The 72,089-nt window shown below is 39.8% G+C and overlaps 2 protein-coding genes across 2 annotated transcripts; both read left to right on the forward strand.

Moving 5' to 3' along the window:
• Positions 1-15,633: 15,633 nt before the first annotated feature.
• Positions 15,634-23,718, forward strand: LOC104095561 (glycine--tRNA ligase, mitochondrial 1). Its single transcript, XM_009601712.3, has 9 exons — positions 15,634-16,173; positions 16,966-17,348; positions 17,649-17,766; positions 17,966-18,160; positions 18,252-18,476; positions 19,648-19,707; positions 19,798-19,878; positions 22,104-22,509; positions 23,220-23,718. Exons 1-9 carry the CDS (start codon positions 15,688-15,690, stop codon positions 23,450-23,452), a joined length of 2,187 nt encoding a protein of 728 aa, XP_009600007.1. The 5' UTR covers positions 15,634-15,687; the 3' UTR covers positions 23,453-23,718.
• A 679-nt stretch (positions 23,719-24,397) lies between these two features.
• Positions 24,398-28,307, forward strand: LOC104095560 (cytochrome b-c1 complex subunit Rieske-5, mitochondrial). The gene is made up of 2 exons (XM_009601711.4): positions 24,398-24,844; positions 27,455-28,307. Exons 1-2 carry the CDS (start codon positions 24,682-24,684, stop codon positions 28,096-28,098), a joined length of 807 nt encoding a protein of 268 aa, XP_009600006.1. The 5' UTR covers positions 24,398-24,681; the 3' UTR covers positions 28,099-28,307.
• Positions 28,308-72,089: the final 43,782 nt, after the last annotated feature.

The raw sequence follows: 72,089 nt of genomic DNA on the forward strand, positions 1-72,089 counted from the left end.
AATATACTTCTTTTTAAGTAATTATCTTTCTAATATAATTTTTTCAAGTAAATATCCTTCCAATATAATTCTTTAAGTAAATATCTTTCAAATATACTTCTTTCAAGTAAATATCTTTTCAATATAATTCTTTCAAGTAAATATCCTTCCAATATAATTATTTAAGTAAATATCTTTTAAATATACTTCTTTCAAGTAAATATCTTTCCAATAAAATTCTTTCAAATAAAAGTCACCCCGTGACACCTCATTTAACTTTCCTGGCGTGAGAAATATATTCAACATATCACATCAAATGGTACGGAAATACCTTCGTGCACTTGTCTCATTCTCACCCAATACATATATGTAGAACAAATCAATTGGCACGGTAACACCCTTCGTGCATTTATATCTTTCACACCGTGCATACATATAACGGTACCAACTAAGTGGGAGAAATGCCAAAAACAATAAAAGAAATAACGCGGAGGCACACAGGAAGCAACAACGACTACAAGTCACATAGAAAACATAGGTGCACAATAATATCTCAAGATAAATGCATGAATGTATACACAAAAAAATGATATCACAATATAATGTATGTCTCTCGTCCTCGCCTGCACGGAAACACCCTTCGTGCCATGAATATATTATAATATAAAAATAATTGCACGGCATCACCCTTAGTGCTTTTACTCTCGTCCTCATCTGATAATATAAATGAAATAGCACGACATCACCCTTCGTGCTTTACACTTTCAATGGCACGGCATCACCCTTCGTGCTTTACACTCTCAAATGGCACGACATCACCCTTCGTGCTTTACACTCTCCCTCACATGATAATATAATTCAAATGGCACGGCATCACCCTTCGTGCTTTACACTCTTCCTTACCAAGCACATGTATATCATTAACAAGCAAGGTAGGAAGCATAAATAACATCAAAGAGAGTGTTTAAATTACAACACAATACAACAATTCATATCACAATTTGCCACTGACCAAAACCAAATTCCAAATATGTTGCATATTCAATAAATTCTTCAACAAATAGCTCAAGGCTCCACACAACGTATATAAAACCTCAAAACAATCAACAGAGGTGAAAAATATTCAGTATAGGGCAACACCTTTATCAATTCAAATTCTTGATAATTATATTAACTCCTCAATTTAAACTTATTTAATAATATTTGCAGATAAGAATTCCATCATGAATTTAATTCCAAGAAAAATATCAAATCAACAAACACACGTAATTCACATAAAATCCAAATGACAATAACACCAAGTTATTATATAAAATACAAATTTGACAAATAAGGAATGATGCGGGATAATTCAAGGATTTACTAATGCTAGCAATTATCCAATTTAATATATAAAAATGCCCAAAACTTTAAACCAATAAAATTTGCACATATAAGCCCGAGTACGTACTCGTCACCTCGCGTACACGGCTTCCAATCACACAATTGCCACATAAGACTTAATGCCTAAGGGGTAATTCCTCCACTCGAGGTTAGGCAAGATACTTACCTTATTGAAGTTATGCCGATATTCCAAAATCGCCTTCTTGCTTGAATTGACCTCCAGACGCCTTAAATCTATCCAAATTAATTGTACCACTTCATTAAAATTCATCGAAAATAATTCTGGATAATAAAATACCAACTTAAAATTTTATTTTAAAAAAATCAACGCGGGGCCCACCCCTCGGAACCCGACAAAATTTTACGAAATCCGAAGACCCGTTCCGATGAGAGTTCAACCATACCAAAATTATCAAATTTCGATCACGGATCGCCCTTCAAATCTTAAATTAAAGTCTAGAAGATTTCTACCATTTTCAACTCAATTCACTAATTTAGTGATAAAAACAACAATAGATTCATGTAATTTAACCAAAATCAAGTTAAGAATTTTTACCCCAATGTTTTCCTTCAAAAACTCTTGAAAAATCGCCTCACCCGAGCTTCCTTGGTCCAAAAATGGAAGAATGAGACGAATTTGGACTTTATTCTGCTGCCCAGGTATTTGTTCTTCGCGTTGGCGACCCTTCCCTCTCGTTCGCGATGAACAAATTCTCCAATAACCATTTTCAAACTCTTCTCAGACAACCTCTAGTTTAATGATCATAACTTTTTGCAAAACATTCCACATGAAAAATGGTTTAGCTTTATAGAAACTAGACTGAAATAGCTATAGCTTTCATTTGTTTCTCATCTCCTCATTCCTTATATATTGTGAGATATAAGCTTCCAAAGTCAGCCCTGTGCAACAGAGATTTCCAAACTCTTCCCAGACAGCATGTAGTTTATCCACTATTCGTTTGGTAAAAAATTCCAAATGATAAATAGTTTACCTTTATGAAAACTAGACACAAAGGGCTACAACTTTCATTTTTGGATCATCTCCAAATTCCTTATAGATTGTGATATATAAGCTTCCAAAGTCAGACTATTGCAACAGAGATTTCCTTCTTCGCGAACGCGAAGAACAAATTCCCAGAAGCCAAATCCTTCTTCACGAACGCGAAGAACAACACCAGATATCAGAAAATCAGCATCCAAAGTAGCCCAAAACATACCAATGCGTCCCATAACATCATACGAACATATTCGAACCTTAAAAGCACCTTCAACAACACCAAAAACACGAATTACACACGAATTCAAGCCTAATGAACATAGAAATTTCTGAATTCCACAATCGATGCTGAAACCTCCCAAACCACGTCCGAATGACCTCAAATTTTGCACACATGTCAGAAATGGCACAACGAAGTTATTCCAATTTCTAGAATATGCTCTCTAGAAATGTCAGAAGTGTGATGACCCAAAAGGTCATCTTATATTTTAAAATTCGAATCTGCTCTCTTAAGCCTTAAAATCTCATTTTAACCATCCTCAATTTGCGTGCGCAGTCTGGACAGGTTTCCGGAAAGCTTTTATATTGAAAACTAATGAAAATAAAAAAAATTGCCTTAAAAGTTGATTTTAGTTTACTTCGGTCAATATTTTTGGTAAACAGGCTCGGATCCGTGCGTTGACAGTCTCGGTAGGTCTGTATCGAATTATGGAACCTGGACGTATACCCGGAATTGAATTCGAAGGTCCCTAGCTTGAGTTATGAATTTTTGATGAAAATTAATTATTTTTAAGAATTGATTGATGTTTGGCATTGTTAGTACCGGGTCCGTATATTGGTTCCGAAGCCCGGTACAGGTTTATTATGATATTTCAGACATGTCTGAGAAATTTGGTGAGAAACGGAGTTGATTTGACGTGATTCAGACCTTCGGTTGAGAAAATAGTAATTTTAAAGTGTTCTTGAGAATTTCATTCGATTTGGTACTAAATTCGTAGTTCTAGGTGTTAGTTTGGCGATTTGATCGTGCGAGCAAGTTCGTATGATATTTTTAGACTTGTGTGCATGTTTGGTTTGGAGCCCCGAGGGCTCGGGTGAATTTCGGATAGGCCACAGGGTATTTTGGACTTGGGAAAATCTGGTTTTCTGCAGATTCTGGTGTCTGGCATATCCTTCTCCGCGTTCGCGAAGGTGCTATCGCGAATGCGAAGAGTAAACTGATGAGGCAGGGATTTCTTCTTTGCGAACGTAAAGGCTTGGTCGTGAACACGAAACGAGGGGGCGTTACCCTTCGCGAACGCGACAAACCCATTGCGAACGCGAAGTGTTAGGCACTGGGGAAGGGCAGACAACTTTTTCTTCATCGCGAACGCGAACGCGAAGACCAGGGAAGGGTAGCCTACGCGAACGCGAGCACTGTTTCGCGAACGCGAAGTCTTGGCAGCCTATACTCTTCGCGAACACGATGATCACTATCGCCCAGCACTTAACACAACCCAAAAATAGGATTTTAGCCAAAAATTCATTTGTCTCAAAAACCAAACGGTGAGAGGCGATTTTTCAAGAGTCATTTCTTCCCCCAAAGTATTGGTAAGTGATTCTAAACCATTTTATTTCAATTACCCATTAGATTTCTTGAATTTGCAACCTAAAATCTAGAGTTTTCATGGTAGAATAAGGGGTTAGGGTAGAAAGTAGGGATTTCGAGAATTTGGGGATTTAGACCTCAATTTGAGGTCGGATTCCAAAACCAATTATATATTCGGGCTCGGGGATGAATGTGTAAATGGATTTTGGTCTAAACCTCGAGTTTTGACCAAGCGGGCCCAGGGTCAGTTTTTCGACTTTTTGGAGGAAAATTTAAAAAATTTAATTTATGCAATATAATTGATTCATTTAGCAATATTTGATATTATTGAGTTATTTTTTAATAGATACGAGTGGTTTGGAGGTGAATTCCAAAGGAAAAGCTGTGATTGAGAATTAAGTGGCCTTCGGAGCGAGGTAAGCGTTATGTCTAACCCTGACTTGAGGAAATTAGGAACTTTAGATTACTTGCTAAGTGAAATTCATGTGAGCGGAGTATATGTGAGGTGACGAGTACTTATGCGCTGCCAAATTGCTACGTGTTATACTAGTATTGTTCAATTTATCGTTCTTATTATGTCTACGGATTTTCTGGTGATAGTTGAGTTTTTATTTCAAAGTTGAGATTGATATTATGTAACCAAATGTTGAAGTAAGGTTTGTACTTGTTATTCTATCTCCATGTTGTTATTTATGCATTGCATTATGGTAAGGGAGAGTGTTAATGCATGAAGGGTGATGTCGTGCCATATTGTGAGTGTTAATGCACGAAGGGTGATGATTGCCATATTGTGAGTGTTAATGCACGAAGGGTGATGTCGTGCCATATTGTGAGTGTTAATGCACGAAGAGTGATGTCGTGCCATATTGTGAGTGTTAATGCACGAAGGGTGATGTCGTGCCATGATATGAGAGTTAATGCACGATAGGTGATGCTGTGCCATTTCCATTAATTTTATGGTGAGATTGAGAGTATAAGCACGAAGGGTGATGCCGTGTATTTTCCTTATTGTATTCACTATTCCTATTGATTCATGGTATATTGACTGCTCCAGTGATCATTCTGTTGTAGTTCTTTATCTTGTATTCCCCTCAGTATCAGTATGTTCCCCTCCCGACATTTCTTGTTTAGTTCTTCATTTCTTTTATTTGTATATACGCTGTTAAATTGTATAGGTTGATTTGTAGGTGCCTTGCTTTAGCCTCGTCACTACTTCGTCGAGGTTAGGCTCGAGATTAGACAAGTTTATCAAACTCTTTCCTGTTCACTTCAGTGGTGCTCCTTCAGAGGATTCCTAGGAGTATCATGACAGTTGTCACGAGGTTCTACAAAACATGGGTATAGTGGAGACCAATGGGGTAAATTTTGTTGCATTTCAGATGACTGGTTCCTCCAAGAAATGGTAGAGAGATTACTTGCTGACCAGACCAGCTGGGTCGCCTGCTCTTATTTGGGACCAGTTCTCTCAGCTCTTCATAGAGAAGTTTCTGCCTATCACATGGAGAGAGGAGCATCGCCATCAGTTTGAGCGTCTCCAGCAGGGCAGTATGACTATTACTCAGTATGAGACCCGTTTTGTGGATTTGGCCCGTCATGCCATTCTTCTGCTTCCCACCGAGAGAGAGGGGTGAAGAGGTTTATTGATGGACTTATTCAGCCTATCAGATTGCAGATGGCTAAGGAGACTGGGAGTGAGATTTCTTTTCGGCGGCTGCTAATGTCGCCAGACGAGTCGAGATAGTTCTTACTCAGGGAGGTCAGGGTTCTGACAAGAGGCCTCGTCATTCCGGTGAGTTCAGCGGTGCCTCATCTAGAGGCATGAGTACTTTTGGTAGAGGCCATCCTCCCAGGCCATTTTATTCAGCGCTCCAGGCATCCCACGGTGCCTCAGGTGGTCGTGGCCCTCAAATGCATTATTTCGACCGGCTAGCCTACAGTGCACCACCAGCTCCTATTAGTGCACCTCCACTCCAGAGTTATCAAGGTGGTTATTAAGGTCGACAGGGTCAGCAGTCACAGCAGATGAGGTTATGTTACACTTGTGGTGATCCAAGGCACATTGCTAGATTTTGCCCTCGAGCAAAACGGACAACTTACAACATCAGAGTTCTCGTGCCATAGTTCCGGCACCAGTTGGTGCACCACCTGCTCAGCCAGCCAGAGGCAGGGATTAGGCAGCCAGAGGTAGAAGCCAGACTGTTAGAGGTGGAGGTCATGCCGTTAGAGGTGGAGACCAGCCAGTTAGAGGCCGCCCCAGGGATGTAGTTCAGGGTGGTGGGGCCCAGCCACGATGTTATGCTTTCCCAGCCAGGACTGAGGCTGAGCCATCTGACGTCGTTATCACAGGTACTGTTTTAGTTTTCAGTAGAGATGCTTCAGTTCTATTTGATCCGGAATCTACTTACTCCTATGTGTCATCATATTTTGCTTCTTATTTGGTTGTGCCCTGTGATTCTTTGAGTGCTCCTGTGTATGTGTCCAGACCAGTGGGAGATGCTATTGTTGTAGATCGTGTTTATCGTTCGTGTGTGGTCACCATTGGGAGTCTTGAGACTCGTGTAGATCTTCTACTTATTGATATGATTAATTTTGATGTCATATTGGGTATGGATTGGCTGTCACCTTATCATGCTATATTAGATTGTCACGCCAAGACGATGACCTTAGCCTTGTAGGGGTTGCCTTGTTTAGAGCAGAGAGGGAATCTTGGACACTCTGCCAGCAGGGTTATCTCTTATGTAAAAGCTCGGCATATGGTCAAGAAGGGATGTCTAGCTTATTTGGCTTATGTCCGCGATTCTAGTGCTGAGGTTCCTTCCATATATTCGGTGCCGGTTGTTCGTGAGTTTCCAGAGGTGTTTCCCACAGACCTGCCGGGGATGCCACCCGACATGGATATTGATTTCTACATTGATTTGACTCCGGGCACTCAGTCTATTTCCATTCTGCCATATCGCATGGCCCGTCAGAGTTGAAAGAATTGAAGGAGCAGTTGCAAGATTTGCTTCATAATAGTTTCATTAGACCTAGTGTCTCGCCCTGGGGTGCACCTGTGTTGTTTGTGAAGAAGAAAGATGGATCAATGAGGATGTGTATAGATTATCGGCAGTTGAACAAAGTCACCATCAAGAACAAGTATCTATTGCCGAGGATTGATGATTTATTTGATCAACTTTAGGGTGCCAAGGTGTTTTCAAAGATTGATTTGAGATCTGGCTACCATCAGTTGAGGATTAGGGCATCCGATGTTCCTAAGACAGCTTTTCAGACTTGGTATGGGTATTATGAGTTTCTAGTGATGTCATTTGGGCTGACAAATACCCTAGCAACATTCATGGATTTGATGAACCGGGTGTTCAAACCCTACTTGGATTCCTTTGTGGTTGTGTTTATTGATGATATCTTGATCTACTCCCACAGTCGAGATGAGCATGAGCAACCCCTTCAGATCGTTCTTTAGACTCTGAAAGATAACCAATTATATGCTAAGTTCTCAAAATACGAGTTTTGTTTGAGTTCAGTTGCTTTCTTGGGTCACGTTGTATCAGCAAAGGATGTTCAGGTGGATCCTAAGAAGATTGAGGCAGTTCAGAACTGTCCTAGACCCACATCAAGTACAGAGATCCGTAGTTTTCTGGGTTTGGCGGGCTATTACCGTCAATTTGTGGAGGGGTTTTCATCCATAACAGCCTCATTGACCAGATTGACCCAGAAGGGTGCCCCGTTCAGGAGGTCAGACGAGTGTGAAGCGAGCTTTCAGAAGCTCAAGACTGCTTTGACTACGGCACCGGTGTTGGTGTTACCCACAGGTTCAGGATCTTATACAGTATACCGTGATGCATCTCGTATTGGTCTGGGAGCGGTATTGATGCAGGGTTGCAAGGTTATTGCATATGCTTCACGGCAGCTGAAGGTTCACGAGAAGAATTACCATGTTTATGATTTAGAACTGGCAGCCATTGTTCACGCGCTAAAGATTTGGAGGCACTATCTTTACGGCGTGCCATGTGAGGTATTCACTAATCATCGGAGCTTGCAGTATTTGTTCAAGCAGAAGGAACTCAATTTGAGGCAGAGAAGGTGGTTGGAGCTATTGAAAGACTATGATATTACCATATTGTATCATCTCGGGAAGGCCAATGTGGTGGCCGGTGCTTTGAGTAGAAAATCAGCTAGTATGGGTAGCCTTGCATATATTCTAGTGGGTGAGAGACCGTTTGCATTGGATGTTCAGGCCTTGGCCAACCAGTTCGTGAGGTTGGATGTTTCTGAGCCCAGCCGTGTTCTGGCTTGTACAGTTGCTCGGTCTTCTTTGTTAGAGCGCATCAAAGATCGGCAGGATGACGATCCTCATTTACTTGTCCTTAGAGACATAATGTGTCACAGTTGCGCCAAGCAGGTTACTGTTGGATATGATGGAGTTTTGAGTATGTAGGGTCGTATATGTGTGCCTAATGTGGATGGACTTCATGAGTTGATCCTTGAGGAGTCCCACAGTTCCCAATATTCTATTCATCTGGGCACCACCAAGATGTATCAGGACTTGAGGCAGCATTATTGGTGGAGGCGAATGAAGAAGGACATAGTTGCCTATGTAGCTCGGTGCCTAAATTGCCAGCAGGTAAAGTGTGAACATCAAAGACCTGGTGGTTTACTTCAGAGGTTAGATATTCCTGAGTTGAAGTGGGAGCGCATCACTATGGATTTTGTTGTTGGACTCCCACAGACTCAGAGGAAGTTCGATGCAGTTTGGGTTATTGTGGACATGCTGACTAAGTCAGCGCATTTCATTCCTGTGGCAGTTACCTATTCCTCGGAGCGGTTAGCAGAGATTTATATTAGGGAGATCGTCCGTCTTCACGGTGTGCCCATGTCTGTCATTTCCGATAGAGGTACGCAGTTTACCTCACACTTTTGGAGGGCATTTCAGCGTGAGTTGGGTACGCGGGTTGAGTTGAGCACAACATTTCATCCTCAGATGGACGGGCAGTTCGAGCGCACTATTCAGATCGTGGAGGATATGCTCTACGCTTGTTTTATAGACTTCGGAGGATCGTGGGATCGGTTATTTCCCCTTGCAGAGTTCGCCTACAATAACAACTACCAGTCGAGCATTCAAATGGATCCCTATGAGGCATTATATGGTAGTCGGTGTCGGTCGCCAGTTGGGTGGTTCGAGCCGGGAGAGGCTCGGTTATTGGGCACACACTTAGTACAGGATGCCTTGGATAAGGTCAAGATTATTCGGGATCGACTTCGCACAGCTCGGTCTAGGCAGAAGAGTTATGCCGACCGTAGAGTTCGTGATGTTGCATTCATGGTCGGAGAAAGAGTGTTACTTCGGGTATCACCCACGAATGGTGTAATGAGGTTCGGAAAGAAGGGCAAGTTGAGCCCTAGGTATATCGGACCTTTTGAGATTCTGGAGAGAGTGGGAGAGGTGGCTTACAGGCTTGCGTTGCCACCTAGTTTATCAGTTGTTCATCCGGTATTCCATGTGTCTATGCTCCGAAAGTATCACGACAATCCGTCCCATGTGTTAGATTTCAGCTCTGTCCAGTTGGACAAGGATTTGACTTAAGAGGGGGAGCCAGTGGCAATTCTAGCCCGGCAAGTTCGCCAGTTGAGATCAAAAAGTTACCCTTCAGTTCGAGTGCAGTGGAGAGGTCAGCCTATTGAAGTAGCTACTTGGGAGTCCGATTCCGATATGTGGAGTAGATATCCCCACCTTTTCACCAGCCCAGGTACTTTTCTATATATGTTCGAGGACGAACGGTTGTTTTAGAGGTGGAGAATGTGATGACCCAAAAGGTCATACTATGTTTTAAAACTCGAATCTACGCTCTTAAGCCTTAAAAATCTCATTTTTACCCTCCTCAATTTGCGTGCGCAGTCCGGACAGATTTTCGAAAAGCTTTTATGTTGAAAACTAATAAAAATAAGAAATTTTGTCTTAAAAGTTGATTTTAGTTGACTTTGGTCAATATTTTTGGTAAACGAAACCGGATCCGTGAGTTGACGGTCCCGGTAGGTCCGTATCGAATTATGGGACCTGGGCGTATGCCCGGAATTGAATTCGTAGGTCTCTAGCTTGAGTTATGAATTTTTGATGAAAATTAAAAGTCTGAAAATTAATTATTTTTAAGAATTAATTGATGTTTGGCATTGTTAGTACCGGGTCCGTATTTTGGTTCCGGAGCCCGGTACAGGTTCATTATGATATTTAAGACATGTCTGAGAAATCTGGTGAGAAATGGAGTTAATTTGACGTGATTCGAACCTTCGGTTGAGAAAATAGTAATTTTAAAGTGTTCTTGAGAATTTCATTCGATTTGGTGCTAAATTCGTAGTTCTAGGTGTTATTTTGGCGATTTGATCGAACGAGCAAGTCCGTATGATGTTTTTAGACTTGTGTGCATGTTTGGTTTGGAGCCCCGAGGGCTCAGGTGAGTTTCGGATAGGCCACGTGGTGTTTTGGACTTGAGAAAAATTTGGTTTTCTGCAGATTCTGGTGTCTGGCATATCCTTCTTCGCGCTCGCGAAGGTACTCTCGCGAATGCGCAGAGTAAACTGATGAGGCAAGGATTTCTTCTTCGCGAACGCGACAAGCCCATCACGAACGCGTAGTGTTAGGCATTGGGGAGGGGCAAACAACTTTTTCTTCATCGCGAACGCGAGCACTGTCTCGCGAACACGAAGGCTTGGCAGACCATACTCTTCGCGAACGCGATGACCATGGAAGGGTAGCCTACGCGAATGCGAGCACTGTCTCGCGAACACGAAAGCTTGGCAGACCATACTCTTCGCGAACGCGGCAGTGCTCTCACGAACGCGATGAACACTGTCGCCCAGCACATAACAGAACCCAAAAACGGGATTTTAGCCAAAAATTCATTTTTCTCAAAAACCAAACGGTGAGAGGCGATTTTTCAAGAGTCATTTCTTCCCCAAAGTGTTGACAAGTGATTCTAAACCTTTTTCTTTCAATTACCCATTACAGTTTTTGAATTTTCAACCTAAAATCTAGAGTTTTCATGGTAGGATTAAGGGGGGTTAGGGTAGAAACTAGAGATTTCAGGAATTTAGGGATTTAGACCTCAATTTAAGGTCGGATTCCAAAACCAATTATATATTCGGGCTCGGGGATGAATGGGTAAATAAATTTTGGTCCGAATTTGACCAAGCAGACCCGGGGTCGATTTTTTGACTTTTTGGAGGAAAATTTGAAAAATTTAATTTTTGCAATATAATTGATTCCTTTAGCAATATTTGATATTATTGAGTCATTTTTTAATAGATACGAGTAGTTTGGAGGTGAATTCCAAAGGAAAAGCTGTGATTGGGAATTAAGTGGCCTTCAAAGCGAGGTAAGTGTTGTGTCTAACCCTGATTTGAGGGAATTAGGAACCTTAGATTACTTGCTAAGTGAAATTCATGTGAGAGGAGTATATGTGAGGTGACGAGTACTTATACGCCGTCAATTTACCTATTTTCCATGTTTCTCTATTTTTCTTATATTGTCTTATTCCTATGCCAAATTGCTACGTGTTATACTAGTGTTGTTCAATTTATCGTTCTTATCATGTTTACGAATTTTCTGGTGATAATTGAGTTTTTATTTCAAAGTTGAGATTGATATTATGGAACCAAATATTGAAGTAAGGTTTGCACTTGTTATTCTATCTCCCTGTTGTTATTTATGCATTGCATTATGGTAAGGGAAAGTGTTAATGCACGAAGGGTGATGCCGTGCCATATTGTGAGTGTTAATGCACGAAGGGTGATGATGTGCCATATTGTGAGTGTTAATACACGAAGAGTGATGTCGTGCCATATTGTGAGTGTTAATGCACGAAGAGTGATGCCGTGCCATATTGTGTGTGTTAATACACGAAGGGTGATGTTGTGCCATGATATGAGAGTTAATGCACGATGGGTGATGCCGTGTCGTTTTTATTAATTTTATGGTGAGATTGAGAGTAAAATCACGAAGGGTGATACCGTGCATTTTCCTTACTGTATTCGCTATTTCTGTTGATTCATGGTATATTGACTGCTCCAGTGATCATTTTGTTGTAGTTCTTTATCTTGTATTCCCCCCAGTATGTTCCCCTCCCGACATTTCCTGTTTAGTTCTTCATTTCTGTTATTTGCATATACACTGTTAAATTGTATAGGTTGATTTGTAGGTGCCTTGCTTTTGCCTCGTCACTACTTCGTCGAGGTTAGGCTCGACACTTACCAGCATATGGGGTCGGTTGTACTGATACTGCAATCTGCACTTTCTGTGCAGATTTTGATACATGCTCGGGTTTATCGAGATTTTGCTATTTGTCCGCTGTCCGGAGACTCAAGGTAGATCTGTCGGCGTTCACAGACCTTGAAGTCCCCGTCTATCTTTTCTGTTCTACTGTTTCTTTCATTCAGACAGTTGTATTTCTTTCAGACTATTACTTGTAGTAATTTCTAGAATGCTCGTGAATTGTGACTCTAGATTCGGGTGGTAGTAGTTAATACAGTTTTATGATATTTCGCACTTATTATATTTCGTCTTAGTTAATTATTGTTAATTATTGAATGGAAATAAAGAATTGGTTAATAATTCTCTAACGTTGGCTTGCTTGGCAAGTGAAATGTTAGGCACTATCACGGTACCGTCGGTGGGAAATTGTCATGACAAGAATTAAGAGAAATTCTACAAGAAAGACTGGCGAACAAATAACATATATATGTCTGATATTGTCCAAAAAGCCTAAAGATATCAGCTCTACAAGTACTTATAAGAATACCTTTAAACAAAGGGTTATAAATTCTTTGAATATAAGTAACAAGTTATGGTGAAGCAGCAAAACTAAAAGGTAAACAACCTAAAATAATTATTTTAGCTAATTCTTCCCGATCTTTCTTAATATCGTATTTACCCATTAACCCTCCAGTATCCGGGTTAAGTTTTTATTGCCCGTCTTCCTCATCTACTCCCCAATCAAGAGGGTGGTTGTCTACCATGTGCCTATGAAGTTGACCCGTTCCCCCTCCCTTACCGGTCTCATGTTTATAAATATCGTTACAAATTCTACATCTTACATAATTTTTATCTTCTTCTAGTTTGTCAAAAAAATTCCAACACTTACTTCTTAATCTTCGATTCTTCTTAATAGGGAGAAGAGGCCTATTAGTATTACCACGACTTCCACCCATAATATTTTGAGTTTGACTAGCATTACCAGGTATAGCTGGTGGTGTTTCAAGGTTATCAGGTGATGGAATATCATCTAAATCATTATCTATGCCATAATTTTCTTGAAGTCGCTCATAATATACATTTAAATTTTTAGGTGAAATTTCAAAAATATGTGTAAAGCTACTAGAAGAACAAGCACCACCTCTTGATCTTTTGAAAGTTTTCTTACTGCCACCTCTACTAGTGCACGCCTTTTTGGCTGCTCTAAATATATCCATTATGTAAATTAAATTAATAATTCTATATAATAAAATAAATGTATACCAAAGAAGAGAATGGAACGAGTGTACCGGGATTCCGGATGCCACACTAAATTTGATATCAAAAATCAAACTTCAATTGATAGATCGATACTTGATAGTTGATACCACACTTCACTTGAATACTTGATATTTGATAATAATAATTTTGTAATGGCTAAAGTAAATATTTGATGAAACTTAAAATAATAAGTAATTGAGAATTTAAGAACAATAATCAATAATATCAAGAGAGAATTAGAATAGTAAGAGAGTGAATTGTGAGGAAAAATGAAGAAGAAGGGGGACTATTTATAGTTTTTAAAAGGTTAAAATTATAATTTATCAAATATTAGGGGTGTGGGGGCTATTTTCTTAAGGGGTAGGCCGAAATGGCCATTTCTTCAAAAAAGGCGTTGGCCAACGGTCCAAAAATAATAATAATAATAATAAAAAAACCCCATTAAAAACCGGGCTGAACTGGACTGTAGCCCGTTAAAAACCCGTTAACGGGTTAACGGGCTTAGCGGGTTCCGGTATCAAAAATTATTCGTTTGAACCGGGTTGTAAACGGGTCAGCCCGACCCGATTAATAGGTATAGTTACCACTTATGAGTTGGGTAGTCATGTTTACGATATGGATAATAGTCCCATATAAAGGCATTAAATATATAAGTATAATTAGTATGCATATACGGTGTCACTTCATAGGTTCAGGTTGATTCTTATATCTCTCTCATTAATGTTGACTTATTGTTATGTTTCAGTTCTGTCTTACATACTTGGTACATCATTCGTATTGACGCCCTTTTTGTTGTGGACGCTGCATCATACATGCAGATGTAGGTAATTAGTTTGACAAGCCCTCATAGTAGATGATGCTAATATTCAGCGAAGGATTGGAGACTCCACTTCATTCGTAGTGCAGCCGAGTCTATAAGTCATCATTTCAGAGTTTTGCTACAGACTTATGGGTAGGCCGGGGGCTTGTCCCGTTTGATATCAGATACTCTTAGAGGCTTTGTAGACACATGTTCATTTTGTACAGTATGTCAGAGGCCTTGACGGCCCGTGTGTATTCATGTTTTAAGTACGATGGATCGGTGATATGGCGTTTGCCCACTTACAGTTATGCATTACGAGTTGTGGCCATGTTGGTCCATGATGGTTACAAAAAGAATGAGTTTAGCCAACTCGACCTATGTATGTTCTAGTTTTGGTCGAGCGATCATGAGTTAGAGAGTGATTCGCTCGGGCAGTACGACACTGGATGCTTTTGATAAATAGAACAAGAAGAGGTGCCAGCCACGCTCCCAGAGTTGGGGCGCGACACTAAACATAACATATAGACAGTCAAATGATGTAATGGGATACAAAACACAAGCCAATAAATTAGAAGTGCACATTTCAAATAATTAAAAGTTAAATTTGTCTAGTCAGATAACATAAGGGCCAAAATTTAATTTTTGTTGATATTTGAGAGATTTAAAATGTAAATATATAAAAAGAGACAAATCAGAAAAGAATAGGACGTAACAATTAATATAAAAAAAATACAAAACACACAGTGTATTTTCATATTTAAGACGCCTTAAAGGAAAAGGAGACGATAAATATATGACCTGGAAACATGAGGAAGAAAAAGGAATTTGGTCTAATATATGGGTTCGGTAAAAAAGGGAAGTGGCAGGAAATGTTAGTATTTTTAGAGGAAGACAATGGATCATTTTTCACCTAGAAATTTGGTGGATATGATAAAAATTGCAAGTGGTCCTTAGCTTTTGGGTAGAACTATTTTGATCTTTAATATATCCCTTTAAACATACATATTTTTTATTGTTTGCAAAGGTAAACATTTGAATAAGATCATAAAACTAACTAATACTTTAGAATTTGATGTTAAAACCTAATGAAATCCTCTTGTGCACTTCAATTAAAAAAAAATTACTCCTAATAAACAAATGCAAGACGCTCTCATATGATCTATTAGCTCTAACACATACAAATAATTATAATTTTGGTCGAAGATCACTTTTAGCCTGCAAGTAATTCAAATCCGATAATCATAAAATATATAATTTTTTTTTATATATACGAACAAAATAAAATAATATATATTTTGACTATTATTTTGAGGTTTTTCCTCACTTTTTTGTGCAATTAATGTCTTTATTTTTTACTTTTTGTAAACGTATTTGCATTTTGCGTTTAATGTATACGCCAGCACAAAACCCTAAAAGAAGCACAGTGGCAGTGCCGCATGCGTATCGTTCGTGCTCTCACTACCTCCGCGCTTTCTCTTCGCCACCGCGTAATCTCCACTCATCTTCTCCGCACTCGTTTATTTCTAAAACCTTACACCGGAGCTCCTGTAACAATGGCCGCCACCGCCGAAGACTCACTCCGCCAAGCTCTTGCTCAGAAGCAATCGAGCATCGAGTTCCAAGGCAACGCCGTCCGCCAGTTAAAGTCGTCCGGTGCTTCCAAGCCGGAAATCGAAGCTGCCGTTCAAGCTTTAAACGCGTTGAAGCTCGAGAAATCATCCATCGAGAGCCGGCTTATAGCCGCTGCCGGCGGTTCGTCGTCCGCCAGCAGAGATGCGTTCCGTCAGAACGTCGTTAACACTCTCGAGCGCCGTCTGTTTTATATTCCGTCTTTCAAAATATATCGTGGCGTCGCTGGCCTTTATGATTACGGCCCCCCTGGCTGTTCTGTCAAGTCCAATGTACTCGCCTTCTGGCGTCAGGTTAGCTTCACACACTCCGTGCTAGTGTTTCAGTATCTGATTAAATATATTCCAAGTTGAATGCTTAAATTCCACGCAGTAAGAGCTGGCGGGTTTGCATTTTGATTCTCACGAACAATTCATATATGTTGAAAGAGTTTAAGTTCAATGCACTCACAGAGTAATATTGACACAATCAGGTCACGAATTAGGTAATTACTGGTAATTTTTAACGTTAATCGTTAATTGGTAATCTAGTATAAATGTTAACTAATCTTCTCACTGGAATTTTTATACTCAGTGTATATAACTTAAATCCTTAAATAACCTAAGTTATTTCTTCATTTATAGTGTGTGTGTGTGTGCGTTAACCAATATTTAGAAAATTAACTTAAACAAAGGTGACCACTTGATAAAAGAACCTTGAATAAGATAGGTAACCATAGTTCCATGAGGGATATAAGTGTGCCTCACACCTTCCTACCAAACGAACTTCCTTACTTAGAATCACTAGGTTTAAAGACCAGTTGAGTCAAACAAATTCAAAGTGGCTCATTCTGTAAAAGTTAATCAAGAATCTCAGAATAATCGGATCAGGTGACGTAACACACTATAAAAGGAAGAACGTGTTTTTGGGATATTTTGAAAAACAAATTGAAAGGGGTTAGAAATGTGACATATATGACCAAAAGACAGGAAGCAGTTGCATCTACATGAAACTGGTTAAAAGACCCTACTCAAGTTTTGGATCTGCTAGGCTTTATATTCACCTTCTCATGTTTTTTAGACTTTTATTTTCTTGTCACTTTCCAGCATTTTGTTTTGGAGGAGAACATGTTGGAAGTTGACTGTCCATGTGTGACCCCTGAGGTTGTCCTTAAGGCATCAGGTCACGTTGAAAAGTTCACTGATCTTATGGTTAAGGACGAGAAGACAGGAACATGTTATCGAGCTGATCATTTGCTCAAGGATTATTGTAAAGAAAAACTTGAGAAAGACTTCAGCTTGTCTTCGGAAAAGGCTGCAGAGTTGAAGCACATCCTTGCTGTCTTGGATGATCTCTCTGCTGAGCAGCTTGGTGCCAAGATAAAGGAGTATGGTATAACTGCACCGGATACAAAGAATCCACTTTCTGATCCTTATCCATTCAATCTAATGTTTCAGACATCCATTGGTCCATCTGGCGTTAGCCCAGGGTGAGAATCATGTTTTTAAATCTATTAGTTACAGTGAACTTATCCCCCAAAAAATCTATTGCTTTAGTGACATGTTTGGTGTCAATTCGTTTATTATGGTGGAGCTCTTGTTCAAAATAATTCACCTTTTATGCTGAGTAATCTTTCCTTTTTCTCCCCCCTACTTAACACAGTTCCATTTGAACTTGAGAGTCTGTCATCTCTTAGGAAGTCTCTCGGAACTACCTATGCTGGTCATTATATGATTGTGGTTCTTTAAAGCTCGTCTCACTTAAGTGCTACTGTTTTCTCATGATGCAGGTATATGCGTCCTGAAACAGCACAAGGCATATTTGTAAATTTCAAAGATCTTTACTATTATAACGGAAATAAGCTTCCCTTTGCTGCTGCTCAAATTGGTCAGGCTTTTAGAAATGAGGTCATGAGCCATTCTTTTGATTTGAGAAATGAAAATGTCTTTCTGCACTTCCTTTATGTTTATTATTCTGGATATAGTTATGCTATGCGTGTTGGTAAACCATGGAACCTGATTAAGCTAATTAAGAAACTCTTTTCCCCATCAGATGTGCTGATCATGTTGCAAAAGGAATTAATCGTTGTAGAATTTGTCTGTGCAGATATCTCCTCGACAAGGTCTTCTCAGAGTGCGTGAGTTCACTCTGGCAGAAATTGAACATTTCGTTGATCCCCAGGACAAATCTCATCCAAAATTTTTGGATGTTGCAAAACTGGAGTTTCTAATGTTTCCTAGGGATGAACAAGTGTCTGGGCAATGTGCAAAGAGACTTCAGCTTGGTGAAGCTGTTTCTAGTGTGAGTTTCCTTTGTGTCTTCATGCTTGTTCGTGTTGTTTGTGCTTGTTTATGCAAGCCATAACTTCACTATTTAAACCAACTTTGGGCAGGGAATTGTCAATAATGAAACACTCGGATACTTCATTGGGAGAGTTTATCTTTTCCTAACACGACTTGGAATAGACAAAGAGCGTCTGCGTTTCCGTCAGCATCTTGCAAATGAGATGGCTCACTATGCTGCAGATTGTTGGGATGCTGAAATTGAGAGTTCTTACGGTTGGATTGAATGTGTTGGGATTGCTGATAGATCTGCATATGATTTGCGTGCCCATTCGGTAAAAGTTTAACTTTGCGTTTTAGCTTACATAACAAAGTGTTTGGATAGCTGTAGTTTATCCGAAAATCTGTTCCTGCTTTATGAATGAACAAAGAATTTTGTTGGGAAAACACACTCAAACCACTTCTTCAACAATCAGTTTTATGAAAAAGCATTTTGCTTGGGCTTTTTGAAAAACTTAAACAAACATGTTTTTGGGAAAGTTTTGCAAGATATCTGAAAAGGTTCCACTAACAAACGCCACCTAGATCTTTTATAAAGTATTTACTTTACAAGATTCATCTTAAGTGAAGGAGGCATGCTTTTTGCTTCTTAATCCTTTTTTTTTTTGAACAGGTAAGTCATGGATATATTGATAGAAAAAATCTAGCACTAAGATGGTGCTATTTCATTTACATAGTCAGAGCCCTCCTATATATTCCTTCTGTACAATTCCTATCTCTGTAGTGAGTCGACGAAATCTACCAAGCAATTTTCATCTTGGACTATTGCTTCTTAAACTTAACATGTTTAACATGTCTAATAACATTATCCAGCATGTCGATGAGGATACGGGGGCAATGAAGTATTGGTAATGTTTTTGCATCGTCTCATGTGGTCATTTCGGATAGCAAGTAACTGGTGCCTTGAAAACTTGACTGAACGCCTTCATAAGTTAAACATACAAATGCCTTGGAGAAATCAGTTCTTGCCTTAGATAGGATGGTGCAGATGGGTTGAAGAACCTGTGCAGTTTAGATTCCTTCTGGCCCAGTGTCTGTAGATTCTCAACTCTCTCCGTGTTCTATTCTTATTCATATTTGTATAACTACTAACTTTTTCACTCCAAGTGTTTCTCCTTAAATATGCTTCAGTCATTACTGACAGAAACTGATGTATTCCATCTGTATTATCCATCTCAAATAATAAGCATTTAGTGATGTGATTGTCAAGGTAGACCTTTTCAAAAATATTATAATGTCGCCCGCTCCTACCCACTCCGGGGTACCATAGCATGTTGGGAATTCCACTTAAAAACTTAAAAACGACTCTCCAGGCAGTTACCTTTTCAACAAAAAGAATTTGAAGTGTCACAATATATTTTTGACTTCTTAAAATATTCTCCTCCTTGGTGATCTGGATATTGTATTGCACGCATTGATAACATGTTGGACATTTTTTTATGACAGGAAAAAAGTTCTGTAGCTCTTGTGGCTCAGGAGAAATTCTCAGAACCAAGAGAAGTAGAGGTTGCTGTTAGTTTAGCTAAGTTGCATTCATGAATATGGTTTGTATGCATGTCGGCAACCATCTGACTTCAATTGTTTGTATAACATCAGAAATTGGTAATAACACCTATGAAGAAGGAGCTCGGACTTGCATTTAAGGGCAACCAAAAGATGGTGACTGAATCCTTGGAGGTAGCTTGTGCATTCACTCCCTCACGCTATTTCAATTGAATTCAAACATCTGTCACGTTTACCGCAATGAAGTGTTTCACAAACCTACATTTGTTTGTTTAAAATGAAATTTGCAATCAGTGCTAATTGCAACACTATGTTCTTGTTATAATTTCTGCTAGTTTTCGAATGCTAGTGATTTTATTGGAAATTCGATATTCAATTGATTTCTGCTTAATTTTTTTCCTTGTTCCATCTGAAGAGAGTTTAGGAAAAAGAAGGGAAAATGCAAAAGGAAATATCTTTTTCTATAGAAGTTAATGCTGGGAAGATTTACAGTTGGCTTTTTCATCAGTTGTGTAAGGTCTCAAGCAACCTGCCCGTTCTTAGTTACTAACCCATCTAGCCATAGGGAAGGAAACCCATCTAGCCATAGGGAAGGAAAGGGGTCTGTGAATTTAATGAATGATTTTAATGTGATATGAGGTTATGCTATCATAAGCAAATTTAGAGATATCCATTTTGATTTGCAATTGATATATCAAAATAAATATCTATTAGGATTCACTGCTAGAACTGGAAATTCTTAAGTATGCTGATTTTGTAAGATGTTTAGGTAATATTTATTAGGTTTCTGATGTAATGAAACTCATTATTGATTGGTTTAACAGAAAATCATTCTAAAAATAGAATAAGATGCCACAGTCTCTCTTCTCAGCTAATCTAGATTTACTTGAGCAGAACAAGCATGGGGTCTACCTCTTTTTTGAACAAAATAGAGATATACCTAGTAGATCTTGAAAAGGGACCTACGGCTGGTTATTCGAAGCTGAAGCTGGAAAGGACGCTGATAGGTAAATATATGCAGCATAAAGAATGGCAGATAAGTTTTGATTTTGGAGCTCTGCTTTAGAGCTGTAAAATGTACTGGCGGTAGTTGGTTGATGAATAATGGCTAGCGGTCAAGAAGAAGTGTCATTGCTTTCGAATATAAGATTGGTTTTTCATATTTATCAAGAAAAAGTGGTAGTAAATAATTGCAGAAATCATAAGTACCGCTGGAAATAGAGAAAAAGTTTAATAATGGTGTCCTTCCTAGAATCTGTACTTGCAAGTATCAAAAATCTGTTTCTCAAAGCTAAGATGTGTAGTATTATAATTTCATTGAGCAGGCTCTTTGATATCAAATTATCAATGACATCAAATAGCAAATTTCTTTTTCCTTTTGGTAGGTGAAATTAATTGCAAACATATTGTTGGTTACATCTTAAATTTGGATGGTGATATCTCACCTTTCCATTTTCCCCGTATGTAGTCCGATTTCTTCTTATTTTGATCTTTAACCACCATTCTCTAGCAACAGCCGATTTATTTTCTTTCATCAAGATTGGTTCTTTTACCCACAACTGTTTCCTTATGTACCAGAATTGGAGGTTGTTTTTTTGCCATTATTAAATTGGCTAAGATTCAACTGTGATACTGAAAAACTTAGGCGAACCTTACGACATAATACTGTGTGTACTGTTGGTTCCTTGAATCTTCAGAATCCTTTGCAGGATGATGAGAGAGACTCCTTTGATCTCCTTATATGTCCTCTATAAACTAGGGATGGATTCGGGGGATTATGCATGTGCTGATTTGATATTTAACTGCCACTTGCAAATCTGTTATTGATTGTCCTCTTCAATTTTAACCGCCAAAGTTGTTCATAAATTCTTGACCCCAAAACCCCTCTTGAACAGCAATTGAGGTCGAAAATAGCCTCAGCAGTCTCAACTCACTGTTAACATGCCTGACCTAGCCTCACGGTAATGTTAGATAGTGCCACAGTACTAGTGAGTTGAGTCTGCTGAGGCTATTTTGCTTTTTTTGTTTTTCAATTTTTTAGGCTTATGAATGGATGTAGAATGACAGTTCATTTGACAAAAAACTGCTATGTTTTGGATTTAGGTAATTATAACCAGGGCTTTATAATGGTTGTGCACAGTTGTCAACCGAAATTTAACCTAGAGAAGCTCTCAATCTAACTAGAGTATCGACTTATTTGCCATTCTTGAATAAACTCAAATTGCCTAAATGTTTACTTGACTCCATTAAAAAAAACTTGCAAGAATTTCAGGAGCTAGAAAAAAAGACGCTAATAAAAAATTTGATTTTTCAATCTTTTTTCCTCCAGTATTCAATAAGCTACATTTGATAGAAAGAAAGTAATGCTGAATTGTTTGTTTCGCCTTTGTTTATACCAGGCAATGGAAGAAAAGGTGGCTATGGAGATGAAGGCTGATCTGGAATCTAAGGGAGAGGTAGAGTTCCATGTATGTACTCTTGGGAAGAATGTCACCATTAAGAAAAGCATGGTCTCTATTTCCAAGGAAAAAAAGAAAGAGCACCAAAGGGTGTTTACACCTTCAGTGATTGAGCCCTCATTTGGAATTGGGCGGATAATATATTGTCTTTATGAGCATTCATTCTACACAAGGCCAAGTAAAGGTGGAGATGAGCAGCTAAATGTGTTCCGCTTCCCCCCGCTAGTGGCTCCCATCAAATGCACTGTTTTTCCACTGGTTCAGAATCAACAATATGAAGAAGTTGCCAAGTTAATCTCAAAGTCTTTGACTGCTGCTGGAATATCACATAAGATTGATATAACAGGTATGTTGCTAAGAATATTTTGATTGATTCCTCTGTGCGATGCTTCGATTTGGAACTTGATGCAAATGGTATCACGAGATGGGGAGAGAGAGACACTGTTAGCTTTAGTCCTATGTGCAATGGTACTTCTGCCCTTCATTCTGCCCTCACGTGCTTGTCACTTCCCCCTGTAAGAGAGACATGAATACTGTCAGAATTCCCATAATATGGAGGATACATGCATTGAGTACATATTTGGTAGTCAGAGTTCGAGTCCGGCATGATACCTTGATTTTTTTCTCCTTTCCACACCTTAATAGACCTGATAAATTTTTGGATCATTCTTTGTAGCTTGTCCAGATTGTTGTGTATAATTTGTTTCTAAGTATCTTCTATGCACAGTTGCAGCTCCTTCCACTTGAGCAAGTGGCTTTTGTTTCTTTTCTATTAATTTATATTCTATTTACTCTGCCATTCTTGTGGTAAGAGTCCTATCCAAGAGAGGTGACAGTAAAGAATGTTTTTCTCATTGCACGTGGAAGCATATTGGCGTTATCTGCTCTGATTGGTGCTGTATGATTATGTCTCTTAGATGCTCCCTGCTGTATTCAAAGTTAGATCATTGGGTGGCATTTATAGTAAGAAAAAGGTCCAAGGGTAATTTGGCTTATCTCAGGTTCTGGTGCCGTATCCACGTCTTCCATACTAATTGCTCTCGCTTACGTTTGCAGGTACTTCTATAGGGAAAAGGTATGCAAGAACAGATGAACTTGGTGTTCCCTTTGCCATCACTGTCGATTCGACATCATCAGTTACAGTGCGAGAGAGGGATAGCAAAGATCAGGTCCGGGTGAGCACGGATAAGGTCGCATCAGTTGTGAGGGAAGTGACTGATGGAGTGAGCACATGGGCAGATGTGTTGAAGGTGTATCCTCTACATTCTTCAGGAACTGCAGAAGAGTGATATTAAATGATGGCTTACATTGCAAAGGAGTGAAGATGTTTTGAAGATGTATACTCTACATTCTTGAGGAACTGCAGAAGAGTAGTATCAAATGATAACATTCATACCATTATTATCACTTTCAGAAATTTTTATCCCTTGTCCTGAATTCAGGAATTTTTGTAGACCTATTTAACTGGGTTAACTTCTCTTGGCCCAAGGTTAATTTTACTAATTTTCTTACTCACTACTATAATATCAATGTACTCTGAAATAAATTTACAGGATTTATTGCTGTTGAGAGTTGACAAGAATGGAGAGAGGTAGAACTATTTTACTCATTTCGTGTGTTCTTCGTGAGGTAAGAAAATTTTAGTGGAGAAAGGAAACAATGTATGAACATTCACACAATGCATTTCATAACACAATGGAAGATTGAATAAATCTAAGGTTTAGTTATCCTAGAAATGCCTCGATTACAATATTTCTTGCAAATGTCTGTTATTAGGAAAACTCAAAGTTAGGAGCTGGTTATGCAAAATCAGATGTGTTAATTTGTGTACTGAACCTATACATATTGTTAAATATATTATTGCAAAACCTTTGTGGTTAGCGACATACACTAAATTTAGAATATTTTCTTACATTAATCCAAAATGTGATCTATTCAATGATGCAAGAACGTCTATTCAAAAAAATTAAAAGGAAAAATAGTTATTGTAAATTCGCTAGATTTTTAAACTGATAAAATGCTTTTTTTTTTTTTTTTTAGCTTATATGTTTAACAAGCCGACTATAATTTTTTCATAATCAAATGAGCTACGGTGCAGATTACGGATTTTTTTTTTAAGGTTCAGAATGCCAGATAAACAAATGATTATTTGAGTTACTAGGTTCATAATTTAACATTAATGTATTTAATTATTCTTTTTAGATTTTATACAAAGTTTGAACCACATATTTTACATCAACCTCATTGTACAAACACCTCTAGGCTCTAATTTGGTCTATTTCTTCGAGAAATCCTTTCTCCTTTTTCTCGGCAAGAAAAGAAAGAAAAAGAAAAAAGAAAAAAAGAAGTTTATCTCTTGTGAAAAATCAAAGAAGTCAGCAAAATAAAAAGGAAAAAGAATAAAAAAGTCTCATATTTCTCTCTGCGTTCATTTCCTCCATCATCATCTCATCATCGAAAAGAGAGAAGAGAAGACCCAAATCCAGTTACAGCGAAACCCTAAATCACAACTCTCAAAATGCTACGAATAGCAGGTAGAAAGCTCTCTTCCTCCGCTGCCGCTCGATCTTCATCCGCTTTCTTCACCAGAAATCCTTTCACCTTTACCGATGATTCATCATCTCCGACCAGATCCCCTTCTCCTACTTCCCTCGCTTCTCAATTTCTCGATCAATTCAGAGGTCAGCTCCTTTATTTCTGAATTATCATTTGATTTGATCCTCAATCTTCATGTTTGCACTTTGCTGATGTTATTTTTAGTTTTTTTTTTTGTGTGTTAAAAGTTCGGTATTTTTGTTTGTTTATTTGGTGCTGAATTATCGGAGATGTAAATTATAGATCTAATTCTAAAGTAGAGGGAATCGGGAATTTGAAAAAAAAGCTGTTGTGATGTTTTAATGCTCGTTGTGTAGATCCGGAAGCTGTAGCTGAGAACTAATTGTCTTATGTGAGGGGATAAAAGAGGGATGCCTGTGGATTTTTTTTTCCGGTTTTCGTTATATACTGTTTGATTGAAAATTGCATCTTGGAGCACGGTTTATGCTTTTCTGCATAATTCATGTTTTGAGCATCTTATGAATACAGTTAGAGCTCATGGTCTCATTTTAATACTAATTATTAGATGTCACTAAGCTAAGCAATACGTTTGTGCTGACAGTAGTTTTACAAAGCGACAAGGTTCATGGGGCTTCTTTGAATGATGTGATAATTTATGGTAAACGAAATTAAATAGCTACAAATTTAGTACAATAAAAATTGAATTTCAATTAAAATAACTATTTTGGTATCCGATATGCAATAATGCCGGTATTTATCCAATTTCTCAAGGTTGAGATTCAGAGAAGCAACCGATTCTCTTTGGAATCACATTGTGCACCATTGTCTGAAGAGCAAACTTCTCTAAAATGCATGGGTTCATCTATGAAGCCATAGCCCTTGCTTCACGTTGTTTCATAACTCTATGCGACAAAACAGTGGCTTTTAATAACATTGGCTAAGACTGGATTTAGCGTTGAGTGTTTGTAGATTAGGGTGAGAGGGAATCCTAGCTTATCTGCTCCAAGGTTTGAATTACTGAGGACTGGTAACCGGACATATTGTTGAAAATGAGAAAATGCATGGCACCCTAGGGTGTGGCCTAGTGGTCAATGAAGTGGGTGAGAACCATGAGGTCTCAGGTTCAAATCCAGCGGAGGCAAAAAACACTAGGTGATTTCTTCCTATCTAATCCAAGCCTTGGTGGATATCTGGTACGTATTGATGGTAGGAGGTTACAGGTATCTCGTGGAATTAGTCGAGTTGAGCGTAAGCTGGCCCGGACACCACGGTTATCAAAAAAAATAAATGAGAAAATGCATGGGGCGATGGCCACTGCATTACAGCTTCTAGTCGCTCCATTTTTCAGCTTGGTAGATCTCTAGCTGTAGTTATCTAATTGTACTTGTATGTAGGAATATTATAAAATTAGTTGCAGAAATATGCATATAACATATTATGAATATTATATATTAATATTATTAGAAGACTTGTATAAGGCTATAAGTTATATCTTATCCAATATGCTTTTTGTGGTGGAAGGATACTACACTAACACAGAAGGATCTAAAACCCTACTCTTTCGTTCTGCGATAATTCTAAGAATCATGACCTTTTCCTAGGCTGCCCTACATTAACTTCACAAAACTATAAAATTCTTGGTCAGACATTCCCGAGCAAAAAGATGATTTCATTTTCCCTGCATAAGAAGATTTATTCTATTCTCTATTTACCCCAAAAAACGTGGGGAAAAAAGAGGGCATCAAGATCGTTTCAGCTCAAGCTTTCAACTTCAGCTGGCAGCACAAAGTTTGTCATTGGCATTGGAGTTGAAGCAGAACTACCTTGATGGATTGGTGTTAAGTAATTTGGAATATTCATGCTGATAGACTGGAAGCTAATACAAGTGGATAAAAATACGCTCCAGATTGTTAATATGACATGGGGTTATGATACAGTCCCTAGTACAATATATCCTTCAGTTTATGCTTATCAAATTGAAAGAGATTTTCTCCCTTGAAAATGCTTACATTGTTTTATGCATGATAGAAACTCTCCCTTGATAATGCTTAAATTGTTTTATGCATGATTAAACACTAAGTTCTTCCACGTTTGCAATCCACTCATTATCTCACTATTGACAGGAAAATGAGTAACAAAGAAATAGAGTTAAAAAATTTGCCTTTACCTCCAACTTTGATAGGAGCTTCGAGTTTTAAATCAGTTGCCCATTTATATGCTTCGCGGAAAATTGTTCATGTTAATAATTCATTAAGATCTGATTTTGTCTTTAACCTACTGATAAAAAAAGTATGTCGCTTTTGGTGTGTAGCCTATTTTCCACTTACAACAATTGTTTGTTTCCGGAAACCGAACAAATGGCTGGTTTCCGTAAACAATCTGTCAAACTCATAAAAAGCCCTTTTTTTTCTTTTTAAATTTTGATCAGGTGAAGTAAATCGTGCAACCCACTTTTTCTAAAACTAGTTCTTAACATACACTTTACTTTCCAAAGAATAAAATCAAAACAGACAAGAGATATCAAAATGAGAATCAAAATCAAACTAAAACCGAACTATTTTCCTGAACCAGACAATGAACATGGAAACTCTTGTTTTGCTGTGGTTTCTTTGCTTTATTTGGATATCTTATTGAACATTCTGGCACTGTAGTTGCAATTCTTTGGGTAGTTAATAAAATAAAAAGATTCTTTTGGTAGTTGTTAGCAAACTTCCAACAAATTTCAAATGTTTCAGGTTTCTCATCTAATTCAGTTTCCCCCGCACATCAGACGGGTTTAGTCTCAGATCTGCCAGCGACAGTGGCTGCTATTAAGAATCCCAGTTCGAAAATTGTATATGATGATAGCAACCATGAGCGTTATCCACCTGGTGACCCGAGCAAACGTGCATTTGCTTACTTTGTCTTGACAGGAGGCAGGTTTGTTTATGCCTCATTGGTTCGCCTCCTGATTCTTAAGTTTGTTCTGAGCATGTCTGCCAGTAAAGATGTCCTTGCACTTGCGTCTCTTGAGGTGGATCTTTCCAGCATTGAACCTGGGACGACTGTCACTGTCAAGTGGCGTGGGAAGCCTGTTTTCATCAGACGCCGCACTGACGAAGACATCAATTTGGCGAACAGTGTTGATCTTGGCTCCCTTCGCGACCCGCAACAAGATGCTGAGAGGGTAAAAAATCCAGAATGGCTTGTGGTTATCGGGGTATGCACTCATCTAGGGTGCATACCTTTACCAAATGCTGGTGATTTTGGTGGTTGGTTTTGCCCATGCCATGGTTCCCACTATGACATCTCTGGTAGGATTCGCAAAGGACCTGCGCCATATAATCTGGAGGTGCCTACCTACAGTTTCATGGAGGAGAACAAGTTACTTATTGGTTGAGAAATTATGTCTTAAGTTGCAGGACAACTTGTAGCTGCTGGACCTAAATTGGATCTTGCGTTTAGCTTCTTGAGTTATACATGGATTGTATTTACTGACCAGTACTGGTAGCACACTGTTTTGGATGAATAATTCTGCTGGCTGCTTGTTAAGAGATTTTCTCATGTTTCAAATTTATTCTGAATAAACTTTTTAAAGATTCAGCTTAACACATGCAAGTCGAACCTTGGTTTTTGTTCTCTGTTTACTAGTCCAAATATGTTATTGAGGTGCATTAACTTTTTATTTTGCACTTGAAATCTAGTTTTTTTAGCACCCATCTGTTCTTGACAGAGACTTTTATGCAAGGACAATGTCTCACACACTCGCACACGCGCAAAGTTCCTCTCTCTCTCTCTCTCTCTATATATATATATATATATATATATATATATATATATATATATATATATATATATATATATTCTGTGTGGGTTTTCAGCTTTTACTATAAATGGAGCCTTAGGCCATTTCTTCTACAGTCACTGTGTTGAGATTTACAGTTTCTAGCTTGACGAAAAGATCAAGGAACTACAGGCTACAGCAAGAATTTCCTCACCATCTTATTGTCCTGTTTTATTCAGTAGTTTTCCCTCCAGAAGTATATCAACAAAAGGCCAACGGGAGGTTATAAAAATGAGAAGTGCTAGGGCACTCAAAATCCGATACATTTACAAAGTGTCCAAAATCATGCACCATTTGCCAACATCAATGATCTGAATGGTTCCTAATTGTATGAACTTTGGATCCATTTGGTTCCTGATATATAACACCTAATGAAAAAGGCACATAATGTATCCTAAAAGCGGATGATCTTGGTAAATAGCCACTTTTTAGGTCGGCTGTTAGAGCTTAATTATATTTTAAATTGTAATGGCAAAGTGGCTACTGATCCGATTAAATTGATGCGTTTGCCCTTAACTAGAATACGGAATAAAACTCTAGTAATCCGTACTGAACAGAGGCGGCTCAACAACACTTGGGGCCTAAAGCCAAATTTTAATTGGAGGCCCTTCAATAATAATTTTAATAGATATTTTTATTTAGGATATATTTTATAACTTTTTGAGATGCAAAATTATTAATTAGTTTTATATAATCGATTTCTTCTAATAAGTTTGTGACTTGTTCATCTAAAAACACTCCCCTATAGTTTCTAATTTAGTTTTTCTATTGTTTGTGAAAAGTTTATCAAGATTTTCTTTTTTAGATTGTATATTTCAACTCTTCTCCTTTTTTTTAGAATAACAAGATTTATATTTTCTAGTTGTCATATTCAAATTCTAATAAATATTTAAAAAATATACCTATGAAGTAAAAATAACAAATATAAAAAATTTAAAATAAAAAAAGATACTGAAAAGTTAGAATGAAAGAACTAGATTCAAGAAGTTTAAAGACTTAATTCCAAATTACGTAGTGCCGCTTCAAATATTTCTCGCGTGCTTTAAATGTGAGAAAGAACAGAAAATGAGACACAATTTAGTATAAGGAAAGTAATTTTAACTATGTTTTTAAGAAGCAACATAAATTATCGGAAGTTTTGAACAACAAATAGTTCATCTTAGAAAAAGTAAGAAAGAATATAAGACAAAGTACGTAAATTGATGGAAAAGGTGAAATGAAAGATTGTAGCTCTTGCATAAACCAAGAAAGAGAGTGTAAAGGTTTAACCCGTCACTTATTCACATAGCTAAAATGTTGGCTTTTCTTTTATAAGAAAATTTTCATTTTCTTCTAAATAGTACTCAATATTTTCCAATAAATAAATAAAATATAAGCCCATTATTATAGAAAATGGGCCCCCAAAATTTGGGGGCCTAAAGCAACAACTTTAGCTGCTTTATGGTTAAGCCGGCACTGGCATTGGAGTTCGAAACTATGCTAAGTAACGGCTAATTTCTCCGCAAAAACTAATCACTTTGGTCTTGAGTAACGGCACCCGTTAAAAATTGATCAAAATGTACAAGTGTACAAATCAAAATTCTAAAAAAGAGTGTTACATAGTTGACACCCACATTTATGGTTGTCCAGCTAAACCTTTTAATTTTCTTGTGGTAGTTTTTTATAACTTCTCATGTAGTTTCAAGTTTTACTTTTTAAGTTGTTTTTAGGGCAGGTATTGGCAATGTCTGAAACTTAGTCTTCTTATATTGAAAATTGAGGGGGTTGGGACTTGGGATGAGAAGAAATCAAGTTTTAACATGATACAACATTTAAATTAATTGATTATAATTTGATCACTTGATGAAATGAAGTGAAAACACAAACAAAAAAGAAGAAGAAACAAATCCAATTCAAGTATAAAAATAGAACAGATGTATATATTAGTTTTGTGACTCGACCGATCAAGTTGCTTTAACATTTTTCATTATTTGACATTTTTATTTAATACAAAATTATTTACCATAAGAAAGCTGTCATCTTTGTTAAAAGTAACCGTTATTTTGTAACGACTCGGCCGGTCGTTTCGAGAGTTGTAGTCATGCTCCCCCTTTTCTGCTCATTTTTGTACTTCACTGTTGCTTTATGACTTATCGGGTTAGTTGGTTCAAGTCCGGAGAGAATTCAGAGTGAATTGAGACACTTAGTCTCTTAATTGAAAGCTCAATGGAAAAGTCGATCGGATGTTGACTTATGTGTAAACAACCTCGGATTAGAATTTTGATAGTTTCGTTAGCTCCGTTGGGTGATTTTGGACTTAGAAGAGTGCCCGGATTGTGATTTGGATGTCGGGAGTAGAATTAGGCTTGAAATAGCGAAAGTTGAAATTTTGAAAAGTTTGACCGGGAGTTTTTGATATGGATTGGATTTCCGGAAGTTGGAGTAGGTTCGTGGTGTCATTTATGACTTGTGTGCAAAATTTAAGGTCAATCAGACGTGATTTGATAGGTTTCGATGTCGTTTGTAGAATTTAAAAATTTCAAAGTTCATTTGGCTTGAATCTAGGTGGAATTCATGTTTTTGATGTTGTTTAAGGTGATTTTTGGAATTGACTAAGTTCATATGATGTTTTAAGACGTGTTAGTATGTTTGGTTGAGGTCCCGGGGGCCTCAGGTCGATTTCGGGTGGTTAACGGACCAAGGTTTGAAGTTGAAGAGTTGTTGAAGGTTTGCAACCGCTGGTGTAATCGCACATGCGGATTGGGAACCGTAGATGCGAGCTTGCAGAAGCGAGAAAAGGGATCGCAGAAGTGGCCAGGAAGGATTTGGGCAGAGGCCGCAGATGCGAGCATGTAGGCGTAGAGCGCTTGCGCAAAAGCGGGTGGACGCGTGCAGGTGCGGACAGGCGCACAGGTGAGATGGAATTTTCCGCACATGCGAAGGAGCAGATGGGGTCCAAAGCTCGCAGAAGCGGAGGCAGCTGCGCTAAGTGACTTCCGCAGATGCGGATATATGGCCGCAAATGGGAAAGGGGTCTAGGCAGAATGTTTTAAAACGAGAGTTTCGCGATTTTGGTTTCATTTCAACATTTTGAGCTCGGATTTTGGAGATTTTGAGAGGGCTTTTCAAGTGGAATTCTTGAGGTAAGATCCTTGTGTCCATTTTTCTTCAATGATTATGTTTCCCCACTGATTTTATACCTAGTTGGTGAGTTTTTGAGGTGAAATTTGGAGGTTTGAGGCTAGGGATTTGGAGAGTTAATTTTGTGGAATTGAATGACCATTTGATGTCGGATTTTGATAAATTTGATATGGGTAGACTTGTGAGTGAATGAGCTTTCGGGTTTTGTGACTTTTATCAGATTTCGAGATGCGGGCTCAGGGGCCGGGTTTGGACCAATTTTAGATTTAGGCTTATAATTCGTATTTTTCTTATGGAATTAATTCCTTTAGACGTATTGTTTGTATTGTATTGCTTGTGGCTAGATTCAGGACGTTTGGAGGCCGATTCACGAGGCAAGGGCATTTTGGAATGGAGTTTTGGCTCGGATTGAGGTATGTAACAGTTTTAAATCCGGTCCTGAGGGTATGAAACCCCGAATTTTATTGTTTTATGATTGTTTGGTGGTGACACACATGCTAGGTGACGGGCGTGTGGGCGTGCACCGTAGGAATTGTGACTTGGTCCATTCCGTGAAACTGTAAAGTTGAATAACTTGTTGTTAGCTATATGCTCTCCATGTGTTATGGAAATTTGACTGCAAATCATGTTAGGAGTCATGCTTAGGCTTTTTGATTACACTGTTGGGACCCGCAAAAGTTGTGTACTCGTTGAATTAATTGCTAATTACTGTTTTGTACACAGTCACGATTTACTTGTGTATCATAGCTCAGTCTTTTCTTGTTTCTTGCTGATACATTATATTATCTTTGTTTGGGTTGATTTTTTATGATTTCTGAGAGACCAAGAGACTAGAGAGGTAGGTAACTGAGTTAGGGCCTGAGTGCCGAGCTGTGAGCTATATGTATATATATGGATCGTGTTGTACGCCGCAATGATCCTTAGGGATGTGTGTGTGTGTGTGTGTGTGTGTGTGTGTGTGTGTGTATATATATATATATATATATATATATATATATATATATATGTGTGTGTGTGTGCCGCAACGAGCCTTATGGCTATTTATATGGGATCGGGATGCACACCACATCGATATAGCTCTTGGGCTGAAGGAGCCCCTCCGGAGTCTGTACACCCCCAGTGAGCGCAAGTACCTACTGAGTGTGAGTGTTGAGGGCTGAGAGCCGAGTGATGAGCTATTGAGAAAGATTGAGTGGCTGTTGCCCTGAGGGGCGGTATTTGCTTCCATTGCTGTTGCACATAGTTGTTATATGCCATTGTTTGAAACTTCTGAGGGATATTATATCAGGATTTTACTCGAACTTGGCATTTATAAATTGATTTGACTTAAACTGCCGAATTTGAAAACATGTCTACTTTCTTGTTGAGATTAGTGAAAATGAACTATAATTGCATAGCTCGTCACTATCTTTCAGTTCCTTATTTATTATTGTTACTTACTAAGTTGGTTGTACTCACGCTATACCCTGCACTTCGTGTGCAGATCCAGGTGTTCCTGGTCATAGCAGGTGTTGATATTTGAGCAGCTGATCCCGGAGACTATCGAGCTAGCTGTATGGCATTCGCAGGCCTTGGCTCTCCTTCATTATCTTTATCGCATTTCAGTTCTTGTTCCTTAGACATTGTATTAGACTATTCCTGGTATAGATGCTTATGTACTCAATGACATCCCGATTTTGGGATAGATTGTATTGTGTAGCAGGTTTATTTCTGTTCCAAAAAGGTTTTCTTGAATATTAGTTGCTTCCGTCTATAATGTCAAATCTTTTACTGTGTTAAGATAGTTGAGTAGTGGCTTGCTTAGTACCACAATAGGCGCCATCAAGACAATTGGTTTTTGGGTCGTGACAAGTTGATATTAGAGCCTAGGTTACATAGGTCTCACGAGTCATGAGCAAGTTTAGTAGAGTCTTGCAGATCGGTACAGAGACGTTAGTACTTATCTTCGAGATGTTGCCGAACCCTTAGGAAACTTCACATTCTTGAATTCTTATCGTGTGAATCTGTTAATTTTGGTAACTAAACTTCTGTTGTTCTATTCTCTCACAGATGGTGAGGAAACGTACTACTGGCAAGGTGGACAACCAACAGTACCACCAGTCAGGGCTGCGAGAGGCCGAGATTACGGTAGAGGCCGCGATAGGGGCAGAGGTGCAGCTCGCACAACAACTAGGGCAACACCTACAGATACACCAGTTTCCCCAGTTCAGGAGCGGATTCCAGTTGTGGATGAGTCTGTGGGACTAGCTCAGGAACCACCTGTGCCCATTGGGATTCCAGGCCTTCAGGAGGCCTTAGCTCAGATTCTGACAGTTTGCACTGGCCTTGCTCAGGTGGTTTCATCTCAGGCCGCACTTGCCACTTCTCAGGCCGGGGGAGGTATTCATACCCCTGTTGCCCATACTCCAGATCAGGTAGTACATGAACTTTAGATATCGGGGGCACTACCAGCCCAACCGGTTGCAGCTGCTCAGGCCCATGTGGTCTCTGTTATGTCTGATGATGAGCGACGGGTATTAGAGAGGTTTGGGAGACTCCAACCTCTATCTTTTAGTGGTACAGAGGCGGAGGCTGCCCAGGGTTTCTTGGACAAATGTCAGAGGATTCTCTGTACAACAGGTATTCTGGAGACCAGTGGGGTCTCGTTCACTACTTTTCAGTTCTCTGGGGCTACCTTCAGTTGGTGAGAGGCTTATGATAGGCGTAGGCCGGTCGGAGCAACACCCCTTACATGGCATGAGTTCTCCGTTCTCTTCTTGGAGAAGTTCGTGCTTCAGTCCCACAGAGAGGAGCTGCGCAGGCAGTTCAAGCAGCTTCGTCAGGGTGATATGTCTGTGACGCAGTACGAGATGAGGTTTTTTGGGTTGGCTCGTCATACAGTCTGGTTGGTTCACACAGATAGGGAGAGGATCATGAGGTTCATTGATGGTCTCACATTTCAGCTACGGTTGCTGATGACTAGAGAGAGAGAGAGTGTTTGGTGCTACTTTTGATGGTTTTGTCAATATTGCCCGTCAGATAGAGATGGTTCGCAGTCAGGAGGGGGTTGAGAGGGAGGCCAAGAGGCCTCGTGGACAGGGTGGATTCAACGGTGTTCCTTCAGGGGGTCAGTTCTACCACGACAGGGGTCGTCCTTACAGACATGCTCAGACGGATCGCCCAGTTCACCGTGGTGCATCATCTGGCCATGGTTCACACAGTTATCAGCAGGGTCACTCATCTCTCAGTGCCCTTCCAGCTCAGAGTTCGTCCCGTGCTCCATCGGGTCAGAGCTCGTCTATGCCAAGTCCTTCTATCAGTTATCCGGATGCTCGGGGATCCCTTCAGTCCCCACCACCAGCATCGGGGTGTTGCTATGAGTATGGAGAGTTCGGCAATATCAGGAGATATTGTCCCCGCCTTACGGGAGGTCTAGCTCAGCAGAGGAGTTAGACTACGGCTTCAGCACCAATTACTTCACCACCCGCTCAACCAACTCGGGGTGAGGCCCAGTCAGCTAGAGGTAGCCCTAGAGGGGGAGGCCGATCAGATGGCTGTCAGGACCGATTCTATGCTCTTCCCGCTAGACCAGATGCCATTGCTTCCGATGCAGTGATCACATGTATTGTCTCAGTCTGCCACAGGGATGTCTATGTATTATTTGACCCTGGTTCCACTTATTCATACGTGTCATCATATTTTTCCTATTATCTGGATATGGCCCGTGAGTCTCTAATTTCATATGTTCATGTATCTACGCCGGTAGGAGATACTATTGTTGTGGATCGGGTATACCTGTCGTGTGTAGTGACTATTGGGGGATTGGAGACCAGAGTTGACCTCTTGTTACTTAGTATGGTAGATTTCGATGTGATCTTGGGTATGGACTGGTTGTCCCCATGTCATGTTGTTCTATATTGCCACGCTAAGACCGTGACATTGGCGATGCCGGGGTTGTCACGGATTAAGTGGCGAGATTCTCTAGACTATGTTCCCACTAGAGTGATTTCATACTTGAAGGCTCATTGAATGGTTGAGAAGGGTTTTCTATCTTATTTGGACTTTGTGAGAGATGTTTGTGCAGAGAACCCTACTATTGATTCTGTTCCGGTGGTACGAGACTTCCCGGATGTGTTTCCTGCAGACCTGCCATGCATGCCACCTGACATGGATATTGACTTTGGCATTGACTTGGTGCCGGGCACTCAACCCATTTCTGTTCCTCCGTACTGTATGACACCAACTGAGTTGAAGGAGTTGAAAGAGCAGCTTCAGGAACTCCTTGATAATGGGTTTATTAGGCCTAGTGTGTCACCTTGGGGTGCACCTGTTCTGTTTGTGAAGAAGAAGGATGGTACTATGAGAATGTGCATTGATTATAGGCAGTTGAACAAGGTCACAATCAAGAATAAGTATCCTTTGCCGCGCATTGATGACCTATTTGACCAACTTCAGGGAGCGAGGGTGTTCTCAAAGATTGATTTGAGGTCTGGGTATCGCCAGTTGAATATTCGGGACTCGAATATTCTTAAGATAACTTTCAGGACCCGTTATGGTCATTATGAGTTCCTTGTGATGTCCTTTGGGCTGACCAACGCCCCAGCAACATTCATGCATCTGATGAACAATGTATTTTAGCCTTATCGCGACTCATTTGTTATTGTGTTCATTGACGACATCCTGGTGTACTCTCGTAGTTAGGAGGAGCACGCCCAACATTTGAGGATTGTGTTGCAGCGATTGAAGGAGGAGAAGCTTTATGCCAAGTTCTCTAAGTGCGAGTTTTGGCTTAGCTCAGTGGAATTCTTAGGACACGTGGTGTCCAGTGAGGGTATTCAGGTGGATCCGAAAAAGATAGAGGCGGTTCAGAGTTGGCCCAGACTGTCCTTAACTGCGGAGATTCAAAGCTTTCTTGGTTTGCCCGGTTATAATCATCGCTTTGTGGAGGGTTTTTTGTCTATTGCATCACCCTTCACCAAATTAACCCAAAAGGGTGCTCCTTTCCAGTGGTCGGATGAGTGTGAGGAGAGCTTTCAGAAGCTCAAGACTGCCTTGACCACATCTCCAGTTCTAGTTTTACCGTCAGTTTCAGGCTCTTATACAATGTATTGTGAATCTTCTCGGATCGACACTGGGTATGTGTTGATGCAGGAGGGTAGAGTGATTGCTTATGCTTCACGCCAGTTGAAGCCTCATGAGAAGAACTGCCCTGTTCATGATTTGGAGCTAGCTGCCATCGTTCATGCATTGAAGATTTGGAGGCATTATCTCTACGGTGTGTCTTGTAAGGTGTTTACGGATCATCAGAGCCTCCAACACTTGTTCAAATAGAAGTATCTCAATCTGAGGCAGTGGAGATGGTTGGAGTTACTAAAGGACTATGACATCACTATTCTGCATCATCCAGGGAAGGCCAATGTGGTGGCCGATGCCTTGAGTAGGAAGGCAGTGAGTATGGGTAGTCTTGCTTTTCTTCCCGTTGGAGAGAGACCTCTTTCATTTGATTTTAAGACTTTGGCCAACCGGTTTGAGATTGGATATTTTAGAGCCCAGTCGGGTTATCACTTGTGTGGTTTCTTGGTATTCCTTATTTGATCGCATCAGAGAGCGCCAGTATGATGATCCTCATTTACTTGTCCTAAAGGACAAGGTTCATCACAGTGATGCCAGAGATGTGACTATTGGGGATGATGGGGTAATGAGGATGCATGGTCGGATTTGTGTGCCCAATGTGGATGGGCTACGTGAGTTGATTCTTGAGGAGGCCCACAGTTTGCGGTATTCCATTCCTCCGGGTGCCGCGAAAATGTACCAGGACTTGAGGCAACACTATTGGTGTAGGAGGATGAAGAAGGACATAGTGGGGTTTGTAGCTCAGTGCCTTAACTGTCAGCAGGTAAAATATGAGCATCAGAGACCGGATGGCTTGCTTCAGAGGTTAGAGATTCCAGAGTGGAAGTGGGAGCGGATCACCATGGATTTCGTAGTTGGGCTCCCACGGACTTCGAGGAAGTTTGAATCTATTTGGGTGATTGTGGATCGTTTGACCAAGTTCGCGCACTTCATCCCAGTTGGTACTACTTATTCTTCAGAGCGGTTGGCTGAGATTTACATTCGAGAGATTGCGTACCTTCACGGTGTGCCAGTTTCCATCATTTTAGATAGAGGCACGCAATTTACATCATAGTTTTGGAGATCCGTGCAGCGAGAGTTGGGTACTCAGGTGGAGTTGAGTACTACATTTCACCCTCAGACGGATGAGCAATCCGAGCGCACTATTCAGATTTTGGAGGATATCTACATGCGTGTGTCATTGATTTTGGGGGTTCATGGGACCAGTTTCTGCCACTCGCGGAGTTTGCTTACAACAACAGTTATCAGTCAAGCATCCAGATAGCCCCGTATGAGGCTTTGTGTGGGAGGCGGTGTAGATCTCCGGTGGGTCGGTTTGAGCCCGGTGAGGCTAGGCTGTTAGGTACAGACTTGGTTCAGGATGTATTGGACAAGGTTAAATTGATGCAGGAGCAGCTTCACATGGCGTAGTCTAAACATAAGAGCTATGTCGACAGGAATGTCCATGATATGTCTTACATGGTTGGGGAGACAGTTTTGCTGAAGGTTTCACCCATAAAGGGTGTTATAAGGTTCGGGAAGAAGGGCAAGTTGAGCCTTCGGTTCATTGGGCCGTTTGAAGTACTTCAGAGGATTGGGGAAGTGGCTTACAAACTTGCCTTGCCACCTAGCGTGTCGAGTGTGCATCCAGTATTTCATGTTTCTATGCTCCGAAAGTATGTTGGCGACCCGTCTCATGTTTTGGATTTCAACACTGTTCAGTTGGATGGTGATTTGACTTATGATGTGGAGCCGGTGGCTATTCTGGGTCGGCAGGTTCGGAAGTTGAGGTCAAAGGATATAACTTCAGTAGAGGTGCAGTGGAGAGGTCATCCGGTTGAGGAGGCTACTTGGTAGACCGAGTGGGAGATGCAGAGAAAATATCCACACTTATTGGAGACTCCAGGTATATTTCTAGACCCGTTCGAGGATGAACGTTTGTTTAAGAGGGGGAGAATGTAACGACCCGATCGGTCGTTTCGAGAGTTGTAGCCCCGTTCCCCTATTTTCTGATCATTTTTGTATTTCACTGTTGCTTTATGACTTATCAGGTTAGTTGGTTTAGGTCCGGAGAGAATTCAGAGTGAATTGCGACACTTAGTCTCTTAATTGAAAGCTTAAGTTGAAAAAGTCGACCGGATGTCAAATTATGTGTAAACGACCTCAAATTGGAATTTTTATGGTCCCATTAGCTCCGTTGGGTGATTTTGGACTTAGAAGCATGTCCGGATTGTGATTTGAAGGTCGGGAGTAGAATTAGGCTTGAAATGGCAAAAGTTAGAATTTTGGAAAGTTTGTCCGGGAGTGAACTTATTGATATCGGGGTCGGATTGGATTTTCGGAAGTTAGAGTAGGTTTGTAGTGTCATTAATGGCTTGTTTCCAAATTTGAGGTCAATCAGACGTGATTTGATAGGTTTCGATGTCATTTGTAGAATTTGAAAATTTCAAAGTTCATTAGGCTTGAATCCGTGTGGAATTTGTGTTTTTGATGTTGTTTGAGGTTATTTTTGGATTCGACTAAGTTCGCATGATATTTTAAGATGTGTTGGTATGTTTGGTTGAGGTCCCGGGGGCCTCGGGTTGATTTCAGGTGGTTAACAGACCAAGGTTTGAAGTTGAAGAATTGCTGAAGGTTTGCAACTGCTGGTGTAATCGCACCTGCGGATTGGGAACCGCAGATGCGAGCTCGGAGAAGCTAGAAAAGTGACTGCAGAAATGGCCAAGAAGGATTTGGGTAGAGGCCACAGATGCGGGCATATGAGTGCAGGAGCGCTTGCGCAGAAGCGGGTGGATGCACGCAGGTGTGGGCAGGCACGCAAGTGTGATGGAATTTTCCGCACCTGCGAAGGCGCAGATGCGGTCCAAGGCTCGCAGAAGCGGAGGCAGCTAGGCTAAGTGACTTCCACAGATTCAGATTTTTCACCGCAGTTACGGGACCGCAAATGCGGAAATGTGGTCACAGGTGCGAAAGGGATCTGGGAAGAATATTAAAAAATGGGAGTTTCGCAATTTTGACTTCATTTCAACATTTTGAGCTCGGATTTTGGAGATTTTGAGAGGGCTTCAAGTGAAATTCTTGAGATAAGATCCTTGTGTCCCATTTTCTTCAACGATTACGTTTTCCCATTGAGTTTACACTTAGTTGGTGAGTTTTTGAGGTGAAATGTGGGGGTTTGAGGCTAGGGATTTAGAGAGTTAAGTTTGGGGAATTGAATGACCATTTGATATCGGATTTTGATAAATTTGGTATGGTTAGACTTGTGAGTGAATGAGCTTTCGGGTTTTGTGACTTTTGTCGGATTTCGATACGCGGGCCCGGGGCCCGAGTTTGGATCAATTTTGGATTTTGGCTTATAATTCGTATTTTTCTTATGGAATTAATTTCTTTAGCCGTATTGATTGTATTGTATTTCTTGTTGCTAGATTCGGGACGTTTGGAGGCCGATTCGCTAGACAAGGCATTTTGGAGTAGAGTTTTGGCTCGGATTGAGGTAAGTAACAATTTTGAATCTGGTCCTGAGGGTATGAAATCTCGAATTTTATTGTTATATGATTGTTTGGTGGCGACACACATGCTAGGTGATAGGTGTGTGGGCGTACACCGTAGGAATTGTGACTTGGTCCATTATGTGGAACTGTAAAGTTAAATAACTTGTTGTTAGCTATATGCTCTCCCTGTGTTATAGAAATTTTACTGCAAATCATGTTAGGAGTCATGATTAGGCTATGTGATTACACTGTTGGGACCCGCAAAGATCGTGTACTCGTTGCATTAATTGCTAATTGCTGTTTTGTACTCAGTCACGGTTTTGTATATCATATCTCAGTCTCTTCTTGTTTCTTGCTGATACATTATATTATCTTTGTTTGGGCTAATTTTTATGATTTTTTGAGAGCCCGAGAGACTGGAGAGGTTCGAGACTGAGTTAGGGCCTGAGTGCCGAGCTGTGAGCTATATGTATATATATGGATCGGGTTGCACGCCACAACGAGCCTTAGGACTGTATATATATTTAGATCGAGCTGCACGCTACAACGAGCCTTATGGCTATTTATATGGGATCGGGCTGCACGCCACAACGATATAGCGCTTGGGCTGAAGGAGCTCCTCCGGAGTCTGTACACCCCAGAGAGCGCAAGTACTTATTGAGTGTGAGTGTTGAGGGCTGAGAGCCGAATGATGAGCTATTGAGAAAGATTGAATGACTGTTGCTATGAGAGACGGTATTTGCTTCCATTGTTGTTGCACATAGTTGTTATATGCCATTGTTTTGAAACTTCTGAGGGATATTATATCAGGATTTTACTCGAACTTGGCATTTATAAATTGATTTGACTTAAACTGCCAAATTTGAAAGTAGGTCTATTTTCTTGTTGAGATTACCGAAAATGAACTATAACTGCATATCCCGTCACTATCTTTCAGTTCTTTATTTATTATTGTTACTTACTGAGTTGGTTGTACTCACGCTACACCCTACACTTCGTGTGCAGATCCAGGTGTTCCCTGTCATAGCAGGTGTTGATATTTGAGCAGCTGATCCCGAAGACTATCGTGGTAGCTGCATGGCGTTCGCAGGCCTTGGCTCTCCTTCATTATCATTATCGCATTTCAGTTCTTATTCCTTAGATATTGTATTAGACCGTTCCTGGTATACTCGATGACACCCTGGTTTTGGGATAGATTATATTGTGTAACGGGTTTATTTCTGTTCCAAAAAGGTTTTCTTGAATATTAATTGCTTCCGTCTATAATTTCAAAGCTTTTAGTGTGTTAAGATAGTTGAGTAGTGGCTTGCCTAGTACCACGATAGGTGCAATCACGACGATTTATTTTTGTATCGTGACATATTTTTAAGAACTTTTTATTTCCTTGCATTTCTAAGTTATAGTTTCAATTTGTCAAGTTATAAATTTTGTCTAATATTTTAGAACTTTGCATTAAACTACTCAAATCTACATTAATTTCAATAAGATTATTGACAACAAGAACTAAGGTAATGTATTGATACTCATGTCTAACTTGGATAAAAAAGAGAAATTTGGGCACTAATCAATAATGATATAAAAGGATTGTTTAACCATAGCTAAAGCTAAAAAGTGTATCAAAATAAGAGTAGCAACTTTGCCTTGTTTATTTTCTTTTACTTTGTTTCTCCTAAATATAAGAGATTCTCAGCATAAGACTTTACTCTTGCAACTCTACTGGTATGCCTTGTGCTAGGTTATTTGTTAAACATGATAGAAAACACATTTTCATCACGAGCCTGATCTATTTCAAACAATAGTAACACATTACAAGTACATAGAAATAAAAAAAGCAAATTAAGGAACAATGTACAAGATAGTTCATTCACGCACACTATGCTCAGAAATTCAAAATTGTCCAAACTATGGCCAAGTGGGTCAAAGTTAAAGAAAAGTACTCAATCCAGTTTCTTGATTTCTTCTATGGAAGCGTCAAGAGTCAATTAACTAAATATAGTTCTGCACTAAGTTTATAAACTACTACTAATATGATAGTGCATGCAAAAAGAATTCAACAACACAAATGAGATTCAGTTTGAGACCATGTGATCAAAACCCATGCCCTCATATATTGGAAAATCTCTAGAGGAGGAAGTCCAATGAGAGGATCTACTATCTGTTCGTCAATCTGTGGAATATTCATAATCGGAGGAGGGTTTTGTGGGGTTGGGGCCTCTTCGGCTTGCGGGGCAAACCGCTCCACGAGAATGACTTCTTTATCGACCACCACTTCTTTCTCTTCATCATCGTTCTCATGAGCACCATCCTCCGTACGCGTATAGTTTTTTTTTTTTTTTCTTTCTCGGGAGTTGTCTTAAAGTAAGGAGTTGGTGGAAGTGTACTCCTACAAAGTTCAGGATAATTGAAACTTGTGATTTAAAAGTACCATTTCCTTCACAAAGAGTTCACAAAACTATCTCACATTCAGAAAAAAAAAAAAATTAAAGAAAGATAATTACGTACCTGGAAGTTCTAATTACTGCATCGAGATTAAAGTTTTTCATATGGGTAGAGATGTTAAGCTTTGGCCACATTGTTGATTATCAATATATATGAACCTACATTCACAGTTAATTGCATTTCATCAAGAATGTAAATCTTGTATTCTTCTATCAAAAGAATTTTTTTTCAAAAGATTGTAAAGGCTCACCTGATTGAGTTGAAATGAGCGAGAATAAGCACTGAAAACAAGAGTTGGTTATATATATAGAGAGAGTTAGGCAGTTAGCTTGCAAAGGCTTACTTAGTTAGAGTTAGTTATAGGAGTTATAAGTTATATTTTCTAGTGCCTGTGTTGCAAATTACTAATTCTTTATTCTGCTTCATAAACACTAGTTTAGTTGCATTCTGTTTTGTAGTAAATTTACATTTTTACAGAATCTTAGCCCTTCTTTTTCCCTGAATTTTGACCATCTTTCTTCAATTTATTTGCCACGTGATTGTAAAATATGTTCTCTATGCTACATACCTAGTGGGAAAAATGGTTTAAAAAAAACTAGTTGTCCACCCATATTATCCATTATAAAATGGGTTGGATAATGAACTTAAAAACTGGTCAAATATGAGTAAGAACCATATTATCCACTTCGAAAATGGATAACTAATGAATAACGAATGAGTTTAACTTTTACATTTGAAAAACCTCAAATTGGGAGTTCCCCAAGTTTAATTTGGGGAACTTGAAATTCTCCCAAAATTGATCATATTCACGGAGTCATGGATAATATGAATATCCATATTATCCGTCGGTTAACTCATATTTTATCCGAATTAAATATGGGTCGGATCGAATAATTTATCTGTTTTTGCATTACTCTTTTCGACCCGTCTATATCCGACCCGAGTCATCCGTTTTACACCTCTATACATACATGATGTATATCGAACATTGGTGTACCCACTTCAAAAGGCAAACAGATGAAATGATTGAATTTGATTACACTTTCTTATTGCAACATGACAAAAAGGAAACAGTAAAAATGAAAACACCCTACATATAAAGAATAGCTAAACGAATGGGAGATAACTATAAAGAATAGCTAAACGAATGGGAGATAACTGTTAATCCCTTCTGGTCCCTCCGTTTCAATTTATATGAACCCATTTGACTAGGCATGAAGTTTAAGAAAAGAGAGAAGACTTTTGAACTTGTGATGTAAAATGAGACATATATATTTTATGTGGTTATAAATTATTGCATAAAGATAAATTGTTTCCAAATAAGGAAAGAGGTCATTTCAAGAGGAGACTAGCCTAGGCAACATAGTACCTATGCCATCTCTTTTATGAACAGAAATAAGGAGGGGGTAAAAACTAAGCTATAATAAACTTAGCTATCAAAAACATCCAAAAGGAATACGTATTTAGCTAACTGGTCCGCTACTTCATTAACTTTTCTGAACACATGCTCTAAGGGCGTTGCCGCCTTAATCAATAGGAACATGCAATCGTCAATTAAATTTTAATATAGGCGGTCATTTTTTTTTTTTGGATAATTAAAATTTTATTACCACTTGAAAATATTTACATGTATAAACAAAACTCCTAAGTTTGGACAGAAGACCTCAAACTCAGTACAAAGCTAACTCATTCTATCTATATCTTCATTCATTATATGGGTAAAACTTTAAGTATTGCATTTCTTTTCTCATTCGTATTTGCATATAGCCTCTACAATGTACTTCTTGAATTACTTGTCTTGTGATGTCTCCACTGCTTCTCCTCTCTTGTTGAAAGATTCCGCGATTCCTTTCTATCCACAAATGATACACTGCTCCTGCCATACTAATTCTATAAACCTCAGCTTTTGATCCCTTACCAGTTACATGTTTTGTGGCCCACTCAACTTCTTCCTCCCAACCATATACCTGCCTTGCGATCCCCTTCCATGCTAGTAATTTCCCCCATATGTCTGTTGAGTATTTACAAGTAAAGAAGAGATGTTGATGATCCTCCATCTCATGATCACACAAGGGACATGTTTGGTTAACTTGTATCCCCCATTTACTAAATCTGTCTTTGGTATATAATCTTTCCTGAAGTGCTAGGTAGAATATGAATATCCATTTCGGACAGCCTTTGTTATTATAGATCAATCTTCTCCAGCTTGCTTTTGGAAACTCTCCTCGCAATTGGTTATAGATGGTTCTGATGGTGTATGTTCTTGTTGTTAGAACCTTTGCTTTCTCCAAACCAGCCTCATCCAGATACTTTACAGCATGTAATATCTTATGTACTATCCATGAGGCTTGCTTCGCTTTCACTGTCCAAGGAACCCTCCCTTTTATATAGTATGCATGCACCCATTGTATCCATAATTTATCCTTCTTTTTGCATATATTCCATAAGTGTTTCAGCAAGGCAGCTTTGTTCCACACACTCATATCAGTGATGTTGAGTCCCCCTGTTGATTTAGGTCTGCACAATTTGTCCCACGCCACCAGAGCTTTCTTACTTGCATTTGTATCCCCTGTCCAAAGAAACTTCCTACATATAGATTCAACAGATTGAATGACTTTCTTTGGTAAAGGAAAGATGTGCGACCAAAAGGATTGTATAGTAATCAATACACTCTTTATCAATTGTAATCTCCCTGCATATCTCAAACACTTCACAGTCTACTGTTTCACTCTCCCCAGCATTTTTTCCAATAGAGGCTGACATTGACTAACTGATAGTCTTTTTGAACTCAAAGGCACTCCAAGGTATCGAAAGGGAAGTTCACCTATTGTAAAACCAATTTTCTGGATGATCTCTTATTGTGCATCTACTGATACTCCACCAAAGTACACACATCTTTTGTTTTGGTTTGTAACAAGTCCTGAAGCTTTGAGAAATTCTGGAAGCATTCATACAACAACTGTATAGATATCACATCTCCTCGACAGAACAAGAGTAGATCATCTGCAAAATCGAGCTGAATGATACTCAATTTTTCACACCTAGGGTGATAGTTAAAATCTGGCTGCTCTTTCAGTTTTTTCATTACCCTTGTCAAGTATTCCATTGCTAAAACAAAAAATAGTGGAGACATTGGGTCACCTTGTCTCACTCCTCTCTTAGCTGCAAATGGTACAGTTGGACTTCCATTGATAGTTATGGAATATGACACTGTTCTAATGCACTCCATGATCCACCCAATAAACTCTTTAGGGAAGCATAAGCCTATAAGTACTTGTTCTAGGAATACCCATTCAAAGGAGTCATACACTTTCTGCATGTCGATCTTGATCATACATCTAGGCGAGATCCCTTTCCTACCATAACCCTTTACTAACTCATGGTTGAGTAGGATGTAATCTGTCAAAACTCTGCCGGGGACAAAAGCTGCTTGGCTATCATCTACCAAAGTATCCATCACTTGCATCAATCTACTTGTTAACATCTTGAAAATAATCTTGTATAGTATGGTACATCAGGAGATTGGCCTGTATTCCCTGAGCGAAGCTGGATTCTTAACTTTGGGGATTAAAGTAACTGATGTAGTGTTTATTAGCTTATACATCTTTCCTGTACTAAAGAAGTCCAGTACTGCTTTTACAATCTCTTCACCAGTGATATGCCATGCTTTTTTTGAAGAAATATGCATTGAAACCATCCCCTCCTATAGGCAGTCATTGTTAGTTAACATATTGAGTAACTCCTTGCAATCTGCTTCAATAGTTAAGGGAAGGATATTTCTATCCAATGCAATTTTAACACAATGAAGAAGGGCCAAGGCTTCCATACAAATATGTGACAAGTGCGTAGATAGCCATTTTCAGGGATGCTATTTAGAGATTAACTAGTATTTATTTTGTTCTGAAATTTAAACTAAAAATCTTAACTTCAGGATAGTTAACACTTTTGTACCAAAAAATTGAACTAAAAAACCTGAAATTCAGGACGCAATGACTAATTCGTAAATAGCCGCCCTTTGGAGGGGCTATCTGGTGGCATTTCTACTAAAAAATATTAGTAGCTTGATTAACTCCCATATTAGTAGCCTTCTATAACCATTCCTAACAACCACTAACTGCTGGATTTATTCAATTGATCAATATGCCCCTATATCTTCCTAAATGGACTAGAATAACCCCATTTTTTATTTACCAGTACAATAGTGAATATAACATTCTTTGATGTAGGGTGTAGCCAGAGGCAAAACCTAACAGGCATGGATTTACAATAGAAGTGTTCGCCTTTTCATTTCTTCTAAATAGATTCATGTAATAAATTTTTATATCCCATTGTAAATATAGTTATATACTATGAGTTTTTACCTACTCCTAATTAGTTCGTGATTTTTAATTAGGGATTGTTACATAAATAGCCAGCCAGATTCAATGTTTACTTTTTCTAACCGATATACATTGATTATACACAATTCTTTATATATATATAAAGAATTAGGAGTAGGTAAAAACTAATTCTTTCTAACCGACATTTGAATGTAATTAATAAAAAGAAGAACTAATACAAATAGCCACCCACTTAATATCTTAAATAAAAAATAGCTGACGGATCAACTTCTGGTACCAGAGGGCAGAGACTACCAAACTAAGCATCTAGAGACACAACATAAATAGTACCAAATAAAACAAAACTTACAATCTAAAATTCTAGTATTGATAAGAAGAAATTAAAAGAATCATTGTAAAGCGATTGACGTAGATAATTAAACTGCAACACTCTTTTAGATGTTAAAAATTAATATTATTATTAGTATTTGTTACATTGACATAATACATGAATTTAAAATAATTGGGAACCGTCTGAACTTGCAGATATGATTCATTCGGTGACATTAGTTCGATAGTATTTGAACTTCTAGTATAGAGATATGCATTGTGCATAAAAGTATGCAATGTGATCGTATCTTATTTAATACTTCTTTATAGTTGATTTTTTTGTGTATGCTTTGTATCTTTTTGGTTACTACTCTATCATGATTAAAACTTGTCGATATTGATTTCTCTCTTGAAAGTACAACATAATATTTTTCGTGAGAAAACATATTATAACAAATATAGACCAACATTAGAAATTGTTTGGCCATGTGTTTTATTTATTAATGTCATTACAAAATAAAAGTATATTGAAATATTTTTTGATGAATTTAAAAGGATACTCTCCATTTTGTGGTAGCAAAAATTGAATTCTGAAGAGATACACATGTTTGGGAGCACATTAGCTAAACATGATTTCTGGATATACGCCGACCATTTAGAGACATGTCTGCCTTGAAGATGATACTCCTTTGCCATTAGACGTAGATATAGAATTTGAAGGCTTCAGATACCACATTATTTTGAACATAAAACAAGTTGTTACTATTTATATGGTCTAAATACGATATAAATTTGATTAGTTTGATCTGTTTTGGATTTCGGTTATAATTAATCGTATTTTAATATATAAAAACAAACTTGTCGAACGAAAAAATTACATAAATATAATAACTTGGAGAAAATTAAATAATCATTATGCTTTAAATACTGATCACTGGTGTTAATGGCGCTTTCACTACAGTTGCAATAGCAATAGATAAACTTAGAGCCAACTTTACAAGTGAATAACTGTATCAACAAGGATTGCATAAATCAATATTTTTGCCAATTCACTAATTCTTGGCAAGTTGGGCAATTTGGGACACCACCTCGCATTACATCATAAAAGTAGTAAGTTGATAAATAACTGGGAGAGAAATTTTGTGGGAAAGAAATTTGTATTAATTTGTACTTAAAGAGAAAGGTGTCACGTCCTTAGTAGTTAACTAAGTACACGTGCGACACTTGACAACTCGCTCATGATCTTGCACAACTTACAACTTGCTCACGTTCTTGCTATGCCTAGTCAACCTTACTACACTCAAGATCGCTAAGAGAATGGTAGAAAGAACTGTCACGACACGAAATTCCCACCTTCAGGACCGTGATGGCGCCTAACATTTCACTTGCTAGGCAAACCAACGTTAAAATAATCTAACCATTTTTAAACAAATCAAACTAAACGGAAGTCGATTACTCAAATAAAGTGCGGAAGACCATAACAACCTAATCATCCAAATACATCCCCGAATCTGGTGTCACAAGTGCACGAGCTACTAGAATAATAAAAATAAAGGTCTAAATAAAATTCAAACTGTCTGAAAGATAATTCACACCTAAGATAAGATAGAAGGGGACTTCAGAACTGCGGACGCTGTGCAGTTATACCTCAAGTCTCTTCTGGGTAGCTGAATCCGAGCAAGTCTATGGTACGCCACTGGGACCAACTCCAAAATCTGCACAAGAAGTACAGATTGTAGTATGAGTACAACCGACCCCATGTACTCCGTAAGTGTCGAGCCTAACCTCGACGAAGTAGTGACGAGGCTATGACAAGACACGTACGTAAACAATCTGTACAAGTAAATACAAATACGAAACAACAATACCACAATAAATTGCAATTTATAAATTTTAGAGAGAACATGCGAATGGGAATGATATAGATATTTTAGCAGGAGAAGTGTCACTTAGCAGCCAATTAATTCATCAACAATAAAATGAACAACTGATAATATGAAAATGGCACGACACTACCATTTGAGCATTTACTCTCATTCTTTACATAAATTGATAAATAAATAATAAGATTGGCACGGCGTCACCATTCGTGCTTTAACTCTCTTCTGGTACGACATCACCCTTCGTGCTTTAACTCTCTTCTGGCACGGCATCACCCTTCGTGCTTTAACTCTCTTCTAGCACGGCATCACCCTTCGTGCTTTTACACTCTTTGAAATTGGCACGACATCACCCTTCGTACTTTAACTCTCTTCCTCACTTCATATTTCAATAAATAATAATGTGAAATTGGCGCGGCATCACCCTTCGTGCTTTTACACTCTTCCTTTCCATGAAAATAATAATATAAATTCGGATGAGTATTAAAATGCGGGGATATATATTTATCAATCAAATCAATGCCAGAATACCAACCTCTCCTTCCAAAATATTCAACCATAATTTCATGACAAATGATCAAATAAATAATAATAACTTAACCAGGAATATCTTAATTAAATAGGCAATTATTCACAATAAACAAATTCCACACGTATGCTTTGACTCAATCACAACGCATAAGTACTCGTCACCTCACATATACGTTGTACCCGTACATTAAATCACGTAGCAAATAGACAAATAAACCATACTCCCTCAAGTCAAGGTTAACCACGATACTTACTTCGATTTCCAACCAACCCAAGATTCCAATACACATTTGCCTCGTGAATTCGTGTCCGAAAGCTTCAAATCTAGTCACAAATAATTCACTATACTGAATACGAATCGTAGGCATTAATTCCATATAAATTTACTAATTTTTCGGATTAAAATATAAAATTCACTTTAAAAATTGACAGTGGTACCCACGTCTCGAATCCCGAAAAAACTCACGAAATTCGAACACCCATTTCGATACGAGTTTAATCATACAAAAATTATTGAATTCTGACATCAGATTGCCTTTCAAATCCTCAATTAAAGTCTTTGAAGATTTCTACTATTTTCAACCCAATATTTACCCATTTGAATTCAACATTCTTCCGACAAACCTTATTGGTACAAACATGTATAACTAATACTCTCATATCCAGGAATCATCTTACTAATTACCTATTTCTAGTTGGATTTCGAAATTGAGGAATTGAGAAAAGAAATTCTTACTTCTTTGAAGCCTTAGCAACCCTTTGATGCGATTTCAAGGTTTGATTCAAGGAAGAGTAGTGAAATCTTCAGTTCTCCCCTTTTCTCTCACTAGAATCGCTCTCCCTTTTCTCTAAAATACCAGAAATTGTCCCAAAAATGAATCCCAATTGAGTTAAATGAAATGGGGGTCGGGTCATAAAAACCCAATTTTGTACAGCCGCGGTGCGTGAGGCGCTACGGGGCATGGGGAAGCTATGAAAAAAGTGTCTGAAAATGAAATTTCGGAATGTTCTGGAAATTCCCACAGGCGCGGCGCGGTAGTACAAATTCTGCCAACGTTTGGTAATTTGATCATAACGTCTTGTAGGAGTGTCCAAATGACGAACGGTTTGAAGATTTAGAAACTAGACTTGAAGATATTTTATGTGATAGGCTGTCCATCACATAACGCCTTATATATACGTAGATATGACCGTCCAAAATCCGGTCTTGTGCGTACTTATTTGAAACTTTATTCTATTATGAAATTTTCTAACTTGACTTAGACATAGGCCTCTCCTTAGACCCCACATCACTTATAACATGCGTGGTACACTTATTATCATATCCAATTGATATCCATCATATTAATAGTCCTTGAATGAGAAGTATAGCCCTCCCCAAAACACATAACATAACTTATCTCTTCTTTCGCACATTTCAATTTCTCGAATTTTACTAACTCCCAAAATTTACAAAATGTTTGCCAGAGTTTCCTTTGTAAATGGGCCTATCCACCTGCCAGAGAATCCCAGAAATCAATCCTAACAATACATACATAATCCAATCAACGTAACATAACATGAAAACAATACTAACAATGGCCTGATAAGCAATATATTTCTAGAAAAGGAATGCCATTAACATCAACTATTCGGGTGATGCGTAACTCATAGCAGGTAAGCTCTCAACATCTTCATAGAATACATAAATTAATTTTTAAATTAAAGATGATATTTTTGGGTCATCACATTCTCCACCTCTAAAACGAACGTTCATCCTCGAACGGAATTAGCAAAGTACCTAAGCTGGTGAAAAGATATGGATATTTACTCCGTATGTCCGACTCAGACTCCCAGGTAGCTGCTTCAATCGGCTGACCTCTCCATTGTACCTGAACTGAAGGATAAATCTTAGACCTCAACTGCCGGACCTGACGAGCTAGAATAGCTACCGGCTCCTCCTCGTAAGTCAAATCTTTGTCCAATTGAACTGAGCTGAAGTCTAACACATGGGACGAATCACCATGATATTTTCGGAGCATGGATACATGGAATATCAGATGAACTACTAATAAGCTAGGTAGTAGTGCAAGCTTGTAGGCTACTTCACCCACCCGTTCAAGAATTTCAAAGGGTCCGATATACCTAGGGCTTAACTTGACCTTCCTTCCGATTCTCATTACACCTTTCATAGGTGAAACCCGGAGCAATACTCTTTCTCCAGTCATGAATGCAGCATCACAAACCTTACAGTCGGCATAAGTCTTTTGCCTAGACTGAGCTGTGCGAAGTCGATCCTAGATAACCTTGACCTTATCCAAGCCATCCTGTACCAAATCAGTACCCAAGAACCGATCCTCTCCCGGTTCAAACCAGCCAACTGGCGAACGACATCGCCTCCCATATAATGCTTCGTACGGAGCCATCTAAATGCTCGACGAATAGCTGTTATTATAGGCAAACTCTGCAAGTGGTAAGAACTGATCCCAAGAACCTCTAAAATCTATCATACAAGCGCGAAACATATCCTCCAATATTTGAATAGTGCGCTTGGACTGTCCGTCTGTCTGGGGGTGAAATGTTGTACTCAACTCAACTCGTGTGCCTAACTCATGCTGTACAGCCCTCTAGAAGTGCGAGGTGAACTATGTACCTCGATCTGAAATAATTGACACTGGCACACCGAGAAGGAGGACAATCTCACGAATGTAAATTTCAGCTAACCGCCCTGAAGAATAGGTATTTGAAACTGGAATGAAATGTATTGACTTGGTCAACCTGTCCACAATGATCCATACTGCGTCAAACCTTTTCTGAGTCCATAGGAGTCCAAAAACAATATCCATAGTGATACGCTCCCACTTCCACTCAGGAATTTCTAATTTCTGAAGCAAACCACCAGGCCTCTGATGCTCGTACTTAACTTGCTGACAGTTTAGATACCGAGCTACATATGCAACTATGTCCTTTTCCATTCTCCTCCACCAATGTTGTCGCAAATTTTGATACATTTTGATGGCATCTGGATGAATAGAATACCTGGAACTGTGGTTCTCTTCCAGAATTAATTCACGAACCCCATCCACATTAGGCACACAAATACGACCCTGCATCTGCATAACTCCATCTTCCCCCACAACAACCTGTTTGGCACCACCGTGCCGCACCGTGTCCTTAAGGATAAGAAAATGAGGATCATCATACTGTCGCTCTCTTATACGCTCATATAAATAAGCCCAAGTGACTGTGCAAGCTAGAACCCGACTGGGTTCTGAAACATCTAACCTCACAAACTGATTAGACAAAGTCTGAACATCTGCAACTAATAGTCTCTCACCAACCGAAATATACGCAAGATTGCCCATACTCACTGCCTTTCTACTTAAAGCATCGTCCACCACATTGGCCTTTCCGGGTGATAAGAAATGGTGATATCATAGTACTTCAATAACTCTAACTATCTTCTCTGCCTCAAATTGAGATCCTTTTGCCTGAGTAGATATTGTAGGCTACGATGATCAGTGAATACCTCACACGAGACACCGTAAAGGTAATGCCTCCAAATCTTCAGTGCATGGACAATGGTTGCCAATTCTAAGTCATGGACAAGATAATTCTTCTTGTGAACGTTCAACTGTCGTGACGCATTTGCAATCACCTTGCCATCTTGCATCAATATTGCACCAAGCCCAACGCGAGATGCATCACAATATACTGTATAAGATCCTGAACCTGTGAAAAATACCAACACTAGAGCCGTAGTTAAAGCAGTCTTGAGCTTTTGAAAGATCAACTCACACTCGTCTGACCATCTGAATGGGGCACCCTTCTGGGTCAATTTGGTTAATGAAGACGCTATAGATGAAAACCCCTCCATAAACCGACAATAATAACCTGCCAAACCCACGAAACTCCGGATCTCTGTAGCTGAAGTAGGTCTAGGCCAATTCTGAACAACCTTAATCTTCTTTAGGACCCACTTTTATGCCTTCCACCGATACAACATGCCCCAAAAAGGCAACTAAGTCTAACCAAAATTCACATTTTGGAAATTTGGCATATAACTGATTATTTTTCAAAGTCTGAAGCACAATTCGAAGATGATGCTCATGCTCCTCTCGACTGCTAGAGTAAATCAAGATATCATCAATGAATACAACCACAAAAAATTCCAAATAGGGTTTGAATTCCCGGTTCATCAAATCCATAAATGTTGTTGGGGCATTTATTAGCCCAAATGACATCACTAGGAATTCGTAATACCCATACCGAGTCCGAAAAGCTGTCTTAGGGACATTAGATGCCCTAATCTTTAACGGATGGTAACCAAACCTCAAATCGATCTTTGAAAACACCTTGGCACCCTGAAGCTAATCGAACAGGTCATCAATTCTGGGCAATAGATATTTGTTTTTGATAGTGTCCTTGTTCAACTACCGATAATCTATACACATCCACACAAAGCCATATTTCTTCTTTACAAATAACACTGGCGCACCCCAGGGCGAGACGCTAGGTCTAATGAATCCCTGATCCAGCAAGTCTTGTAACTGCTCCTTCAATTCTTTTAACTCTGGCGGGGGCATACGGTATGGTAGAATAGAAATGGACTGAGTTCCCGGAGCTAAATCAATACAAAAGTCAATATCTCTGTCGGGTGGCATCCCCGACAGATCTGCAAGATATACATATGGAAATTCATGGAAAACTAAAACTGAATCCAGAGAAGGATATTTCGCGCTGGGATCGTGAATATAAGCCAAATAAGCTAGACATCCCTTTTCGACCATACGCCGAGCTTTAACATAAGAGATTACCTTGATGATAGAGTGTCCAAGAGTCCCTTTCCACTCTAGTCGAGGTAACCCTGGCATGGCTAAGGTCACCATTTTGGCGTGACAATCCAATATAGCATGATAAGGTGACAGCCAATCCATATCCAAGATGACATCAAAATCTACCATGTCACGTAGTAGAAGATCCACGCTAGTCTCAAGACTATCAATAGTAACCATATACGAACTATAGACATGATCTACCATAACAGAATCTCCCACTAGTGTGGACACACAAAGAAGCACTCAGAGAATCACGAGGCACAACCAGATATGAAGCAAAATAGGGGGACACATAGGAATAATTAGATCCTAGATCAAATAGAACTGAATCATCTCTATGGAAAACTAGAACAATACCTGTGATCACTGCATCAGATGACTCGGTCTCAGGCATAGTTGGAAAAACCTAAAATTGGGCCTGGGCCCCACTACTCTGAACTGCGTCCTTGGGACGACCTCTAACTGGCTGGCCTCCACCTCTAACGACCTGACCTCTACCTCTATCTGTCTGACCCCTGTCCCTAGCTGGGTGGGTGGGTGGTGGAACAACTGGTGCTAGAATCATAGCACGGGAACCCTACTGTTGTGAACTGCCCGATGCCCAAGGGAAAAATCTAGCAATATGTCTCGGATCACCATAAGTATAACAAGTCCTCGACTGTTGTGATTGCTAATCCTGGAACTGGCCATGTCGACCTGGATAACCACTCTGATGACTCCTGATCGGAGGTGTATTAATAAGAGCTGGTGGTTGAGTGTACGCTAGCTGGTCGGAATGAGATACATAATGGCCGTGACTACCTGAAGTTCTGTGGGAAGCCTACAGTGCTGAATGAAATGGCCTGGGAGGATGGCCTCTACCAACATTACCCCTACCTCCAGAAGAGGCACCACTGAACCCACCAAACTGACGATACCTCTTATTAGACCCCTGCCCTCTCTTCTATGCAAGAACCATCTCGATCCTCCTCGTAACATTAGTAGCCCCTTGAAAGAAAATCTCACTTCCCGTTTCCTTGGCCATCTGAAGCCTGATAGGGTGAGTGAGTCCCTCAATAAATATCCTCACCCTCTCTCCCTTAGTAGGTAGTAAAAGGAGAGCATAGCGAGCTAAATCCATAAAATGAGTCTCGTACTAAGTAACAGTCATGATGCCCTGTTATAGGCGCTCAAATTGCCTGCGGTAATCCTCTCTCAATGTGATAGGGAGAAGCTTCTCTAGAAATAGCCATGAGAACAACTCCCAAGTCATTGCAGGCGACCCATCTGGTCTGGTCAACATATAATCTCTCCACCACCTCTTGGCGGATCTCGTCATCTGGAATACAGTAAAATCGACCCCATTGGTCTCAACTATGCCCATGTTCCGCAATACCTCATGGTAGCGATCAAGATAATCCTATGGGTACTCAGAAGGTGTACCACTGAAGTGAACTGGAAAGAGCTTAGTAAACTTATACAGTCTCAATAAAGCCTCGAAAGAGATGGCATGCCTATCACCGGCCTGTGCCACAACAACTAGCTAAACTACCCCAACTGGAGGGGCTGTTGGAGCCTAATACTGGGGAGCTATCTGCTCCGGAGCGGGATTAGTGGGAGTTTGTGCTCCTCCCCCAGCCTGTGAGATGGCTGGTGCCACTAGAAATGTACCATTCTGGGCCACGCCCTTCATAAGACTTACCAAATGGACTAGAGTGTCCTGAAGCACTAGAGTAGCTATGAATCCTTCCGGAACCTGAACTGGTCCAACCGGTACAGTCCGAACTGGAACCTCCTCCTAAAGATCCACCTAAGGTTCTACAACAGGTGCTGCTGCTCGAGCTCTAGACTAAGTTTTACCTCTACCTCTACCTCAGCCTCTGGCACGACCTCTACCCCTGGTCATAGTTGCCACCGGGGGCTCTAGTCCATGTCCATCGGTAGATGTATTATGTGTTCTCACCATCTGTGAGAGAATAAAAATAGAATGATTCAATCATCGATGATGGAATAAAATTGCACGACATAGTAACAAAGAAGTGATATTGTTCCTAAACTTCAAAGCCTCTGAAAGATAAGTACAAATGTCTCCGTACTGAGCCTTCAGACACTACTAAGCTTGCTCGTGACTCGTGAGACCTAGTAACACCAACGTTAAAATAATCTAACCATTTTTAAAAAAATCATATTAAACGGAAGTTGATTACTGAAATAAAGTGTTGAAGACCATAACAACCTAATAATCCAAATACATTCCCGAATCTGGTGTCACAAGTGCACTAGCTACTTGAATAACACAAATAAAAATTTGAATAAAATTCAAGCTGTTTGAAAGATAATTCACAACTAAGATAAGATAGAAGGGGACTTCAGAACTGCGGACGATGTGCAGTTATACCTCAAGTATCCTATGTGTAGCTGAATCTGAGCAAGTCTATGGTACGCCGCTGGGACCAACTCCAAAATCTGCACAAGAAGTGCAGAGTATAGTATGAGTACAACTGACCCCATATGCTCCGTAAGTGTCGAGCCTAACCTCGACGAAATAATGATGAGGCTATGACAAGACACGTAAGTAAACAACCTGTACAAGTATATACAAATACGAAGCAACAATAACACAATAAATAACAATTTATAAATTTGGGAGGGAATATGCGAATGGGAATGATATAGAAATTTCAGTAGGAGAAGTGTCACTTAGCAGCGAATTAATTCATCAACAATAAAATGAGCAACAGATAATATACGACACCACCCTTCGATATTTTACTCTCATTCTTTCCATACATTGATAAATAAATAATAAGATTGGCACGACATCACCCTTCGTGCTTTAACTCTCTTCTGGCACGGCATCACCCTTCGTGCTTTAACTCTCTTCTGGCACGACATCACCCTTCGTGCTTTAACTCTCTTCTGGCAGCATCACCCTTCGTACTTTTACACTATTTGAAAATGGCACGATATCACCCTTCGTGCTTTAAATCTCTTCCTCATTTCATATTTTAATAAATAATAATGTTAAATTGGCACGGCATCACCCTTCGTGCTTATACACTCTTCCTTACCATTAAAATAATAATATAAATTCGGAAGAGTATTAAAATGCGGGGATATAATTAATTCAATGCCAGAATACTGACCTCTCTTTCTAAAATATTCAACAATAATTTTATGAAAAATGATCAAATAAATAATAATAACTTAAGCAGGAATATCTTAATTAAATAGGTAATTATTCACAATAAACAAATTCTATATGCATGCTTTGACTCAACCACAACGCATAAGTATTCGTCACCTCACATATACATTGTACCCGTACATTAAATCACGTAGCAAATAGACAAATAAGTCCTACTCTCTCAAGTCAATGTTAACCACGACATTTACCTCGATTTGAAACCAACTCAAGATTCCAATACACCTTTGCCTCGTGAATTCGTGTCTGAAAGCTTTAAATCTAGTCACAAATAATTCAATATACTCAATACGAATCGTAGAAATTAATTGCATATGATTTTACTAATTTTCCGTATTAAAATCCGAAATTCACTTTAAAAATTGATAGTGGGACCCACGTCTCAAATTTTGAAAAAAACGAAATCCGAATACCCGTTTCGATATGAGTTCAACCACACAAAAATTATTGAATTCCGACATCGAATTGCCTTTCAAATCCCCAGTTAAAGTCTTTGAAGATTTCTATCATTTTCAACCCAATATTTACCCATTTGAATTCAACAATCTTCCCAAAAACCTTATTAGTACAAGCATGCAGAACTAATACTATCACATCCAAGAATCATCTTACTAATTACCTATTTCTAGTTAGATTTCGAAATTGAGGAATTGGGGAAAGAAATTCTTATCTCTTTGAAGCCTTAGTAACCCTTTGATGCGATTTCAAGGTTTGATTCAAGGAAGAGTAGTTAAATCTTTAGTTATCCCCTTTCCTCTCACTAGAATCGCTCCCCCTTCTCTGTAAAATACCAAAAATTGCCCCAAAAATAAACCCCAATCAAGTTAAATAAAATGGGGGTTGGGTCATAAAAACCCACTTTTGTACAGCCGTGGCGCATGATGCGCCGCGGGGCACGGGGAGGATGTGCAAAAAGTGCATGGAAATGAAATTTTGGAACGTTCTGGAAATTCCCACAGGCACGGCGCGTGGGGCGGCGTGGTAGTACAAATGCTGCTAGCGTTTGGTAATTTGGTCATAAATTCTTGTAGGAATGTTCAAATGACGAACGGTTTAAAGAGTTAGAAACTAGACTCGAAGATATTCCATTTGATAGGTTGTCCATCACATAAATCCTTTTATTTACGTAGATATGCTCGTCCAAATTTGGGTCTTGTGCATACTCATTTGGAACTTTAGTCTATTATGTAAAGTTTCAACTTGACTTTGGCTTAGGCCTCTCCTTAGACCCCACATCACTTATAATATGTCTCGTACACTTATTATCATATCCAATTGATATCCATCATATTAATAGTCCTCGAATAAGAAGTAGAGTCTGCCCCCAAACACATAACATAACTTATCTCTTCTTTCGCACCTTTCAATTTCCCGAATTTTACTAACTCCCAAAATCTCCAAATATTTTGCCAAAGTTTCCTTTGTAAATGGGCCTATCCACATGTGCGAGAATCCCAGAAACCAATTCTAACAATACATACATAATCCAATCAACGTAACATAACATGAAAACAATACTAACAGTGGCTTGATAAACAATATATTTCTAGAAAATGAACGCCATTAACATCAACTATTCGGGTGATACGCATAGCAGGTAAGCTCTTAACATCTTCATAGAACACATAAATTAATATTTAAATTAAAGATGACATTTTTGGGTCATCACATGAACACAATTGAATTGTTAAAGGAAGCTTTATTTTAGAGAGAACTTGAATTGTTTGCTTGGTGAATTACAAATGAGTGACCCCTTTTATATACTAGTCTCTTAGGGGCAAGTGTGTAAATATTAATTGTTACACAAATACTTAATATTTAAAAGATAAAGGCTTTCTCTAAAATTATATACAAGCCTAGAAGATTCCAAGGACTTTCCTAGCAAATCCATAGGGATCTAGGGTCTTCCAAAGGAAATGTCCATACTTCTCTAGAATATTCTCACAAATGTTATCCTTCCTCCTATGTAAGCTTCAACATGGCATTAATATATGCCAAATGGCGCCTATGTATCATGATGACATGGAGGGTCATCACACTCTCCCCCACCTAATGTTGCAACAACCGCGGCATAATGTTGCTACATAAACTCTCGGATCTTATCTTTGAATTGCCATTAGTCTTCATATCATTCCCACGTGGCCTCCTCCGGAGATTGCCCCTTCCAATGGACGAGGAACATTGCAGTGGCTTTCTTCCCTTGTTTTTACCTAGCATGGTAATCAATAATAGCCTCAATTTCCCGGTCATGTGAAGCGGTGATAGTAATAGGCTCTCGACTTGATTGGCTCCTACTCGGATCATCCTTGTCTTCATGATATGGTTTAAGCATTCTAACATGAAATACGGGATAAATCTTAAGATACGATGGCATGTCAAGCTTGTATGAGATCTTGCCTACCTTGGAGACGATCTTAAATGGCCCCTCATACTTGCGAATGTGATTCTGATGTATGCCCCGTAGTTCTTTGAACTGTCTTGGTTTAAAATTCACCATGACCATGTCCCCAACTCTATAGTCCGTGGGCCGCCACTTACGGTCCCGCAAACTTTTTCATCTTCTTAGATGCCTTATCCAATTAGGACTTAGCAGTGCCAAGATGTTCCTCCCATCTTTTGGCCATATGATAAGCCCCCAAACTCTTTCCATCAAACGTGGATGGTAATGAATGTAGAGTTTGTGGTTGTTGGCATGTGTTTAGCTCAAATGGTGTCCACCCCGTGGACTCACTCCGCTGCAAGTTATAATATAATTAGGCGATGTCTAGGAGCCTTGCCCAATCTCTCTGATGCGCATGCTTACATAATGCCTCAAGTAGCATTCTAGTAAGGCATTGGTCCGTTCCGTTCGTGCATCCGTCTGTGGGTGGAAACTAGTGGAAAAGTGCAGTTCCGTGCCAAGTATGTCAAATAGCTCTCTCCAAAAGTTTCCAGTAAAATGGGGGTCTCGATCATTGATAATATGCCTTGGTAAGCCCCAATACTTCACCATATTCTTAAAGAATAGCTTGGCAGCTTCCTTGGCAGTGCAACATGGTGAGGCGGGCATGAATATGTCATATTTGGAAAATCTATCCATGACTACCATAATAGTACCATAACCGTTGGACTTCAGTAGGAAAGTGCTAAAGTCCATAGTCATGCTCTCCTATGGAGGCTCTACAACTGGTAGTGGCTCCAAAAGTCCTCTAGGTTGTTGTTGCTCAACCTTGTCCTGTTGACAGACAAGACAAGTCTGCACATAACACTCTATGCCATCTCGCATGCGTGGCCAATAGTAGACTGACTCAACCAAGGCCCTAGTGCGACGTTGGACCAGATGACCAGCCCACATTGTGTCTTGAATCTCCCTTATGATCCTCCGTCTAATATCCCCAAACTTAGGCACGTAGAACCGCTGACCTGTGGTAAGCAGTAGGCCGTCTTTGACCCAAAAATGTCTCGTATTGCCCTGGTTAGCTAACTGATAAGTTGTTTGGCTGCTGGATCATGATGCATTCCTTATTTTATAACCTCACAAATGTACCATCTTGTTGAAGTGATTGCAGCAAGCTCGGCTTTCCGGCTCAAGGCATCGGCTACAATGCTACCTTTGCACGGCTTATACTCCAGCACACAATCAAATTCAGCCAAGAAATCCTGCCACCTAGTCTGTTTTGGTGTGAGTTTCTTCTGCATCCTAAAGTATCTAGTAGCTACATTGTCGGTCTTCACCACGAACCTCGACCCGAGAAAATAATATCGCCATGTACGAAGGAAATGCACAATGTCAGTCATCTCCTTCTATTGCATCGTGTAACGTTGCTCCATCTCATTTAACTTGCGGCTTTCAAATTCTATGGGATGCTTATCCTACATAAAGACACCCCCAATGGAAAAGTCAGAGGCATCTGTGTGCACCTCAAATGTCTTGGCAAAGTCAGGTAGCAACAAGACTGACTCCTATATTATAGCTGCCTTATGGCCTTCAAACGCCTTTTGACAATGCTCCGTCCAAACCCATGGCTTGTTCTTCTTTAGCAACCCAGTCAATGGTCTGACCTTTGCTGAGTAGCCACTGATGAACATACAAAAGTAGTTAACAAGGCCAAGTAAGGATCTCAACTCAGTTACCTTTATAGGTGCCTCCCACTCATGGATAACACGTTCCTTAGCCACGTCCATGCGTAGCTCGCCATTGCTAATGACATGGCCTAAAAAGTTCACCTTTGATTATGCAAACTCATATTTCTCCCTATTGATGCATAGCTCGTTCACCTACAAAACTCGGAAAGCCTTCCTTAATTGCTCCATGTGCTCCTCCAAGGTATTGCTGTAGATGACTATGTCGTCTAGGTTAGACTACCACAAACTGATCAAGGTAGGGATGAAAAATCTTTTTCATAAGGGTGAAAAATGTGGCTGGTGCATTGGTTAAGCCGAAGGGCATCACCAACTACTCAAAGGCTCCATATCTCGTCACACATGTTGTCTTCGGCTCATCCCCTTCTGCAATGCGAACCTGGTAGTAGCCCTTGCGAAGATCCACCTTGGTAAAGTACTTGGCTTGCCCAAGTCTATCGAACAAGTCAACAATGAGCGGGATCAGGTACTTATTCTTCACTGTGACCTTATTACGTGCTCGATAGTCTATGCATAAGCGCAACGATCTATCCTTCTTCTTTTGGAACAATACTGGTGCACCGAAAGATGCCTTTGATGGGAGAATGTGACCAACATTTAGCAGCTCTTTCAATTGTTTCGTGAGCTCCTCTAGCTCGGGTGGTTCCATATGATATGGGACAAATGCGGGTGGATTAGCCCCTGGCTCTAAGTCAATCTTGTGATCCACCTCTCACCTAGGAGGCAAGTGCTTAGGCAAATCCTTGGGCATGGCATCTTTGTTTTCCTCAAGCAACGTCTCTATGCAAGGTGACAATGTCTCTTGAAAACTTTTGTCTTCCTCCTGACTTGCGATGGTTGCCACGAATGTCGACTCCCCCTTCTTGATCCCCTTGACAACCTGCATAGCTGGAAGTTGTGCTTGGCTCTGTCCGTGTGGCATAGTCACTGTAGGTACCATGCAAGATCCTTCTCGCTCCATAACCAAGAGATGTTGGAGGTAGGGGTCGATCAAAGTATGACAATGTCTAAAGAACTCTTGCCCTAATGCGGGGCCCATTGTCACGTTATCACATCCTTAGTAGTTAACTAAGTACACGTGCGACACTTGACAACTCGCTCACGATCTTGCACAACTTGCTCACATTCTTGCGATGCCTAGTCAGCCTTACTACACTCAAGATCGCTAAGAGAATGGTAGAAAGAACACAAGAGAATTGTTAAAGGAAGCTTTGTATTGGAGAGAACTTGAATTGTTTGCTTGGTGAGTTACAAATGAATGGCCCCCTTTATATACTAGTCTCCTAGGGGATAGTGTGTAAATATTAATTGTTACACAAGTCCTTAATATTTACAAGATAAGGGCTTTCTCTAGAATTCTCTACAAGCCTAGAAGACTCCAAGGACTTTCCTAGCAAATCCATAGGGATCTAGGATCTTCCAAAGGAAATGTCCATACTTCTCTAGAATCTTCTCACAAATGTTATCCTTCCTCCTATGTAAGCTTCCACATGGCATTAATATATTCCAAATGGTACCTATGTGGAATGATGACATGGAGGGTCATCACACTCTCCCCACCTATGTGGCACGATGACATGGAAGATCTATAAGAGAGTCTTAATATCATTAAGATGTTATACATTCAAGAATTTAGGTAAAATTGATATTTCATTATTACTCCTACACTTTTATCATTATTCACCATTACCGCTGCTATCGTTGTTCCCCACCATTATAGACTACCGCCACCTACTACCCACAATTCATTCTCACCATCCTCGGCCACAACCACCACCACTGCCAAGCACGAATATCGGGGGTCACTACCACTAGCCATCATTTACAACCATCACCCCAACCAACATTACCGCAACAATCACCAATCATCACTATCAACTACCAGTATATATCACCCATATCTATTATCAATCACCATCACTATCAACTACCATCGTTAACTACTACTGTCATCCACCAACTACTACCCATAATCACCACTATCTTCCAATACCACTATCAACCAATACTAGTTGACACCCACGATGACCACCGTTAGCCATCATCACCACCAACTACCATATAATTTTTGAAAAATATTTATTAATATAGTATTAGATTAACTAGTACTATTTGATTTGAATATAAGCTTATTAATTTTTATATAAAGAGAAGTTTTACACATTCAGATGTAGAGAAAACAAACAATCTTAATTATTCAGTATTCAAATAATACAACATCTTATTATTCAGATCATTCAGATTCAGACGTTTTAATCTTAATACACAAATTAATATTCAGACTTGTATTCAGATTCAAACGTCTTAATCTTAATAAAAACAAATGATGCCTTAGTATTTGATAGCGTTTAGTCGGTGTCGCGACCCCAATTTCCATCCGTTGGGTGTCGTGATGGCACCTAGTCTCTAAGACTAGGTAAGTCTATCAATTATGCGGAATAACGGAATCTAAAACTGAAACTCAAATTTCAACATATGAAATGAATAAAAACAGAAATTCAAAATAATTATAACTCCTAAAACTCGGTAGAAATAAGTCACAAGCTTCTAAGAGAAATACTAAGTATCTGTATACATCAGAGTCTAAAGAGAATAAGGAAAACACCATAATAAGGATAGAGGGGGACCGAGGTCTGCGGAGCTGGCAGATATACCTTGAAGTCTCCGCGTACAGACTAGCTTACTGATATTTGGTCTGGTAGGAAGTACCTGGATCTGCACAAGAAGATGTGCAGAAGCATAGTATGAATACACCATAACGATACCCAGTAAGCGTAGTATGAGTCAAGGTCAGTGGATGCCAAGCGACTACCTTGATAGTCTCCAACTCATAACACTCTGAGATCCAACAGTCACCGTATCAGGAAGCACCTGGATCTGCAGATGAGGTGCAGGGTGTAGTATGAGTACAACCAACTCAGCAAGTAACAATGCTAAATAAAGAACTAAAAGTAGTGACGAGCGTCACAGCTAAGTCCAATTACAGTACTTTCCAACATAAGAAGGTAGGCATGCTTTCAAGTTCAACGTTTAAGGCCCAAACAGTAATTTCATGTCAAGTTCAACTAAAACATAGATAATATCTTCAGAAATTTCCAAAACAGTGATATATGATAACTGTAGTACAACAATAATGAAATCAATGCATCCTCTAAGAGCATCAGTCACTTAGTCCTTCCACTTGTTCAGCACTCGGCACTCGCACTCTGTAGATCCCTACGCTCACTTGGGGTGTGTACAGACTCCAGAGGGTTCTTTCAGTCCAAGCGCTATAATCTGCACGGACAATCACGTGCTACACGAATAACTAACGTGTCATAGTATGATATTTGGATCCGCACGGATAACTCACGTGCTGTACGGACAACTCACGTGCCATAGTATAATATCTGGATCCGCACAGACAACTCACGTGCTGCACTGACAACTCATGTGCTGCATTGACAACTCACGTGCTATAGTATAATATCTTACAATCAGGCCCTTAACCTCACTCAGTCATAAATCTCTCCAGTCTCTCGGGCTCTCAGTAATCATGAAAATCATCCCCAACAGAAATAATATAATGTATCAACAAGGAACAATAGAGGTTGAGATATAATAAACAAGTAAACTGTGACTGAGCACAAAACAATAATTTAGCAGATAACACAACATGTACACGACCTCTGTGGGCCTATACAGTGCCAACTCATAATCTGAACATGATTTGTGATTGAATTTCTCTACTACATGGAAAATGTACAGATAACAACAGATTATTCAATTACACAGTTCCATTGAATTTGACCAAGTCACAGTTCCATTGAATTTGACCAAGTCAAATTCACAGTTCCAAGTCACAGTTCCTATGTTGCACGCCTACACGCCCGTCACCTTGCATGTGGTACACCTCAAAACCGATCACATAACACATAATCCGGGGTTGCATACCCTCAGAACCAAATTTAGAACTGTTACTTACCACAAACCGTGTAATTCTTTATTCTGCAATGCCTTTGCCTCGCGAATCGGCATCCAAACGCCTCGAATCTAGTCACAAATAAATCGATTCAGTCAATACAAATTATAGGAATTAATTCCATATGAAAATTCTAATTTTCCAACAAAATCTGAAATTTCACCCAAATATCGCCCGTGAGGCCCATGTCTCGGAACCCGAAAAAGGTTACAAAATATGAACCCCCAATTAACCACGAGTCCAACCATACCAAAATTACTAAATTCCGATAACAATTCGGCCCTCAAATCCTCAAATTAATCCAAGAGGGTTTTCAAAAAGTATCAACTTAAATCACCAATTAAATGTTAAAAACAACCTTAAATTCGGGTAATTTAAGCAAAATTGATTTAAGAAAACTTACCCCGTTGTTTCTTTTGAAAATCTCCCAAAATTCGCCTCTCCCCAAGCTCCAAATCGCTAAAATCCATTTTTAGAACTTAAACTTTATGTCCAGTCATTTCTTCTATGCGATCGCGGATGAAGTCCCGCGATCGCGAAGCACAAAATAAACTTCCCCCAAAATTCCTCTACGCGACCGCACAATGCCACCCACGAATGTGGAACACAAGCTTCCCAGGCCTACGTGATCACGTATAGGCAACACGTTTACATAGAACAACGTCTGCGAACACCAACTGCCTCATCTCCTCTTCGCGAATGCGGCTTGATCCACTTTTTCACGATGCATTCCTTCTTCCAGTTACGCGATCGTGGTCGTCCCCACGCAATCGCATATAACAAAACTCAGCAGCTCTTAATCCTATGTGATTGCGGATATCCACACGCGATCGCATAGAACAAAACCTCCACTGCCCAGCTAAGCTTACGTGATCGCGGATATTCTCATGCGATCGCATAGAAGAAAACCAGACCTGTACACCAGAAGAATTTTAGCAAAACACTAAGTCTAAAAATTGATCTGTTAAGCATCCGAAACTCACCCGAGGCCCCTGGGACCTCAACCAAATACACCAACAAGTCCTAAAATATCATACAAACTTAGTCGAAACCTCAAATCACATCAAACAACGCTAAAATCACAAATCATACCCCAATTCAAGCCTAATGAAACTAAGAAATTCTAACTACTACATTCAATGCCGAAACCTATCAAAACAAGTCCGATTGACCTCATATTTTACACACAAGTCATAGTTGACATACAGACCTATTCAAATTTCCAGACTTGGATTCCAACACCGATATCAAAAAGTCAACTCCCCGGTCAAACTTCCAAACTTAAATTTCTATTTTAGCCATTTCAAGCCTAATTTAACTACGGACTTCCAAATAATTTTCCGAACGCGCTCCTAAGTCCAAAATCACCATATGGAGCTATTGTAATCATCAAAACTCTATTCCGGGGTCGTCTACATATAAGTCAACCTCCGGTCAACTATTTCGACTTAAGCTTTAAACCTTGGAACTAAGTCTTCCAATTTATTCTAATACCTCACCGGACCTGAACCAATTACCTCGACAAGTCACATAACAACTGTAAAGCATAAATTGAGCAGTAAATGGGGGAACGAGATTGTAATACTCAAAACGATCGGCTGGGTCGTTACATTCATCCCTCTTAAACAAACATTCGTCCTTAAACGGATTTAGAATCATACCCGGAGCCTCAAATATGTGTGGATATTTGCTCCGCATCTCCCGCTCGATCTACCAGGTAGCTTCTCCGACTGGCTAGCCTCTCCACTGCACTTTCACTGAAGCTATGTTCTTTGATCTCAACTTGCGAACCTGCCAGTCTAAAATGACCACTGGCTCCACATCATAAGTCATATTACCATCCCACTACATTATGCTGAAATCCAAAACATGAGACGAATCCTCGACATATTTCCGGAGCATAGATACATAAAACACTAGATGAACACTCGATAGACTAGGCGGCAATGGAAGTTCATAAATCAATCTCTCCAATCTTCTTAAGTATTTCAAAGGGCCCAATATATCGAGGGCTCAACTTGCCCTTCTTTCCAAACCTCAACACACTCTTCATGGGTGAAATCTTGAGCAGAACCTTCTCCCAAACCATGTAAGAAACATCACAGACCTTCTTATCGGCATAACTCTTCTGTATAGACTACATTGTGCGATGCCGCTCCTGAATCAATTTAACCTTCTCCAAAGCATCTTGAACCAAATCAGTACCCAATAGCCTAACCTCACCTGGCTCAAACCAACCCACCGGAGACCGATACCGTCTCCCATATAAAGCCACATACAGAGCCATATATGCTCGATTGGTAGCTGTTTTTGTAAGAAAACTTCATGAGTGGCAGAAACTGATCCCAAGAACCCCCAAAATCAATGACACAAGCACGTAGCATATCCTCCAATATCTGAATAGTGCGCTCGGACTGTCCGTTCGTATGAGGGTGAAAGGCTGTACTCAACTGAACCTATGTGCCTAATTCTCACTGCACTGCTCTCCAAAACTACTATGTAAACTGCGTGCCTCGATCCAAAATGATGGACACTATCACACAGTGTAGGCGAACAATATCACTGATATAAATCTCAGCCAATTGCTCCAAAGAATAAGTAGTACCAACTAGAATAAAATGCGCGGACTTGGTCAACCGATCTACAATCTCCCAAACAACATCAAAATTTCTCAAAGTTCGTGGGAGCCCAACTACGAAGTTCATGGTAATATGCTCCCACTTCCACTTCAGAATTTCAAGTCTCTGAAGAAATCCGCCCGCGCTCTAATTCTCGTACTTCACCTATTGACAATTTAAACACCGAGCTACAAACCCAACTATATCTTTCTTCATTCACCTCCACCAATAATGCTGCCTCAAATCCTAATACATCTTCGCGGCACCTAGATAAACGGAGTACTGCGAACTGTGAGCCTCCTGGAGAATCAACTCACGTAAACCATCTACATTAGGCACACATAGCCTGCCCTGCATCCGTAATACACCATCATCCCCAATAGTGACTTCCTTGGCATCACCGTGTTGAACCGTGTCCTTAAGGACAAGCAGATGTGGGTCATCATACTGATGTTCTCTAATACGATCATAAAGAGAAGACTGAGAAACCATACAAGTCAAAACTCGGCTCGGCTCGGCTCAGAAATATCCAATCTGGCAAACTGGTTGGCCAAGGCCTGAACATCCAAGACTAAAGGCCTCTCTGCTATCGGTAGATATGCTAAGCTGCCCAAACTCTCTGCCTTACGACTCAAGGCATCAGCCACCACATTGGTCTTTCCAGGATGATAGAGAATGATAATATCATAATCCTTAAGCAACTCCAACCACCTCCGCTACCGCAAATTAAGATCCTTCTGTTTAAACAAATGCTATAGACTTTGGTGATCGGTATAAATCTCACAATGGACACCGTACAAATAATGCCGCCAAATCTTCATGGAATGAATAATACTTGCTAACTCAAGGTCGTGGACCAGATAATTCTTCTCATGTAACTTTAACTGTCTGGACGCATAGAAAATCACCCTACCATCTTGTATCAGCACTGTGCCGAGACCAATACGTGATGCATCACAATACACAGTATAAGACCCCGTACCTATAGGCAACACCAATACTGTGGCTGTAGTCAAAGCTGTCTTAAGCTTCTAAAAGCTCTCTTCACACTCATCCGACCACCTGAACGGAGCACCTTTCTAGGTCAATTTAGTTAAAGGCAATGCAATAGACGAGAAACCCTCCATAAAGCGACGATAATAACCGGCCGAGCCGACAAAGCTCCGAATATTAGTAGGTGAAGATAGCCTGGGCCAACTCTGAACTGCCTATATTTACTTCAGATCCACCTTAATCCCTTCACTAGACACTATATGTCCCAAGCATTCCACCGAACTAAGCTAGAACTCACACTTAGAGAATTTGGCATAAAGTCTCTCCTCTCTTAGCCTCTGTAATACAATACCCAAGTGTTGTGCATGCTCCTCCTGGATACATGGGTACACCAGGATATTATCAATAAATACTACGATAAATGAATCAAGATATGACTGGAATACGCTATTTATCAAGTGCATAAATCCTGCTGGGGCATTGGTCAACCCAAAAGACATCACGAGAAATTCATAGTGACCATAACGAGTCTTGAATGCCGTCTTTAGAAAATCCGAATCCCGAATATTCAGCTGGTGATACCCAGATCTCAAATCAATTTTGGAAAATACCCTCGCTCCATGAAGTTGGTAAAATAATTCATGAATACGCGACAAAGGATACTTATTATTGAATGTAACTTTGTTCAACTGCTTGTAGTCGATGCACTTTCGCATAGTACCATCTTTTATTTTCACAAACAGAACTGGTGCACCCCAAGGCGACACACTAGGCCTAATAAATCCCTTATCAAGAAGTTCATGAAGTTGCTCCTTTAATTCTTTCAATTGAGCTGGTGCCATACGATACAAAGGAATAGAAATGGGCTGAGTGCCCGACACCAAGTCAATACCGAAATCAATATCCTTGTCGGGTGGCATACCCGGCAGGTCTGTAGGAAATACATCTAGAAAGTCTCGCACTACTGGTACTTAATAAATAGTAGGAGTGTCTGCATCAACATCTCTCATAAAGGCCAAATATGACAAACACCCCTTCCCAACCATACGTTGGGCCTTCAAATAAGAAATTACCCTGCTGGGAACATAATCTAGAGAACCTCTCCATTCGACCTTCGGTAACCCCGACTTCACCAACATCACAATTTTTGTGTGACAGTACATAATAGAATGACATGGAGACAACCAATCCATACCTAATATTATATCGAAATCAACCATACTGAGTAATAAAAGATCAACTCTAGTCTCCAGTCCCCTAATAGTTACCACACATGACAGATACACACGGTCCACAATAATAGTATCGCCCACTAGCGTAGATACATGAACAGGTGAAACTAAGGATTTACAGGGCATATCCAGATAATGAGTAAAGTACAATGATACATACGAATAAATGGAACCAGGGTCAAATAATATAGAAGCTTTCCTGTGGCACACTGAGACAATACCTGTGATCACTACATCTAAAGCAACAACATCTGGCCTAGAAAGGAAATCATAGAATCGGGCCTGACCGCCACCTGATCAGCCTCCCCCTCTTGGGTGATCCTTAGCTGCCTGAGCCCCACCCCGAGCTTGCTAGCGGGTAGTGTAACTGCTGGTAGTGGTGCCGTAGGCCGAGAACTCTACCGTGGAGCCTCACTCAATAACCTAGGACAATCTCTCTTGATATGACCAAATTCTCCGCACTCGAAATAACCCATCCTCTAATGGAACCCTTCTCCTGATAACCTGAGGAATTACCTGTAGATGCCTAAGTGGACGAGGCATAGTGAGAACTCTCCGCTGGTAGTGCACTGAATGAATACTGGCCTAAGTTAGCACTGTAAGAACCGTGGCTAGCCGATGCACTACGATGAGCTGGACAGTTCATCTGAGCGGGCCTATAAGGGCGACCCCTGCTGTGGTAAGACTGCCCCCAGAAGGTACCCCACCGAAACCGCCCAAACCTCGAGGACTCTTGGCCTATCCCTCACTACGCTCCTGGCTATGGACCACCTCTATCTACCGAGCAATGTCAACCACCTCATCCAAAGTGGCACTAAATACCCTTTCCCTAGTCATAAGTAACCACAGCTGATACGTGAGGCCATAAATGAACCTCCTAATCCTCTCTCTATCAGTGGGAACCAACCAAACTATGTGACGAGCCAACTCAGAAAACCTCATCTCGTACTGGGTCACAGACATGCCATCCTGCTGAAGCTACTCAAATTGTCTGCGCAGCGCCTCCCTACGAGACTGCGGCACAAACTTCTCCAAAAAGAGAACAGAGAACTCCTGCCATGTAAGTGATACTGCACTGACCGGCCTGCACCTCTCATAAGCCTCCCACCATCTGAAGGCAGCCCCCAAAATTGCAAAGTAGTGAACGAGACCCCACTGGTCTCCAGAATACCCGTTGTCTGAAGCATCCGCTGGCACATATCCAGAAAACCCTGAGTATCCTCTGACTCAGCGCCGCTAAAGGATGGATGTCTAAGCCTTCCAAATCTCTCAAGTCTTCTATGCTCATCATGTGCCATAAGGAGGACTACCGGGGCATGAGTAGCTATAACCGGATGGGATGGTAGTGCCCCTTCTATCTGAAGTCCCTGCACTACCTGCTATGGAGTACGAGCAACAAGGTATGAGTACCTCCCCCAT

This window comes from Nicotiana tomentosiformis, chromosome 4, assembly GCF_000390325.3.
Source record: "Nicotiana tomentosiformis chromosome 4, ASM39032v3, whole genome shotgun sequence".
In the NCBI taxonomy this organism is placed as follows: Eukaryota; Viridiplantae; Streptophyta; class Magnoliopsida; order Solanales; family Solanaceae; genus Nicotiana; species Nicotiana tomentosiformis.

Bases quoted from the DNA above. Each gene is read 5' to 3' on its own strand.
- LOC104095561 (XM_009601712.3), top strand. From the start codon at position 15,688: ATGCGTATCGTTCGTGCTCTCACTACCTCCGCGCTTTCTCTTCGCCAC. The intron at 16,174-16,965 runs GTTAGCTTCACA...GTCACTTTCCAG, and splicing joins TACTCGCCTTCTGGCGTCAG to CATTTTGTTTTGGAGGAGAA. The intron at 22,510-23,219 runs GTATGTTGCTAA...TTACGTTTGCAG, and splicing joins ACATAAGATTGATATAACAG to GTACTTCTATAGGGAAAAGG.
- LOC104095560 (XM_009601711.4), top strand. From the start codon at position 24,682: ATGCTACGAATAGCAGGTAGAAAGCTCTCTTCCTCCGCTGCCGCTCGA. The intron at 24,845-27,454 runs GTCAGCTCCTTT...CAAATGTTTCAG, and splicing joins ATTTCTCGATCAATTCAGAG to GTTTCTCATCTAATTCAGTT.